General features: G+C 40.2%; 3 protein-coding genes across 4 annotated transcripts in view; 1 reads left to right on the forward strand and 2 right to left on the reverse strand.

Moving 5' to 3' along the window:
• LOC138199363 (V-set and transmembrane domain-containing protein 2-like protein) overlaps positions 1-14,884 on the forward strand; it is an 18,819-nt gene extending 3,935 nt beyond the window's left edge. Inside the window, exons 2-4 of the mRNA XM_069151410.1 lie at positions 11,083-11,252; positions 13,119-13,163; positions 13,690-14,884. Coding sequence (XP_069007511.1) covers positions 11,083-11,252; positions 13,119-13,163; positions 13,690-14,001 — 527 coding nt within the window. The 3' untranslated portion in view covers positions 14,002-14,884. The remainder of the gene's footprint in view (positions 1-11,082; positions 11,253-13,118; positions 13,164-13,689) is intronic.
• Positions 14,885-16,487: 1,603 nt separating this feature from the next.
• tgm2b (transglutaminase 2b) lies at positions 16,488-26,989 on the reverse strand. Its single transcript, XM_069157943.1, has 13 exons — positions 26,863-26,989; positions 23,509-23,688; positions 22,324-22,542; positions 21,566-21,684; positions 20,964-21,092; positions 20,629-20,806; positions 20,335-20,467; positions 19,493-19,596; positions 19,146-19,385; positions 18,192-18,467; positions 17,950-18,110; positions 17,646-17,782; positions 16,488-17,316 (listed from the first exon to the last, which is right to left on the reverse strand). The coding sequence occupies exons 1-13, from the start codon at positions 26,870-26,872 to the stop codon at positions 17,169-17,171; spliced, it is 2,034 nt and encodes a 677-aa protein (XP_069014044.1). The 5' UTR covers positions 26,873-26,989; the 3' UTR covers positions 16,488-17,168.
• A 1,971-nt stretch (positions 26,990-28,960) lies between these two features.
• On the reverse strand, positions 28,961-57,333 carry quo (quattro). 2 transcript variants are annotated; one of them, XM_069157956.1, is made up of 24 exons: positions 57,027-57,333; positions 47,237-47,434; positions 44,211-45,753; positions 42,995-43,186; positions 42,544-42,667; positions 41,562-41,655; positions 41,173-41,259; positions 40,951-41,067; positions 40,376-40,474; positions 40,125-40,273; positions 38,437-38,575; positions 38,115-38,237; positions 37,723-37,920; positions 35,558-36,516; positions 35,154-35,403; positions 34,578-34,667; positions 33,744-33,968; positions 32,383-32,553; positions 31,550-31,727; positions 31,016-31,132; positions 30,656-30,910; positions 29,986-30,266; positions 29,679-29,738; positions 28,961-29,517 (listed from the first exon to the last, which is right to left on the reverse strand). In XM_069157956.1, exons 1-23 carry the CDS (start codon positions 57,027-57,029, stop codon positions 29,700-29,702), a joined length of 5,631 nt encoding a protein of 1,876 aa, XP_069014057.1. In that variant the 5' UTR covers positions 57,030-57,333; the 3' UTR covers positions 28,961-29,517; positions 29,679-29,699. The 2 variants fall into 2 exon arrangements, with proteins under 2 accessions (XP_069014057.1, XP_069014067.1); XM_069157966.1 differs by lacking the exons at positions 28,961-29,517; positions 29,679-29,738; positions 29,986-30,266; positions 30,656-30,910; positions 31,016-31,132 and having other exon boundaries at positions 31,721-32,047.
• Positions 57,334-72,089: the final 14,756 nt, after the last annotated feature.

The following is a 72,089-nucleotide window of genomic DNA, read 5'->3' on the forward strand; positions in this document are numbered from 1 at the left end:
GAGGTCTTGGTTGTATAAGCTCACCTAGACTCTCTTGAATTGAAATACTCTATATTAACATGGCATTTCGTTACATTAATATCATACTTCAGCTTCCAAAGCCGCTCCAACTGAAGTGAAACTGCATCAACTTAAATTCAGTTTCCAGTTTAGTTCTTTGTAACTCTGGACACATTATGCAGAACAGACGGCTCCTGCACTCGACTGTCCCGTCTCAAGGAAAACACAGACGGCATCACGTAAAGGCTCTCAAGGGCAGCATAGTCGAATAGAACATAATGTTGTCCTTCATCACCGGGGAGTCCAGATGGAGTACAGTGTGCCGTCTCCAAAATGCCTCAGAGCCATAGTATGTGTTGTCAACAACACGTGTAACTTCATGTTGCCACAACGAGAGGAAACGCAGAAATAGCCTTGGAGTCTCGCGTCCCAGGGGCTATGAAAAATTCACTCCACAGGCCTCCGGTCCTCGTGGCAACAGGCAGACAGCTGCTTGCTTGATTTACACTGTATGACGCTCCATTCTTATTTCATTATTTTTACCTTCCACCTTGAATTCAGGCTGAAGGTCTCGCGGCAAACAATTATTTCCCAGAGGAGACTACTGTCTGTTTCCTCACTGCTGATTCTCAACCAAATACAGCATTATTGACTTACTGGCATTTTTCAAGACTATTATTTTGTGTTTTTTCACATTTGGGTACAAGCCGTCACTTGTACAGGAACTGTGCTGTGTACAGAAATCTCTCGACACCGTAATTCAATAGTAGTAGTATCATAATATCTGACTCATCTGTGGCTGTGACCTCATCTGACTGCTAAATAATGTCTTCTTTTTAATGCCATTGAATGGAAATGTAGTCCTTGGGTACTTAAAACAAAATGCTGTCATCCCTGAAGGTCTTTCCGATATTCACTAACCCAACAGAACTTTCATTAGTTAGTTTTTGTGGATTAAAGTTTCGTAAGATGAAGATAAATATCTGCAGCAGGTCTCTTTATTGCTGCAGCTTCTTGTTGTTTCATCCTCCATTCCCTTGGGGCTTCCCTGATTATTAAACCCATTCATCAAATTAGCGAATACCTTCTCCCAGAAGGATTCTGTTCACAGGCTATTTACATTCACCTTGGTGGAAGTTGAGATGTTAAGATGGATTTTTATGTCTCTGTATTTCTTTTCAATTAATCATTTCTTCTCTTCAGATGTGACTCCGATGGAGGCATTGAGCTAATGAAGCTGAGTTTACCAGCTGTGTCCAACAGGCAGCACTTTTTCAGGTGAAAAATGTTTGCATTTAACTTAGAGAAGGATTTCTGCAATCCCTCCAGCTACCAAGGCTTCATTTGAAATGCTCCTCTGCAGGAACACACTGAGGCATAAAAGCTGCCCTGGAGACTGGGCTGCTACACGACCTTTGCCAAGTTGTTTCAATACTCAGAGTTAGCCTGCTGTGCATCTATACACAGTTTCGCTCTGTAAATTCTGAGCCTGAATAGACATTTAGAAGAGAGGTCTTTTAAAACTGTTTACTTTAGTTACTCAAAACCAGCACAATATCACTTACTCTGGTAAATCATAACATATTTACTTCTCAGCACTGTTGAATATAATATAATACACTTTTGGTCCATAAGATTCATTATGACCGTTTTATGCCCCCTTGTTCCCATCCCAGCCTCGTGAACACGATGGCTCATGAACACCTTGAGGGAATTTCTTCAAACTTGGCACAAACGCTTACTAGGTTCCAAGGCTGAACTAATTCAGGTCTTGAGTCTGGACAAACATGCATGTAAACTGCAACTTGACTGTTAGGCGAAGGCATACAAACATGAGGCGGTAATTCTAGTGTGTTTAAAATGAGTCAACCACAACACGTAACCAAAGCTAGTTACTTGGCTTCTCACATTTACCACTTGCACTCTAGTTTGGGCGACATCCTACAAACAAATGATACAGTACAATGCATGAAGTTGTTTAAAACATGTTTTACATGTCTCGGTAACACCAGGACTGTATTATTACATATTTATTGTAGAGACATTATTACCCAAATAATATCTTATTGCAACGTTTATCATGTGTGGGATTAGCTACTCACTAAACACAAAGGACTTTCTTTGCACCATTTCCCTCCTGCTTTACTGTCTGGTGCACTTCTTGTCTCCAACCTAGTATACTCCCACAAACGTGCTCTGGCGCTGCATATACTGAACTACTATAGCACTGTAAATGTCTATCACTGTATGACTTAGGATGGACCCAATAAATCCACTAACATTTGCTAAAAACTATTTTAAGTAATAATTTTGTTGTTTTAAGTGGAATCACTTTATATATTTGTGGTCTATTAGTAAGGATTTCCTTACCAATATTGGACTTGAGGGATAGTGTTAAGAGATGGACAAACATATTGTTGGTTTGGGTGTTTTCATGTCATATGTTGACAGTAAAATAAATATAGAATAACATAAGCTTCATCCTTTAAGGGTTTGACAGAGAAGAAACAGAAGGTTTCATGGGTGGTGACAAGCTTATACTGCCAGTCCCTTTCTCTCTAACACACACATGGACAAGGAAAGATACGGGTGTCACACTTGCTTCTCATCCATGCTAATGAGGCCTCTGTAATTTAGTCACCCTCAAACAGCTCAAGCTCCCTTTATAGCAGAGAAAGAGAGGATTGATGGATTGACCTCACACAGGCACTCAGGCTGGATTCATCACTTTCATTTTGACTGGGACCCGCAAAATATTTACCATCACCAGAAAAGACTGGTCCTCTTTTTGGCTTGAGCCATGTGTTTGTTTATATATTTATGTCCTCCACTGCATTGTTTTCTTTCATTATTTCCTCCCCGTTTCATTTTTAATGAGTCTTTGATGGATAGTGAGCAGCCGCCTCTGTTCTCATGGCCTCCCTTCTATCATTGCTCTGTGAGCAATATAGTGAAAAATGCCAAAGAGGACCTTTTTAAAAATGCATGTAATGTATTTACATCTTCAAAGAAGGGTCCTCTGCCTCTGCTTGAAGAAGGTCTGACTACTGTCTTTATGAAAATCTATACTTAGACAAGGCCGAGCCTTTGTTTGCCTGCTATATAGCATTATAAATGACACGGTCCTGTGTGCATAAGATTTCCCTCGAAGTCAATATTCACGTCACAAATACATGTTCATTCTTTTCTTACCCATGAAAATTTACCAGAGGAGTCAGCTCTTGTGTTGATTTAGCATTCTACTGAGGTTATTGTATTGATTTCCAGTGATGCTGCTGTGATTGAAGTCAGGAAACAGTTGGATTGCTACTGAGCCAGCTTTGATAGGGCCTGACGTTGGCACAGCACAAGCTAGCAGACTTTCTTTGTCAACTACAAGTTTCACAGGAAGGTTAATGCACAGTAAACTAAAAGGCAATTTGACAACTGTCAGATGAATATAGATCAGGATGGATGGATGGAGACTTTTGCATTAATAGGGCTGGTGTCAGACCTATAAAACAATTATGTTTTACTTAAAAACATTTTATTCCTTGTATCTCAAAGCCTGGGCGGGTTAGCAAAAAGTTCTTCCATTTTAAAAATGTATGGAGTACATTAGAGACACAAAGTCTGACATAAAGTTTCAGTAAATGGAGAAATTGGAGGAGACATTGCCAGTAATTTACTACACAGAGATAATGTGGGCTGTAATGCAGCATCTGGGATGATATGAGTTTTGAGTGTGCTTCCGTTTGAAACGTCGTTTATATTAGCATTCAGTACGAAATGTCATATCTTTTACTTTATGTAGAAACCTTTAACCACATGATGATGATGTGGCTGATTATTTCAGTTAGAAATCTAATTTGTCATTACGTGGACCTTTGGCTTCAACACACTGCAGCGTAAACAGCAATCTTGGGTGTCCAACTTGAAACTGTAATGATTGTACAGAGCTTTTGAGCTGTCGGGTTGAAGATGTGTATGAAGCTTTCACGATTTAGAATTTATAGCTTCTTTGAAGCAACATCCATATTTAAAGCCTCGTATACTGTTATGGCTGCAACTTTATGTTCTATCAGAATCTGATTTATCGGCTAAATTTCTTCAGTCTTCACTACATATATTGTGGCAGTCTGGACAGACATGGATGTAAACTACAAACTGACATACAACCACGAGGCGGTAATTCCAGTTGTTGCATTAAAATGTGTCATTTGCTTCCAACACCCAAGTTTTGTGGACTTCAATCTTTGCTATTATACATGTTTTCATTGTTCTACACATTGTCACCACAAACATCAAAAAGTTAATGTAAGTCAGTCGGGCAAATAATAATTTAAAAAAAACAACCAAGAGCATTTAAAAATATATATTTTTTCCTGTTTTCTGGCATTCTCGAAACCCTTTGTCACCACGTAGATATTTGCATTTGGAAATACCATATCTACAACCAACCATCTTTACCATTATAAATTAACTGTATGCATCTGTAGCATTTTTGCATCTCAAATGTTTTCTGATCTCTCTCTCTCTCTCTGTCTTCCCCTGCTTGTCACACTTTTACATCAAAGACTGCTAATGAGATTGTTTGCCTTTCACAAAGAAAAAGAAAAAATCAGTAAACTAAATTAATTATATGATGGATTCATAGAGCGTAAAAACAATTATATTTAATCTGTGTGATGAAAAGAAGAAGTAGCAGGCAGAGTTTGCAAGACTGACGATTTTTTTCATCGGCTTTCTTTAGGAGTTACTCACAAATTTATTTTAATTTGTCACTTTTCATCTTTCTGTCCTCCTCCTCCATCTAGTGAAGCAGTTCTTGCTTTGCCCTTTGATCTTTGAATTGCTGTGATTCCCTCGGTAACCGATGTGTGTAACGGTGTGTGTGTTAGAGAGAAAAAGCATGTGTGAAATGTTGCAGAGTGATACGTGTACAGGCTCCTCTGCTTGCTATTTTCCGCCTCCACCTCCTCCATTATTTTCTTATAACGGAACAACTTGTGTATCATGGCTTATGTAAAACACGCACCGGAAACACACACCAGTGCTATTATGGTCAATCAATGACAGAAAAATAATGTGCTACACTTTTTAACATCCATTTCAAACCAACACAGAGCTACACAACGTGATATCCAACGTGCTGAATTCAAGCCACAAGACACCACACAGTGAGACACTCAATCCTCCCAGGAGGCCGAGCACCTGGCAGAGGCGGTGGGCTACGCTTCAGGAGGTGTAGTGGGCTACTCTGAGAGCGCTGGAAAAATCTCTTTATAGCAGACACCAGAGAGCCAACAGACACAGACTGCCCACTCAGCAAGAGAGGCAGAGAGAGGGGGGAAAGTGAGGATGGGAACTGAATTAAAGGAGGAAGGAAAGTGAGAGTTGAGAAGAGATGGAAGGAGCCTGTAATAGGTAGAAAGTTAGAATGAAAGGGCAATAAAAGAGGGCGAGAGAAGAGTAAACACGCAGTGTGTTTTCAACAAGAGGAAGAGATTTGTGGGAGATGTCAGTGAGCTGGCGGGAGAGACAGCAAGACAGAGAAAGAGCTAAGAGAGGATTTAAACAAGAGAAAGAAAGAGGTGGAAAATTGAGAAAAATCTTGCGTTTGCAGAATCAGGGTCTTATTGGCTGGCTGAAGAAATGGGAAAAGTGCAGGAATTACCTTACAGCTATAAGCCTGTCCTGTAGCTTTGGACTCCCGGGTGTATATGAGGACTCCCTGCGCAGTCTCTCTCCTTGATTTGACTTTGGCTTCACACACTGTGGTTTTAAATGGCTGCGGAGGCTAAGATAGCCTCATTAATTCTGATTTATTCTCTACTTTGGTTTTTCATCATATAAAAGGATTGTCATGTATATTTGAAAAGGCATCAAGGGTTGATTTTTAAAAGTCATATGCAAACAAAATATAATGAAATCCGTATTATTATTCTTTTATAGAACGCAGCAGCCAAATATATTTCCTTACAGATTATAAATTTAAGAAAAGCACCTTTTTTACCACTTTAAAAGTGAATGTTTTATATATTTACTTGCCAACTGACTACAACAGAAAGCTAAGCGTTCACTACGTCTCCTTAGTTATGAAACTTGTTTAGGTCTGCTAGGGTGTTTTCACACCAGTGCTTTTTAAACTGGTTGAATTGGATGGAGTTTTGCCTGGTATATTGGCCAGATAATTGCCAAGGCAATGCCAATTAGCTGTTAGGGTTAACCTAACCTGCCAGTGCTTCATGTGAAATTATCTTGTCGTGTTTTCTCAGAAATATGCAAAAGTCCAGAACACAGGACCTTCTTCTTGTGTTTCCTTTTTGCTTGGACCACAGACACATCTAATCAATAAGCAGAGAGGACGTTCTCATGTGGTTTGTTGTGATGGATTTTGGTTTGCTTGTTTTTTTTTCTGTGTGAAAAGACGAGGGGAAAACGAGTTCACAAACTCCTCAAAACCAGAGTATTGGTGTGAAAACAATCAAGAAGTTCTCTTGACATTACAATGATAACCACTCAGAATTTGGTCATTTTTAAAACAGCGGGTTCTTGATATCAAACAGAAATCATGCTGCTCATTTCCAGCTGTTACTCTTCCATATTGCCAGCTGAAATAACAGGAGATGATAGCAGATATTATTAGCTGTGGCTAGCTATTTAATTAAGCCAACATTAGCTTAATGAGCTGGTTGAAAGTCCTGCTGACTTTTTGTAATGACTCCAACTGAGTTGTTTAAAATAGAAAATACTGCAAAATGGGTTCTAAATATGTCCTTAATTAAGGACTTGACAGTATATTGATATTATATAAATATCATGACGTGACCAGATAGCGTCTTAGATTTTGGATATCGTAGTATCATGATATGGCATTAGTCTTTTTTTTTCCGGTTTTAAAGGCTGTATTACAGTTAATTGTTTTCATTCTATGAACTTGCTGTTCTATTGTTTGCCTTCACCCACTTAGTAATGAGTTACTGATGATTACCAAGATCTCATTTGTGTTGATATTTTGAGACAGCACCAATAATCATCCCTACAATATTGTCACAATATAGATATCAAATATCAAATATTGTGATATTTGATTTTGTCTGCCCTCATTCAAACCGCCTCTAAATGGGGAGAAAGCTGAAGATTGTTGACCAAACTGTGTTACATCAGACCTGTGATTGGACAGTTAGCCAACAGTAGTTTATAATGGAATAATTCCATACTTCTTAATTAATCAACTACTCGCGTAGTAAGCTAATCATTTATATTTTCAAAAAATTTTTCAATATTATCCTTTTTTGTGCTCACTAGTTTTGTGTGTCACACAAACATCTTTTTTGTCTGCAGCTGACAGTTAAAAGTGACAGACTGCTGCGCTCTGTCGCGAGCTGTTGATACTGTATCTTGAGGACAAAAAAAACACGAGAACCTGCACTGACTACTAAGAAAACTCTAAGATGATTGAAATGCCACCCTCTGTTGTTTTGCTCATATATTTAATGCACAGGGAAGTTATCTGCCTCTGTGCTTCAGCTCTGGCACCATAAGATATTATTACTAGACATTATTATAAGTTTTGTCAGAACCTCTGTGCTCTTCATCGGGTATCCGAAAGGAAGCGCGTCACTCCTGAATAATGAGATTTATACTCTAAAGTTAATGCTGTTAGAGAGAAGAATTCTTGGCATGAAACCATTAAGAAAATGTATTTTCTCAGAAATATGTTCCAATACACAAAAGTATCAAATCCGCAGTTGATGACAATCTTTCTCCCTTCAGGAGGTTTTTCAGTTTCAATTCTTTGTCCCATTTGAGTGAAAGGAATCTGTGGTTAATTGAGAATTATGTATCTTCTCTGTCATTAAATGTTGAATTAATCGTAGACTATTAATCTTAATAGTCAAGACATAATTGGCTGCTTCAGACACAAGCTGTGTTGATACTCCTAAAACAGCTGCTACTGTGAGCTGGCGTGATTTCTCAAAGGTCATAGGTCGCGTCACATTTCAGTTTCCTGGATCCCTTCACTTTATAATAATCACAAGAACTTTTCCTCAGATGCTATTTCTGGAGCTTTTGAACTTGCGCTGTTAAGATTGGATTGCCTTGTTATCCTGGCAGATTTTCCTGCCATTAAGAAAAACGTGCATCGGCAGATGAAAGAGAATCATTCCACCAGCTGTGATTACAGTTTTCAGCGGCATCGAAGGAATAGTCAGCACTGCAGGAAACCATCCCAGAAGATGCATCCCACTGTGCAAAATCAGGAGAAATCACTGCAGGAGTGTTTACAGTTTTCGTCTCCTTTTGCTGTACACAGAGCTGCACAGAAAACATTTCCAGGAAAACATCTGTTTGTCTGCTGTAATGTCCAGCTTTCTGCCTGTGTCCTTCTGCTTTTCATTCTCATTATCCAGTGTATCCTAAGAAATTATCATGTCTATAAAATTCTCTTTTCCCATTTATTTCTCTGAGGCTTTCAATGTTCACATTAAAGGAGGCTTGTAAAATGTCTCTACTGTTTAGATAATTCAGCCTGATTGAATGTAGTAATTAAGCCGTTAGCTTCGTCTCAGTCTTCATTAGCAGACAGAGCTTGCTGCTGTCCAGTGGATCTTAAATTAAGATTCCTCAAAGCATCTGTTGTGTTGTTACGTACTGTATCTGCAGGCCCTGAGCTACATGTGAAGCCTCATAAACCAGGGAGAACATTTGTTCTCTGCCCTTTTATCTAGCAGCATCTTTAGTAAAGATTCATATTTTAAGGTGAAGATGGAGAGGCAGATTTGAGATTAACTGAATTGTATCCTCATCTCACCTTTTTTTTTTCAGTCTCAGGAGTTATACTCAAGTGGCTTGAGGTTTTGTTTTTTCCTGCCTGCCTGTGATGTTTTCATGACACGCTCAGCAATTTAACAGGCTATGTAATCAGTGAAAATAATCCAAGGCGAAAACTCAAAATGTTGTTTTGGGTCTATAATTTCGCTTGCTTGTTTGTCTCATCTGAAGAATTTAACTTGTATAAGTCTTTGCAATGCTGCTTGTTTCTTTCAATAGATGTCTCAGAAGCCTGTCAGGGATGCGAAGTGAATGCACTCATATGTAGCTCTTTGGTCTGTCAGTGTAATTGCAGTTTGCATCAGAGCATACGACATGACCACTCTGTGGAAGAGCCTGCGAGTGCTTCGTGTTCATGGCCGTAGTTAAAGGAGAAGGCAGTATAAAGGAATTCACCAGGGGCCCTTCAACAAAGTTATCTGTGGCTGTGTGAGACACAATACCACATTATTATCATTTATTTTGCAATATGTTTGGTATTGAGATAAGACATCTAACGCTGTGAGGCACAGATGTCCTATCTAATACATCAGTGCTGTGAGAAAGCCTTTTTTTGTAAAGCTTACAATGCTATTTTTTTGGCCACAGAAGGGTTATGAAGATATTATTTATTTAGTTGACCTCTGTGGTCCAATTGGTTTGCCATGAAATTTGGTTCAGATATGCATGCTTCCCTGAATAAATGCGATAACTGTAGTGACCCAACAAAACTGAGATGTTCAATATTGTCAAACCTGCAGAACCTCAGCATGTTAGCATGTTAGCTCCACGGTGCATCCTCACAGAGCCGCTTGCATCCATGTCGACTCCGGTTGGTGACACTGTGTCAAACAGGTGGCAATTTGTTGTTATTGATTCGTGACCCCATAGTTAGTGCTGCTGGTTTTTTAGATTGAAAAGCGTCTCAAATAGTGTGTCCTCCACAGAAGAGTTTAGTTGTATGGACTGTTCATGGTGTGCAAATGCAGATATTAGCAATGTTTAAATATAATTTTAAAAACAGTAAATATGTTTGACTGCATGGTACATATGATCCATTAAGTAATTAGGAGAAAAGGGTGCTTTACAGCATCAAAAAGGATATTAATAATAAGACAGGTTGGATCATAAAGATCAGCCAAGTTCTCTGAATATAAACATACAAGCTGCAGTGGACTGCTGTCTGCACTTTTATATCATACTCTGTCTGTGCACGTTTCCATATGTCTTTCATCTATTTATTAACAGTTCTTTCTAAAAAAAAAAAAAAAAAAAAAAAAAAAAGGTCCAATATCCTTCGTATCACTGTGTGCGTCTTCAGCTCTTTCAGCTCTCCTCCCTGCCTCTCCTATCAGTCTCCTCACTTTTCCATTTCTGTCTCAGCTCTTTCTTTTCAACACACTCGCCTCAGTTCCCTTCCCCTCTGCCCTTGTCTCCCTTTCCCTCTCTTCCCTCTTCCTTTACCTTTCTTGGCCCCTGAAAGGCTGCGTCTCTACAGTATGTCTCCTCCTGACAAATGAGGCCACAGCCCGGCCGCCAGCAGCAGTGCATCAAGGGCACGACTCCTGAGGGCCCAGTCAGTCCAATGACACTAAAACCCTCTCTCCTGCTCCTCTATTTTCAGCCTTTTCTCTCAGCTTCCTGTTCATCCTGGGATCATCTTCGCACAAGGCACAGTGAATGCCAATTGCAAATATGCTGACTGACTACTGTCTTGGGTTTTTTTTTCTGAAAGAGGAATAGTTTGTTGATGAGATTTAATTGTTACCTGATAGAACAGATGGCTTATTATGTTCTTATCCCACTTCAAGTACGACAGTGGGATCTCCTGGACTTTTGACAGTTTTACTAAAGAATTTGCTTTGACGTGTCACATTTCCTGTCTCATCTCTCTCATCAAACCTGTCTTATAGCTGTAGGCAGCTGTTTCCAGCTGTCAACTACTGATAAACCCATTGAACACTCCTGCCCAAGCCCAAACAGCAGAGAGATAGAGTTAGCAACTAGCTGGTGGATACAGTGGAGCACTTGGCGGCTCACGAGCCAGACTGTTTCCACAGGTGTTGGTGGAGACCTTTTAAAATCTCTAAACTCTTTAAAATCCTTCATAGCAGTTGTCATGTTTGTGTCTCAGTATTTCTCTTTTGCTGAAGTGTGATGTCGTGATGTCACCGGTGGTATTTTGGTCACTGAACTCTCTGAGAAATAGAAATCTCAAGGATTTTCGTTTCTGTCATTTATGGGGAAGTCATTGTTTCTTTTTTCTTTTGTTTCTTTCTGTTACAGCTCTCTTTACAGAGGTCCCACACGACATCACGACGCACAGCGGTGAGGATGTAGAGATGGCCTGCTCCTTCCGAGGGGCCGGCTCTCTCTCCTACTCACTGGAGATCCAGTGGTGGTACATCAAGGACCACAGAGACTGGCAAGAGAAGCCTGGCCATTTCACTAATGATGTAAGCTTCAAGGGGAACGTTAATCTTGTTCTGGTTTAAATGTATACGTGCAGTGTTTTATTGTCCAAGGAAGTGCACACTTCTGAGATCTTTTGTATTCCCGGCTTGGATTTGTGACCATTTTAGATTCTCAGTTCTGCTTTTAGATGATATAACTAATGAATTGATCAAAAACTAATTCCTCAAGAATAGCTTCAAATTTACCTTCAAAACTTTCCAATGTTTAACCAAATGCAGCTCTGCTTGACATCATCATTTTATAATTTCAGAGAACTTTAGTTTACTTATAAAATTTCAAATTAATAACATACTTCATTGAGGAAAACATTGTTTTTTTCCCAGAAAACCTGTAACTCAGTTTGAGTGCCATTACATTGTGACAATAAGCCAAATAAACCCAGTATATTGATGTCCGTTTACTTATTGTAACATTCAGCCAATACTGCCACCATGAGGACAACGTGGATATTACAACATTAATTTCCCAAAAAACTGAATTACCTCCAGGTTCCATACAATAACAATTGGAAAACATGTTTTATTATTTTTATTCCAGCAATGTTAATTTATTTTGAATTGTTAATAGTTGAGTGATTATTTGAAAATGAATTACTCACTGTATATAATCCTGGGTTGCTGACTACCTTTGGTATTCATGTAGGGTCAGGAGTAAGTATGAAACAAATATTGTAATAATATGAGCTTTCACATACATATTAGTTTCACCATCCATTTAATAATCCGTGTTTGGGTGGTGTTAAAGGACGATTGTAGGGGTGTCTGACAAGAAACTGGTTGGGAATCACAGCATCTGTGTGGGCTACTGTATGATGACTAGAGCTGCAGTGGTATACATAACTATTAACTATTTTTTATTTCCATGTTATACTAATATCCTCCTGAGACTACAGTTACATTGCTGTATATTAGACATAAGAAATATCACAAGATCACTGATATTATCTTGATCTTTTCAGTAATTTTTGAGAGTGTACACATTTTTTCAAAACCTTTTGCACTGAGCAGAAAACAAAACATGGTACAAGCCAAATGTTTAACCTAAAAAAAGACTCCCTCGTCTCCCAAGCAACTGCCAAACTTTAACATTTTCTTATGCGAACAGAGAAGTCATTAATATGCATTTCCCAAGTATCATGTAGTTCAGAGTAAAAAAAACAACAACCCTAGAAAACAAAATGGAATACATTTTCTATGTCAGTGAGTTCATAGTGCTTGAAAGCAGCAGGTGTTTTCTCCATTTTGAATATAGACTTTTTCCATTTTTATGATTAATTTTTGTGGACAGAACTGAACCTAAAGCTTACTGTACTGTATATCAGTCAAATGGAAATGCAATATTAGCCATTGAAGAAATCCACTGGCATGGTAATGAGTAATTGCTGATTAGCATTTGCCAGCAGGGGGAACAGGTAGACTCTCTCCCATCATGGGGGAACTCAGGCTCCCCTGTTGTGCCTCGAGACACTATAATTGGCACTGAGAAAGAAATAGATTTTCAAAATCTCTTTGTGCTCCATGCATAATTCATAAATATGCCCAAAAGAATACCTCTGTGCCTCTGCATACCCAATCACACACACTCTCCTGCTCAGAGGATGCTGTGGAGTGTGTGCTTGTACACACACACACATTTAAACATGCATGCACACACTCAACTACAAGAGAAAGCGGTAACTACAACAAATAAGCAGTCCAAAAAGGGACTCCTGTGTTAGAAAAGCTTCTAAAAACATGAGACATGTCTCTCCAGTGAGATGTTGCCAGCATTAGCAATGAGATGTTTCCTGAAAAGAGCTGCCTCAATGAGCTCTCTGCTGCCAACGCTTCATCCATGTTTCTGTGCAGGTTCTACCGCTGGAGGAGACGTCCAGAGAGGCCACCAAAATTAGTGTGAGTTTGATGAAGCTTGCTGATTTTTTTTTCCATTATTTTTATTCTCATGCATATTAAAGAAATAAAATCTTTGGAAGATTTATTTCAAATTCATGGATTCATTCATGGAGTGTTTCATTATCTCTTAACGACAGTGGATTTCAGAAAAAAGTTGAGAATGTAGTTGAGAAGGATATAGTGTTAAGATGTTTACACACTAGAGGCCCGGTGACTATATGAAACGAGCATGCGAAACCCTCACTGGTGAATATTTTGCATCAAAACTATTCAATGCAAATTTGCAACAGTGGTTGAAAAACTGGTTCAAATAGATTCGTGCCAGGTCAGAAAAAATTTAGTCAACATGGCAGAACTATCTGCTTTAAAAACTTCAATACTGTTGTAAACAGCAACAAGTTAAATTGTTGCTTTAGAACACTTAAAAAAATTAATTATAATTAATTCCACCAACAGTTTCTAAAGGCCTTTAAAATACTATTGTACTGGCAATAAATAAGAATGAATTGTCTTTTTTCCTCATTAGGTGGTAAAAGTGGCCGGTAGCAACATCTCCCACAAACTCCGCCTCTCCAGCGTCAAACCGTCAGACGAGGGCACGTACGAGTGTCGCGTCATCGACTACAGCAGTACGGTGGTGCAGCGCCACCACGTTCGGGCCTACCTCCAGGTGGAGCCTGTGAGGCGGGGTCAGGAGTCAGACTATGTCCGGCTGCAGGAGCCAGGACACCGGTCACAGGGGAACCACCCGCATTCCCCCCACCAGACAGAAGGCAGGGAACTGAGGAAGAGATCAGCTGGCAGCACCACTGACTGCGATGAGAGCTGTGTGCTTTAGGGCGGGCGACGCGCCCGTCCGTCTGCATGTTCACGACTTATTCCCGTTAAGAGGGACGGTCACCGGAGCGCTAATCAACACACAGCTGAATCCAGACTGCACTCTTTGTGTCTCATGGTTTGTTATCTTTAATATTGCTGTTTGGACGCCCAAAAGAAGGGACAGTTTTACTGACGCTAAATCTGATTGTGTTCTTTGTGTTGCTTTGTTCTTTGTCTCTGTGCTTTTTCCTATTGCATTACATTTATGTTCATGTTACAGTAAGTCTAATAACAAAGAAGGATTTTTTTTGTTGTTGTTGTTGTTATTTATGGATATCAAAAGTAGTAAAACGAAGCAAAGCTGAGATTCACTGATACACAGGATTTAGCCTTTCCTTTGTAATGTGCCATCTCTATTGTCTTTTACCAAAACATCCACAAAAAGCTGCAGTATTTCATTGTAAATGCCTCCTAAGGAAGAAAGAATTAAGCTTTTTTTTTTCATTTATCTGAAAACTTTTGAAGCACATTGATTTCAATTATGTAATCTTCATTTTAACGGGCTGTATTTAGCTTTTTAAATCACGACTACAACAATGCCTGTCACAATGCAAATGTATGCCTTCCTCACTTCAAGATAATATATAAATTATTGTGTATATTCACTTTTTTCCACTGTGGACTTTTACTGTCACCACTAACATAAAGTCACTCAGTGCTACTTAACCAAACGATACAACCACAACTACTATGTTAATCACTCCAAATGTTTGCCATTACTTTCTCAGTGTCACCTTCTGTCTAAAACTTTTATGGAGCATCTCGTTTTCATTCCTTGATTGTATTTGTTCTTAGTGCTGCTGTTCAGTATTTGTTCTGTTAAATACATTCATTTGAAACAACTTTGGTCTTTTTTTTTTTCAGTCATTCTGCTGCCCTGCTACGGGCTTTATTAGAATAAGGTTTCAATGAAGCTGCATACATTTAAATAAGAAAGCATGAGCCTCAAGATTCAGTGTTGCTCTGACATGTTTGTGACTCACTGTGACTTCAAGCATCTCTCAGGTGTTTACTGACAGGTTTGATAATATCACAATACATAATTTCATCTGTAAAAATATACATTTGTCACATGTACATGTTAAAAGAGGACACAAAGATTTAACAACATAATAGACTTTTAATTGTACCTACATTTGTTAATTTGATCGATGTTAATTTAATGTTTTATTTTTACTGCAAAGGAATTGCTACTCATGATTCTGGTCATGTTCTTTGTGGAGGAAATCTGTGGATTCTTAATTTGAATTGTAGCCTATAATAGAGGCAGAAAATGATATGAGGACAAAGGAATGTTTTTATTTTGTTTTTTTTGCTGCCAAAAGTAGTTTCAAACTGAATTTGAGCTACCTTCTTTTTAATTATGTTTCACGGTAGTTGATCAGAGGGATTAATAGTCACGAGTTCCTCTCTGTCCAATAGTTTTGAGTCTATTTTGTCCCTCCCCATGAGCGCACTTTATAAACGAAGCAGCGTTCATGCATCTGCTTTGTGCTCTGTCGGATGCCTTTAACAATCTTTCATGCAGATTAAATGAAACAGTAGTAGGGAATTTAGTTTTACCTGCTGCCTCTCGGGCAGGTCAGCCAACCACAGATGCCGATGACCTGTCCTCCATGTCCAGCGTCCACAGGAGCCTCTTCAGCCGGGGGAAATCTCTTTATTCGCTCCTGGCCCATCTCCAAAACTTTCAAAGATCTTCAAACATCTTTTTGACACTTTTTATTTCAAGGGACAATGAGCCAAGACTGTGAAAGAATCACACCATAACCTAGTTATTCGTGGCTTTTGGTGTTTAAAGACATGCGTATATATCAAGATATATCAATAGACATTCAGATTGCGAAATGTATCCAGGGTGCACAGATGAGCTTGAAACAGACGATTTTCTTTCATTCTGATGCTGATGTTGATGGCAGTGATCTTTGTTGGTCCTGAGCGCGGCTGCAGTAAACTGCTGTGGTTCTGTCCCTGGTTAGGCTTCAGAGTGAATTTCCTTTGAGGTACGTTGGGGGAATAATAATATTGTGGTGACAAAAGTGGTTGGCGCAGTTGTGTCGGAGGCACTCGGAGGTGTACTGCTTTCTCAGATTGTTTTATATGAATGTGAAATTGTTTGTGACCTTCATTTCACAAGCACAGCATTTTTATGTCAGGGCACAGCAAATTTTATCTGTCACCATAGCTGTTGATGAAAGGTCATACATTTTTTTACCCATTACCAAGAAAAAGAACATGTGAAAGGTTACAGGGGTTACTTTTCAGAAAATTATGAATATTATGTAATATAGTTTATGTCCCTCCTCTAAGAGTTTAATCAGTAGTGAAGGATTTATGAGGGAGAGGGGTTTATTATGCTCTGTTGCAATGGCAGTACAGGTTTTTTGATGTGATGTGTGTCCCAGGAGCAAGGAGAGAAAAAGAAGATAGTGAGGTGGAGAGCTGTTTAAAATGAATGTATCTTTATTATATTTATATATGGTGGCGTGTAGTGAAACACAAAGAGTAGCATGTTTTACAGAGGGTGGAGAAGCTTTCGTATTATACTGCAGAGGAATGTTTACAGGCTTACATTTATCACTGCTGTCTAACATGATCTCCTGAGCAGATAAAATATTCATGATCAGTCGATAACAAGCGAAACAACCTCACAACGACCACATGCTACTTTACCTTTGTTGAAAGTGCAAACGTACAGAATGTCACATTAAGTGCTAAAAAAAAATATAATGTAGACTTTGCATTCCTGCTGTTATTCACGACAACACAAAGATGATCTCCAACAAGTTGCAACACCATCACAAAATAATGAGGCGTATAACGACACTTTTAATCGTATGAAATACTACATAGTACTTGATATACTAATCATGACTTCAGACTTTGAGAAGAAACAGTAAATATTCCGTTTTAAAGTTTTGCATGCACATATTTGATTGATGCACATTGCCTTAATGAACACAAAGCATTCACAAGTCACATTAAAGTATTGACGGCTCTGAGCAGAAAAGCATTTTGAGTGTTAAGCTCTGTGCCAAAGAGGGAGCGTGTGCTTCTCTTTAAGAAGCTGGACAGTTTACAGTTCAGAAAAAATGCTATCTATTAGACTGTAAAAGCGGAAAGGTTTTATTTTCCAATGATGACGTTCCTGTAGCCCTTGACGTGACACAACTTGTTACTGTCAAAGTCGACCACCAGCTTCCTCATTCCAGAGTGGTTGGGAGTGAAGTAGATTTTCACCTTGGCATCTTCCCCAGGTCCCACTGAGTCCAGCCTGTAGTAGAAATACTTGAATATTACTTTTACGACAGAAACAGAAACAGTCCTCTGATTGCATAAATATTTAGTCCATGAGTTCCAATTAGAAGTCATAATACTTTTGACTGTTTATGGAGAAGATGCCGATGAAACGGCAGCATTTGAACTGCTGAGTAGGAGAGTTTGACCAAACATCCGAGTGGTGATTAAAATGGATCATGTCTCATCATGCGTTTATGTAAAGTAATTGATAGGCCAATCTTTACTCAGTGGATAAGATCATATCATAAAAATGTAATCATTGAGTGATTGTTTACTAGATTGACAACAAGGCACTCATACAACCTCTCCGAGATGACGCGCCCAGCGGTCAGGTTGGCCCCCTCGATGGTGAAACAGCAGTTCTCCAGCGTCTCCGGCAGAGGATTTTTCAGGGTGATCTCTGCGGCCAGCTTCCGATTCTCCTTTGGTTCACCCAGGATCTGCAGAGCACAGCCTGGTGTTAGTTAATCTCACACTAAGTACACCACAGTTTTGGCTTGGCCCAAGCGCTTTTAATAAACACAATCACAGATGTTGGTATTTCAATATACCTGAGCTAACATGCTCTGCAATGGGCCACAGTTACAGCGTGTATTGTAGTACTCACTCTGATTTTGATTTCAGGATCGTCCAGGACAATGTTTCTCACTGCCCGAGTTGCCTCTCTGGTGCTGTAGTCCATCAGCAGAGCAGCCAGACGAATTAAGTTGCCCTCAGTGAGAAGGCCACCGTACTTACAGTAGCTAAGCCTGAGTGGGATTCGCCTCTCTGCAGGAACACACACGATATATTTTTTAAACTCAGTGAAAAGACAAATGTAGAAAGATTCCCATGTAACTGCCACATTACCTGCTCCTGGCGAGAGCTCCACATTGAGCAGATCTTTAAAGCCACAGTTTCCTCCCAGAAACCCATTGTAAGTCACAGTACTGGACCCGAACACCAGGCGACACTTCTTGTCGCTTTGCGTGTTGTTGGTGACCACAGCAAAGACGTCGAAGTCGCAGCCCTTTTTCATGTCTGATGTCACCTTGATCGTGAGGTGCAGGCCTTGATTCTGCTGCTGATGGAGCAGCTTGTTTTGGTGGTTGGCCTTCTTGAAAGTTCCACGCTCTTCATCAGATCCTGAGGATATGGAAGCAAATGGGTTAAAAGTTAATTGTGGTTAGTTGTGAGCCAGGACCAGATGTCACTAGACTCATGCAGACAGCCAGGAGTGTGTTGTCTGGGTGAATGTGGTGAGCGACACTAGGTTGTCTGGGTAGGAGTGAGGTCCAGACTGGGGGGTGTTTTTGACCACAATGCCTGTCAATGTTATCTATGATGCTTTGCAATGCCAACCGGCAGTCTACGCCAGCTGCAGCCTCGTAAGGAGTTCTGTAATTGTAGACTAAGGCAACATGGCCCTGGTGGAGGTGGCGTTTTGCACCTTGGGAGACCTGCCTGGAAGAGTGATGAAGGGCAAACTGCAGGGTAAGCAAAAAGTCAAAATTTTGTGTTGAAAAGTTAAATGCAATTTGAAAAAAATTCCAAGTCAGGTATGGCCCTTGACTTTATCCGCTGGTACTCAAAAAGTACCAGAAACTATCAGAAAGTCAGAAAGTTTGTATATAGTTAATTACATCTTTTATAGTGTGTTTAAATACCATAAAATATTTAAGCTAGACATCAACTCCACTTGATGATTTAATCAGCACCCTTCTCATAAGTTATTTGATATGAGATTGTTTGCATCATTTTGCTCTTAACAGAAGTTAATTAGTCTGGTTTGTCTTCATATATGCGTCTAGTAGTGCTCGCTACCTTCAGGGTACTTGTAGAGATGAGTGATGTCCTCTCTGGCGTCGCTGCCCACCCTCTTGGTGCTGATCTTCTGCCCCACTGCTGTGGTGGTAGTGACATTCGATGTGCTGCCATCTTTTTTCTTCATGTATGTGATGACATCGGCATTAACCTCAGCAAACACAAAGGGGGCGTCATACTTTAACGTGAGCTCCCCCTCCTTGATGGCCCTGACAGGGATGGGGCCACAGCAGTACACTCCTGAGGGAAGAGGAAAATGCAGGATCAAATATTAATAGATTAGTGAGCATCTTTCTTAATTACAAATAAAACAGTTTTACAGGTTTGTTAATTTGAGCTTTTGTTACCTTCACTTTTCTCCTGAGGTGTAGGGTCACTGGCCTGCCAGCCATTAAAGTCTGGCTTTAAGTCGGGCCTGGTCATCCAGCTCTCTACCCAGCAGTGAAAGTTCCTGCCGATAAAATACACACCATCAGGCCCACCGCTACAGTAAATAAAGACACACCATATCTACACTTGTTCTGATGTTGTTACTGTACCAAAACTGCCATAAACTGGTAAAGTCACAACTGAAGTTCTGCCCATTAAATCTCTGCTGTTCTAAACCCATGGGAAGTGCTTTTACACACATATGGTATTTCCTATTGAATTCCTGAGCAACGTTTGTGTTTACTGTCCTTTAATTTCAGAATACATTGTCTTTTTGAAATACTACACAGTAGTTTCCTATTTTTACTGAAATATATCATCTTCTAATTAATTTCCTCTGCCTGCAGTATAACATATACCAAGGAACCAAAACATTATGACCGCATTACAATTAATATGCTGTTGGTCTTTTGCGTGCCACCAAAACAGCGCCCGCAAACAAAGACGTAGACTGTACCGGAACTTTAAAATTGCTCTGTGGTATCTGGCATCTAAATCGCCTTCTATGTTTCAACTTGGAGTAGCGTTATATAAGACTTGGTAATCCTTACTAAGACCCAGCTGTCTAGCCATTGTCAAAGTCACTCAGGCCTGTACACCTGCACCTATCTCCTGAATCCAACACACTGACTACGAGAACTGTTTGTTCAATCAATGTCCAATAAATAAAGGCGTATGCTCTGGTTGCATGATAATAATTTGCATTATCTGTGAGTGGTCATAATGTTTAGGTTTAAATACAACTTTAATGAGCTCTCACCAAATCATGTCTCTGGACCGAATGAGGTCTCCATTTTCGTTGATGTAGCGTTCAATCACCATGTTGCTGTTTGTGTCGTGGGCAGACAGGAAATTGGTGATGACACGGCACGGGATGCCCAGAGCTCTGAAAACTAACAGGGAATAAAAACAACTTATTGAGTATTAGGATAGTCAAAGGAGAAGCAGAATCATAGCTTTGTTTAAATGTGTGGTGTTACATCGTGTCTGCTTGATGACAAATAAGTGTGTTTTGTAGAGATAAGCTACGGAGCTCAGTTCTGTTCTATCTTACCCGAGCAGGCCACTGCTGCAAAAACCCAGCACTGTCCGTAGCGAACAGGCTGGCAGGCCTGTGTGTCCCAGTTGCGCAGAATCTCCACACTGCCCCTCCAGACCATGGGGCTCACACCTCCTTCATAACCATCTGTCCATTTTCCCAGCAACACCCCTTTGTCATCATTACAATTCACCTGCCAGGCAAAGAAATAAAGTGTGAAAAACGTTTTTCTCATGAAATATAAGCATAAATTTCAACTCAACTTATTTGTAAAACACGCATAAAAACATCTTTGCAAATAAATAATTAAGAGACAGAAAAGAACAAATTAGAACTGAAATATGGCATACCATGGCACTCAGCACTCGGGATACGTAGATGGGATTTCTTCTCCCTGAGTGGTCTTTGCCAGGATTTCTCAGGCATTTAGGATTCATATCCAGAATCCTCAGACAGACATCCAGGATCCCACTTTCAAACTGTACCAAAAAAAACAAAGACAATTTCCTGCTGATTATTTGTTTATCAGTGATGAAAGTATACACGTGGAAAAATAATCAGAATATAATTTTGAGAACCTTTCAACAAAAACCGCCATGAATACACAGCAAATGGGATGTTTAAAACTGACATGCAGTGAAGCTTCAACAGCTGCACCAGTAATGCTCTCGTAATGCCATGTGCAGAGTGTAATCAGATATAAAAGAATAAGCCTACACTGTCCACTGTCAGATATACAGTAAATATCTCTGTTAATTTCAGTGACAGATGCTCAGAGATGATTGTGTTTTTTTGCAGTTTCGTAACACATCATGAATCCCTTGACAAGTGGAACATTTCTTGTTATCAGGATAAGCATAATTTAAACTCCCTCACTGCTCTGGCACGACTTTGGCTCATCTGATTGGCTTTGTGTATGATGAAGTAAGGCTAACAGTGTTGGTGTTGGTACCTGGCCAAAATTCCAGGGAGTTGTTTGGGGATATTTGTGGTCGCCTTGAAAAATGATTCCATCCTGAGACAAAACGTACTCCTCCAGACTCTGCTTATTGTCCATATAAACTGCATCCCCTGTTGGCAGGAAACATCACAAACGACACAATTAATGTTCTAATACCTAACGCATGTCCTAACTGGAACAGGACTGTTGATGTCGCACCTGTGTTAATTTAATGGAAACTAAAAACATACTTTCTCAGGTTGTAATCATTGACTTTATTCATAGCATTTAAATTAGAAAATTTCCACTTAACCTTCAAATTTCTTTGCTCTTCTGCAGGGACTATAAGAAGATACATTCACAAATAGTCTGACAAATAACCCTCAGTAAAACAATTTGCTATTTTATTTCACTTTGTTTTTTGTTTAGAGTTAAATAAACCACATATGGCATTTTAATTAATGAGCTTTGGAGGTGGTAGTACGTGGATTTAGTGACCTTCGTACAAAGCAAGGCTCACTTTTTCCTGTCTTTATGCTAGGCAAAAATAACTAGCAACTTGGATCACATGTCCCAAAATGTTGAACTATTGCTTAAAAATCACACAATAATTCCTGGACTAAACCACGAGTGCCCTCTATATGAACTCTTCACCACTGCTCCTGAATAGTTCCCATCCTGAGCCCACTTTGTTATGAAACATGATCATGAAAGCAGTATCTGCACAGGATCCACTTCACGACAGCTTGACGTATGGTGTGTTTACCCACCTGAACACCAGGGGTTAAAAAGCAGAATGAAGTCGATCCTCCCGGACTGGCCCAGGGTCAGGGTGTAGCGACCTATGGGTGCGTCAGGGGCGGAGCAGATTGACAGGGCCACCATGTCCCCGGGAGGACTGGTGACAGCGGCGCTCCAGTGGGAAGTGTCCACGTTGGCAGACAGACCAAAGGAGGCCCTGGTGCCATACTGCTCAGAGGGTTGAGGACCTGCATGTAACAGTAAATACAGCTCAGAGTCTGAAACAGGAAGCCAAGAGATCTTCGTGAAACATTTGTGTCTGGGGAGTGAAAACTCAGAGTTTTCCCAGCCCGAGCTAAAATTATTTCAAACATCTCTGGCATCTCTTCTCATGCATGGATTGCATAGCTGTGTAATAGCTCCTTGTTTAAAACCATTTGTCATTGAGGTCTGGTAAATCTTTCGCTGAATACAGCCACCTAAGGCACCAGCAAGCTTTTTGATCACTTCCTTTACATTGGGTGGGATGAAGGCTCCTCCTGGAAAACATTAAAATATGCTTGACCTTAAATGGTTATCTATGATAAGCAACATTTCCTGTTTAAAGCGTTGCATACAATGGGGTGCAACAGTTGTCATATCATAGTCCTTCACAAGAAGTTTATCAAAACAGTAAAAAAAGGAAAAGCAACAGATATTTTTTTATCAGTGTTTGTATTCAGAAGTTAAGGAAGTCTGGGGCTCCCAACCAAAACAGCAAAGTTCATCGAACTATCCTTGAACTATGACGGAGGACTTGAAGTTGACAATGGAAACAGGAACACGCCATCTCACAGCTACTGTAAGTATGCTCACAGTCAAAACCAATAGCAGTATCACTGAACAAGGGGGAAAGTACTTTCCTTTCCTTTCCATCAACGTTACTGCTCCTTTTCCCTTCTCATCTCTGAAAAGGTAACGAGGAAAATAATGTGAGCAGAACCACACAGTAGTAGGTGGGTCCAGTGTGCCCCTGACTTCCTGACTGAGAGGACATAGCTACAATGCTTTTCCTTCACCACTCTGACACACACTTTTCTAGTTATATGAATTTTGTTTAGATGTATTGTTCAGTGCAAATGACCATTATACCAGCAGAAATGTGTCTGGAGGAAAAATACTTAAAATGTATATAGTATAGTGCAAGAATTAGTGGTGGCAAAAAGGAGCAGCACCTGTTTCTGCAACGCAGTCGAGAGAGCTGACTCCCGGCTGGTAGCTTCCAGAGCGAAGGTACAGGCTGATTGTGAACGGCTGGCCTCTCCTCACAATGAGCCGATCCACGCCGTTGAGATCGGTACGATGGTCAGTGTTGTTAAACTGGCATTCCAGGTTCCAGCGATCAACGTCCAGAGCTTAAAAGGAAAAAAAAGAAAGAAAGTCAGTTGTCATTTAAAATATACAGCACAGGTTAATTTTAACCACCATTTTAATGGAAGTTACTGTTATTCTCTAAAAAAAAAAAAATGTTTTACTGTTCGGAAGGTTTGTGCTATTATTATGTTACAGTATTTTTAAAATACTACACACTGCAGCAATAAAAAAAAAAGTGTTTTATTATAATCAGTGAAATTTGTAAAGCACATGGATCTGTATTTAGCTCATCAGTCCCATTCTTGTTTATTATAATAACAGAAAAGGAGGAAAATATAATCGTACGTTTATGGAGCACTTAAAATGCCACAACAAAGTGCAAGTGGTGAAACCTGTGTACATTGAGGGATTTAATAAAACATTTACAAGGTCAAACAATTACAAATAACATTTTTATGGTGAATTAACCAGAAAACTGTGGTTTACATACATCTGGTTTTCCTTTATGTTGCAGCTATGAATGTGGCCTATATATCCTACTTTCTTTGCTGCTTCTATTTTATAATGTCTTCACTTTCCTGACTGATTCAATATTAGGGAAAGGTTGAATTTGTTAGGTTCACTATTAAGATAAAGTGGTTGAAAAACAGTGAACTGCAGGACGCTCAGACATTTTCTGAATAGTAAGATAAGTTTGTTTGACAGGTCTTTCTGTACTGATTTAACCGAGGGTAAACACAGACAGACAGTCCCTCCCTGCACACTCCCACTCTCCACAGCCCGTTGTGACTAAGAGAATCCCACCCTCTGATTTCCTGTTTTCAGGAGAAGTTAGGGTCCTCATATAAAATCCCCCTACAGTCTTTCTGCAGCTGTCCAACTACTGGGCGGGCTGCTCCGTGACATGTCAGGAGGTCAGCCTCACTCTATATATTATGCTTTGGTGTTGAGCAAAGTCCTGCAAACAAGCTTGAGGTGTTGTTGTCGAGGCTTGGCCAAGATTAAGCAGGAAAGACTTCTTGTTGTTTTATATGAAGTCCATGGGGAGTCATTCCTCTGTATTTGTCCTGGCTCTGATGTTTTACTGATTTTGACCTTGTTCCAGGTCTTAACTGAAGACTTGTTGGCGTAGTGTGCACCTATTCTGGAACAGCTGGAGATTGTTGACAGACGGTCATGAGGGCTTTGCTGTTTAGTCTGTGCATCACTCCCAAGTTATTTAACTCACATTTGTTCTATCAAAAAATATGAGCTTCGCACTGGAGCACAGGCATTATTTAACAGTTTCTTGAGGGACCATCTGGGGAAAAAAAGTTTTACTGTAAAGGCAAGAGAATCCAATAAAACAGATCCCCGGCTTACAGAATGTGAAAACCATTACTGGGATTAAAAACATGAGAATTTGTGACGCAAAACCTTCAGAAACAACAGGCAAATGACATCATCCTTTCGATAGTGATCTGGGGGCCTTGTTGCAGCTACATAATTGATATGAATGAAAATGTATTTTGATTTCCTTCCTAACTGCAGTCTAACAGAGGGTGTCGTTTAAATTTAAGCAGTGATGCAGTGCCAGATGGTATGCATGTGCAGTGCAAAGCAAAATTGAAAACATGTCGCTTGCAGTTTATTCTGTAGGGTTACGTAACCTGTAGCCGCACTCCAGTATAAAATGGTCAGGCAGAGATTTCTGAGCCTTCTGCCTGCCTTCCTCACTAACCTTTACATACTATACATGCCCGCGCTACATGAGCTACATCACACAGGGACTGTCTCAGCAGCAGCAGCACTGAGGCCACTAAGAGCCTTGCAAGAAAATTTACAAAATCTTGCGGGTGACAACTGGGTAGTAGCTGGTAGAGTAAACACTATTTTAATCCTGGAAAAATAAATATGCAAACACTGAAGTAAAAGAACTTTTCAGTCTTCGAGACAACACCCATGCTGACTTCAGATCTCCATCACAAAGCACTTTCAGTTTCAAATGAACATTTTGTGTTTGTCTAACAGTTGGAAAACAGGTGTCACTTATTTACCAGAGCGACATTTATTCTACGTGGTGGTGGTGTCAGGATGTCTAACAAGGTTTTGTTCATATTTGTATTGAGACTGACTTTTAAAATCCAGTAATGTTGAATAAATAAATACATTTGTTACTATTCAGACTAGGTTTTTCCAGTTTTTTTAAAGCTTACTGTTGAATACACGTACTGTTCTTCAAAAAAGTGTCCAGCAACCCTCCCCAGATATTTTTTGTATGCTACACCTTTACACTGCACACAGGGGAGCAGGATTTTCAGATTTAAGTCGTGATTCAGAGCAAACCTGGACATTTGGCATGTTGTTTGGGGAGTTTTTAATGTCTTTTCACAGTTATAAAGCAAACTATTTGTAGTGTGTGTGCTATCAAGTGGAAGCGCCAGTTGTTCTCAGCTGCTATTATAATTGTTGAAGTCCCAGAGCAACAATTATTTATAACACAAACATTTTCTTAGGGCTTCAGATCTCTGAACTTTCACTGCAGCACTGCACTGCTGAATGATGATGAAACCTGAAGGTGATGACTAAACACACCATGACTGCATCTTCAGAAAAAGTTTGACCTTCCTGCATATGAACTTGTCAGTCAGTGATTAAGAGAAACTGTACAAACCATCAAAATATACAGTGTTACATTTAAAGTAACAATAACATAAACATCCACATTGGAAATAATGGGATGAAAACAATAAACATGGTGAACCGATTTGAATAAATCCATTAAGATTATGTCACTATGAAATCTGCAATGATTAGTTGAATAATCGATTAGTTGATCAACAGAAAACGTATTGCTACTATTTTAATATTCAATTAATTGTTTCAGTCCATTTTTTAATTCCTAAATTTTGGTTTTAGAGATTATAGACTGCACCATGGGCTGAGAAACAATGAACTGCAATTATTTTTCTTTTCTTTTTTTTTCTTTTCTATATTTTAAAGACTAAACAGCTAATCGATTATTAAATAAATACTCGTCAAATAAGTCAATCATGCAAACAGTCGTTAGTTGCCGAAGCCAGTTTTTAACCATTTAATTAGATTATTACCGGTCGAGCCAAATAAATAGTAAATAGTAGCAAATAGTTTCCACTTGTTACTTCAAAGACCACTTCAAGACAGGTCGGATAAAAATATATATATATAAAAAAAAATAGAAGTAGGAGGCAGCTTACCTTTAACCATGACTGACTCCTGCTGTGTTCTTTTTCTAAACTTTAACTTGAGTAATTCTCGAGTTCAGAGGGGAAAGTCGTGTGTCACTGCTGCTACCTCGGTCTTATTTGTAGTCCTCCCCTGCTCGTCAGCCTGATGGTGGGTGTGACGCGACCCTCCCCTACACAGAAAAAAACGGCAAGCCTTGGCTCGAGCGCTCACACGCACACACTGTAGCTCTATCTGTACATCCTCCAGTGATTCACGCGCCGTACGTCATGACACGGTGCTATTCTGTGGAAAAGAATTACAAACTCACTCAAAATGTGTTGACCTTATGTGTAAATGTTTGTCAAAAGAAGCCTATTGCAGTGATCTCTGTACCGGGAAATCGTCTTTTAATAACTAAGCTAAAACGTGTGTGCAGTGGCCAAGTAGCCCTATAGTTTCAGTGCAAAACAAAAGCAGGTTATTTTATGCAGTTTACAATTGGGTTATGAAATTTCAGGTGACATCCTGTGAAAAGACGTAAAACAATGCCTCTAGCAAGCATTAAGTGTGTTTTCAATACATGTAACTCATTTCCCTGCGCCAAAGAGCTTCATTGTTATCCGGACCGTAATGTAGGCTATATGCACTATGAACCCATTCTAGTTCATTTCTAGTCAATTCAACCTACACAATCCTGCTGTACTCTGCTGGTATCAGTCCGCTGCTGAAAATAGTCCTCAGCAAAGACTATTTACTCCCATTTTAGTAACATGTGCTGTAAACTACAGTTCCCAGCTATCTAGGAGGGGTTACTGAAACTTTTTAAAAATGAAGCTATATATCTGTCAATTTAGGTTTTTTTTATTTAGGTCCTCTGCAGGAACCAATGGGCTTGTTGTTGAATACCACACTCAGGGTGAACACACTGAGAAACCAGTGCATTTGTTGCTTTTGGTGTTTTTAAAATAGCTTTGGGTAATGAAAAAGTAATAGAATAAGCCTAATCTTTTAGGAAGGGCTAAATCAGCTGTCAATCAAACGTGCACTTAACTATGTCACAATAATATCCTGTAATCTGTACGCACAGCTCACAATGAACCGCTGCATCATGGAAAAATTGCATTAGTTCATAATTAGCTACAAAATGTTCAAAAGGATAAATTGTGCAAACTGTGTTTGAGGTCGCTGCTAAAGATCCGTGGTTTCATCTTTGGTGTTTCATGCAAAAAGCCTGCCCTGTGCCTCTCCGGGCATGAATCTTGGCTCCAGAGTTGGGCATTATGTCAGGAATGTGATTTCAGTGATTAATAAAAGTGAAGCCAAAACAAGAGCTCAGTGCAAATCCACACAGTGTGGTTGAATGAGATGATTTGCCAAAGCAGACGAGGCTACTTCAGAAAACTGCGAGATCTGACCTTATACTTTTAGACTAAATAATAAAAGTGGGTGTAAAAAAAAGTGGGTGGGGGTTAAAAAAGAAAACAACAGAGAAAACATAGAAACAGATGAGGATTTACTGTCAAATCAAATCAAACAATGTGTAGGACAGCTGCGCTCTCTGTTAACTGCTGTTTTTGCTGAGACAGTTATGTCCTCAATTAATGGCTCTACATGCCAGCTGTGTGAAACGAATTGCTGAATCACAAGTATATTAGGGACAATCAGTTCCAGAGAAAGTGTGTTTTTTTATTGTACATTACATGACAGCCATGGCCTTCAACATAATGGAAGTACCTGGTAAAATTTAATTAGGATTTTCTTTAAAAGTTATTCGTGTTAATGTGAAAATCTCCCAAAACAAATCTCAAAATTGTGATTTTGTGGCTACAAGGTTTCACTTCCTGTTATGCACTTTTTATATGATTAGTATTTTGACCGAGATCCTCTACCTGCTAGGAGTTCAACCTTCAATTAAATACTTAAGGAAAGCATGTGATCATTTTCTGATGGCTCGTTTACTTTCATTCAATCATTGAAACACATCTGTATAGCTTTATCTTTGATATATATATATATATATACACCAAATTCTGACTTTTGATATGTCATTCTGGTTGTAAGTACAGTTGGTTCAGTTTATTGCAAAAATAATGTTGAGGTGTAAATAAAAACACAAAAGCGCACATAAATCATCACTACAACTATTTTGTATTTCCTGTCACAAGTGTCATATAGATCAATATTCATACCAGTAACATAGTTTATACAAAACTTTTAAACTTAATAGAAAAGAAATGGAGTGAACGTGTTTTATTTTCAGAGCAAATAAGCAAAACATAAATGTTTGGACATAAAAGTTGAAATTATGCTTTGATAATTATGGCACCATAGTGATTTAGCCTCATTTTCAAAAAACAGTACATTTTAGTATTGTGTTATGAATAACAAATAAGCACAGACACACAGACTATAGCAACTCTATGATCCTTTACTTGAGCGATAAAACTAGACTGATGTACAGTGCACCTATGTAAAGCCATTACATTTGTCATCATTTAGTTCCGAACACAGAACAATTACAGAACATTTTCTGACCTTTGTTTTCGTGAGGATATTAAAAAGAAGCTTTATTTACAGAGTGGTAATAGATTACAGTAACAGCTGGAATAAAGGGATTTCTATTTAAATAGTTTCATCCTCAGCGTTGACACAAACAGACTGTTCTTCATAGGTTTCTTCCAGATCTGTGGAAAAAAATATGAAACATTTAAGTTAACCTTCCATTTTAACAAAAAAAACAGTTTATTATTCATATTTACAAATGAGCAGCTGAACAACTGCTCAAATCTGTCTTTATTATACGAGTTTAAGAAAGATGGGTGGTATGTAATTGTACTTTATTTACCTTGTAATATTAACACAAAGTTCACACCTCTGTAGACTTTCCAATGCTTGTGCTCTGAACCTGAGAGATTCATAAAAAAATTAATTATTTACTAGTAATTTTAACAGAAGATTTATTACTGACATGATACAATACATATTTCAAACAAAAAAAATAAGTTACTTTCAGTATAAGCAGGGCAGAGATAGTTTATGGAGTGACTGATAAATTAAGCTGTTGGTAATTTCCTATAAAGTTGCTTCATGTACTTTACATTCCCAATGTTTTCAACCATATGAATAATTACTCAAAAAGCTTTTTACTGCACCTTTCCACAGGGCTGATCCCTGGCCTGGTTCGGTGGTTTGAACTTTGGCTTGGGTGCAACGGGTGGTTGGGTTTTCTCTGACGAGCCTGCCAGAACGTTTGGTTTGTGGGAGACTGCGGCGGAGGCCTCGGCTGGATGAGCAACCGCTGCCTCCTTAACGGAGACTATGGAGGCACAGACCGAAGAGTTGTCCTCCACCTCTCCTCCAACAGCAGAGTGGTAGCTGTGACTGCAACTGCTGAAACCGCTGACACTTTCTCCTGACGACTCAGAGCTGTCCACTGGAACATGGAGAAAACATTTAGATGGATGTATGGAGGACGATAAGTGTATCAACCAACCAACCCGTGTCATTTAGTGGAGAGAAGAGTTTCCGAACTGCATAGCTGTGAACAATCAGCTTCGTTATTGAAATGTCATTGACATCCTTTAAAAGAATTCTCCTAAACGTTTGACCTTTGACCCCTGACCTTGTAGTATAAGTGCCATCAGGATTGAAACATGAGACCCAGTCACCAGCAAAGCTGTTCAGGGTTCATTCTTAACACTCACAGCAATACAAAGTGTGCAGGTTTCCATGTTCTCTCCAACTGAATCATCTGGTTCATTTAAAACCTCTCCTGAACATTAAAGTGCTCACATTTACTGCGCAGTTGTACTTTTCACTCACGCAGTAAGCTCTGACTTCCATTTTCATGGTCCAGGTCGTCTTCCTCCAGAACTCCAGGGGGGGACACGTATCCTCCAAGGCCCCCTGCAATCACCCTACGCTTTGGCCCACACAAGTACCCCACAGGGGACAGGGAACCCCTTCCAGAGGAAGAGGAGGAAGACGAACTGCTGCCTGAACCAAGAGACTTTGGACGCCCCTGTTGAAGCTTGTGCTTTGACCCACGTGATCCCACAGATGACAGCCCCTTGTTTTCTGCAGGAATCAGGTGAGGATATGTTTTGTTAGAGGAAGTATAATGAGCTGACAAGCCAAGAAGAGATTGAAAATGATCACACTATATCTGAATAAAATATTTACCTCTTCCCATCAGAACATAGCTGATGGCCCTGTCGTTAATAGCTGCCTCACTGGGCTGGATGTCCATGAAAGGCTTGTTTCCAATACCCAAGAACACTCTCTCCTGCATACGGACCTCTAAAAACACATGTGAAATCAAAAAATATTTGTTACTCATGAGTTGAATACATATTGACAATTTAAATTTGACTGTTAGTGACTTTGAAATGTCAAAAAAGATGTTTTATTGTAAAACAAATTATCTTTATTCTACAAGTAGATCTGCACTTTTGGTTTTCTGTCTTTTTTCATATTAACCACAACAAAATTCAGTCAAATATCTGCTCACATAGAAGTGCAGATGAATGAAGTATAGACATATCAGTATCCAGCAAAGACCCCTTATTAAATGAAGCTGACATGTAAACAACAACCTTTATTTACATGTAAATTCTTTGAAATATGAAAAAATCTTGTGCTGTTTCTTCAGAATATAAACTGTAACCAGTCTGTTTGCAAACGGTGTGTGTTTGTGTCTGTGAATTGGCACTTCACCTCTGTTGTGTATGGCCTGCTCCCACAGGATCCGCTCCAGGTCCTTGATCCAGGCCGCCTTCACCTCCCGGCTAACTGATTGCAGTGTGTATGTGTCTTGGCTCTTCCTCTTTCTGAACCAGATCTCAAAACACAAGCCACTGTCACCGGTGTTTTGGGTCATGCCTATGTCAGACGTCTAAATACGGACAAAGATAATGTGATCACATGAGACGGTAGTTTGAAATACAGGCCTTCCTAAACTGTGGTTTACTTGAGGCTTCACACGAGTCTTGTTAAAAGGCTGAACAATTTCACACCAACTGGCCCAAGACCAAAAAAAATTGTTGTTATGATTTCATATTTTAGAAATATAATTTGTGGGTTGTTAGCCCCACAGGGTGACCTGACACCATGTCCGACTTAGCGTAAAGCTAGTTTTATCTTGCTGCAGTCTGATCCGGTGATCAGTGGAGTTTGGAAATGGCCATAAGGTTCGACAACGTGACGACGCTCAACCTGAGGGATCAGACAAACCTTTCAGTGTAAAAGAGGAGTTTACAATAAAATGCAACTATTTATTTAAAATATAATTAATGTATTACAATTGAAATCGTTTTAGGTTCAACTCCAGTTCCAACTTTCACTTCCACTCCTCCCCTGCTGCATGGAAGTTATTTTGAAGTTCAAGCTTGTGTAAGTTTGTATGAAGCAATCTTTTAGTCACTTGTAAAGAGGAACTGACATCTGATTGATATGTGTGTGTGTGTGTGTGTGTGTGTGTGTGTGTGTGTGTGTGTGTGTGTGTGTGTGTGTGTGTGTGTGTGTGTGTGTGTGTGTGTGTGTGTGTGTACCTTGAAGGACTGCTTGTAGATATATGTGTCATTTCCTACGTCCGTCTTTCTGGTCTTGCTAAAGAGAACGAGTTCTTGAAAGAGGAAAATGTGTCGGAAACATTTCTTCTTCCTGAAAGTTACCAAGAACTCATCCTGGCGTATCAGCTGCCCCTGCTCCTTCAGATTAACCTGTCGTACACAAAAGGACCATTCAACGATGTTAATAATGAGCGGTGGTCATTTACAATGCTGTAGTCAACAATAAGTAAAATAAAGTATTGACTTTAAGCTGTAGTACTCCCAATCTGCCTTTGCTCCTAAAAATAATTTGCTTCTTAGTCTCGTTAAGGAAGATATCAAACAACAAAGAAACAACTGCTATCAGCTTTGGAAAAATCTGAACTTCCTTATTATTTTGACAGTGTAACAGAGATCATCAGGTTCACATATTTACCACCAGAACTCCCATTCTTTTATCTCCATTCCTGCTATGTTGGAAGGAATGGAATGTGTGGCGTGCCAGATTCCCCCCACAGTGTCTCCCCTTTAATTCCATGGAACAGATGCTGGAATATTATTTATTTTCATCTAAACCAATCCCATATTAGCACATTGATATTACTCACTACCTGGTGTTCAGTATTAAAAGATGTCACAGTCCTGCCTGTATCTGCTGTCGAGATTCCAAACATATTGCTCAATGCCAGATGAGAGTGAGAAGTCATCATAATTCTTGTTACAGAGCGTGTGTTAATACAGTATGAATGCACTGTAACATATATACACATATACTGTGTTTGTGATATTTCCTGTACACCATACATTAGAACCCTCCTCTGTTCATTTTGATTGATATATTTACAGAGTCACACAAAGGCCCATCATCGGCTACAATCTGGATAGTCTGGAAAAGGTGGTGGAGAGGAGGACGCTGAACAAACTATTATCCATATTGGATAATCCTGACCACCCTCTCCACCACCTGCTGCAGGGACAGCGGAGCACTTTCTCCAAAACACTCCTCCAGCTCCGCTGTCACAAGGACAGATACAGGAGATCATTCCTGCCGACCGCAATTAGACTGTACAATAACTCACCTCTGGCAAAATACATCACATAACAAAAATACTGTTGACTGTGTTTCTTGGTTGTTTGTATATAATATATATAGATATATATACTGTACTGTATATACTGTGCATTTTATATTTGATATTTAATATTTATATTGTATATTTTTACTGCTATTTTATTGCTTTTCTATTGTTCTATTATTATCTTATTGTTCTGTATGCTGCTGTAGCGAAAAAATGTCCCCTCGGGGATTAATAAAGTAACTACCTAACCTAACCTAAAAGAACTGGTGAGGTCATCCTTACATCGCAGTGGTGGATGGCGTCCATGGCCAGCAGGTTGTTGCCGTGGCGCAGCTGGAAGTGAATGACCTCCAAGGCCGTCTTGACCTCCGAGATCTCTCTCATTTGACCCGGGTCACACTCCCTCATCATGTCCTGCAGCAGCAAGCTGTACTTACTGATACGCTGCACAGGCTTCAACAGGTACGACCACAAATCCATCTTATCTCCCAGCCTCAGCTGCTTTTGCTGGTATGAGAAAAGAGGAGACAGAGCAGTGAGGTCAGGAGGATGTTCATGTGTCCATCAGGGCTGGAATGGAGAATGAAACACTGGTTTGTGCTGCATGTTTTAGGTGGAAGGGGGTGAGATTAAGAGAAAGTGATGTGACTAAAGTGTTATTTTTGAATTTTGTTAATATCTGCTGGTCTTTCAGTCAATCAGTCAGTCATCCAAGATAACTATTCGATGAATTGCCATAAATGTTATGGGATGATTTGTAATAACACTGGTGATCCCCAAACTTTTCATACACAGCCATCATGGATTTGAAATTTTCGGTCTGGCCAAAATAAAACCTAAAAAACGAATGACATTTCCATTTTCCCCTGTGTTTAATGCTAACAAGCAAATTAAGATGGCAAACATTAGATCCGCAGAGTATTAACATTCTGTCATTAACATTTAGCTGAAAGCACCGCCATATCTGAAGCCTCACAGAGATGCTAGCATGGCTGCAGAATCTATGTAATGTTATGATACACTTTATCTCCTCTTTTTATAAGAACATTCACAAATGGCTGCTGAAAAGAGAAATGAGAGAATACAGAGCAAAGGGAGACTGACTGGGATTCTCACCTTGAAAAAAGCCTGTCCATGATTGATGAGCAGACTATCAGACTGTGGTTTGTTCTTGCTGTAGAGGGCGTACAAAGCAAAACTCTCCCGCTACAACAAAGGGAACACATGGTCATCATGATTGTTAACTTAATGTGTCGCAATGTAAAATGTAGACCTTTGCAGGGAGGAGGTCACAGCTGAATCAGCAACAGACTAATTTCCTGGGAATTTGTTCATTGATGAGTACTTGCATGTTATGTGTTGAAATTAAAAAAATTCTTTGGAAGCTAAAGAAACAACATCAGTCTACTGACAGGACACATCTGGAAATGCTGAATTATCATGTTTTTGGTTTAAAAAAGGAAGCCATAGGCCACTACATGACACTACACAGACTAACGTCTGCCAGAATCTGGTTGTGTCATGGAAACATTTATGACTTAAGATTAAAGAAACAGTGTTTTGTATTTATATGTTCTGAACGTTGTTAAAAACACAATTAGCATTTAAAACATTTTCCTCAAGAAAGTGTACCACACCGAGGTGCAACCTATTCGTTTTGAGTACTTGCACAAAAGCACGTGCGGCACCTACATGACGTAGAAAGCAGCGTCCCACCCTGAAGGGTTCGTTCACGCAGCTCTCCAACTCATTCAGGAAATGATGGCGGTGGAAGTCGTGGAGTTTTTCTAAGTTACCGAAAATGCTCCCCCTCTGGCCCCGGAGGTCCTGAGGGACGTCGGCCCTCTCCAACTCGGGGAAGTAGTGCTCGCGAACATAACCTAGAGCCTTCACGTACTCACTCTCTGTGGACAGAAGCTCCTCCATGATCCTCCGTACTTTCCTGTTCCACATGTAGGAAATGAAAAATGTTGCTTAAGCGCTTAAGTGGTAAAAAAAAACATGCATTTGTTGTTATATGTGAATGACATTTTCAATGTGTTGGACATCATTTAACTTCACTTTAGATTACAGCTGAGGAGGGAGGTGTTACTTACAAAACATTGCTGTCATTGTTTTCTTTTGCTGTGAGTAATGTCTCTGGAGGCCTTACATCTTTGGGGCTCTGGGCAGAGACTGCACATCCTTCACCCTCCACTTCATTACTGTTTCTTTTTGAGTGGCAGCTCAGGTTTCCCGGCCGCGAGCTCTCGTTATGGGAAATGGGCAGATTTTGGACAGGCTGCGGGTTTTGTTCCAGTGACTGCGTCCTACTCTGATAGTGTTTGTGACTTCCATTCAAAGGTGAAAAGCCAGAGATGCTCATCACATGTGAGCCCTCGCTCAGTGACCGGCCCAAAGGTTGGTGCAATGGAAAATCCTCACCCCTTTTGGATGAGCTGACACTCAGATCTGCTTCGCTGTGGTGCTCTCTTGGCCTCCATTTGCTTTCTGGGTGGAAGTCACCGTTTTGTGGGAACTTATGAGTTCTCTTCCCATTTTTAATGGGTGTTTCAGGTAACTGCAGCACTTTTGATTCTTCACTTTTGCTCCCTTTGAACTCAGTTTTCAGTTGGTGGGGTTGGCTTGCAACAGTGGTGCCTTCTCCTGCACTTTCTGTGATATTGACAAACTCTTCATTAGAAGTTGACTGCGGGGTCAGGGAGCTTTCAGCCTCCCCCACCTCCTTTCTCTCCAGTTGTCCATGTTCCCCTTGAGGGTTTGCAGCTGTGGTCTGCTGGATCTGGTTCTTATCTGCGCCTTTTTTCTTCTCCTGCATCTCCTTAAGACGCTGCCTGACTTCCTGGCACTGGACCCAGGCTGAATTCCACACCGTCATCACCCCCGAGGCCCCGGATCTCACAGCACAGGCTTTCAGAGCCTGGAAGTGCGGGGTGGAGAATTTGCCACCTAATCTCTCCTCATACATTTGAAGTGTGCTTTGGGTCTGAGCTGAGTAACACCCTTGCTCAACCTGCTCCAAAAAATGACCACATTCTTTGGCCAGGGCAGACACCTACACAGAGTGAGACAGAAAAATGTGCTTATCATTTTAAACTTAGAGATTAATACAAACTCATTCAGAAATATTTTTACAAAGAGCCAGTAAAGACAGAAAACAGAAGAGACTTAAAGAGAAAATTCACCACTTTTTGTGTGGATGTCCAATCACATGTTGAGGGTAAATGTAGTTAAATAAAGCAATAAAACCTCAATAATATCTGTTCTGTTCTTCCGGCACCAGCACCATCATAACAATGACATATTTGGTGGCTTGAAGAGCGACTTGGTCTTGGTCGGCCTGGTGCACTAAATGCTGCTCAGAAACTCAACAAGATCTTTTTCATTTTGCTTGAATTACAATGCGCTATGTTTCCAACAGCGAAAATAGCATCCCAAAACATGACTGCTGAGGATGTTGTGAACAAGGATACATTTTACACACTGTTGACTAACTCAGATAAGTCAGAGTATGCAGCTGAAGAAATGCAGCGGCGAGAGTACTGAAGCTGCGCCTTTATTAGCCGTGGTAGAGGATCGAGCGAATCGTGTGTGTGTGTGTGTGTGTGTGTGTGTGTGTGTGTGTGTGTGTGTGTGTGTGTGTGTGTGTGTGTTACTATTAATGAAAGTGTTTTCCCCACTTGGACAAAGGTGTGCTGGAGACCTTTTTCAGGATACCAATGATAAACTGGAAAGCGCTGAGAGGGCAGATGACCGCTGAGTATTTTCGTCACTGAAAGCTTTTAGGCCAACAGAGTGGGTTAGGGTGGTGATTCACAGCAACGTTGGACAAGTGGTTTTCTCAACTTGTCGTGTTGTTTGTGTTTTCAATAGATGCTAACGTTATAATATGTGATCTGTAGTAGGAGCTCCCAGATGAATAACAACCTTATTTCTTGTCTTTTGTTCTCTGCATTATGTCATGTTTATCGATTTTTTGTTGAATAGGTGCTACAAGAGAGAGACTTGGCAAAGGCGAACTGAAGAATTTATGGGTCAGAAGCTGGTGTTCAATGCATTCTGATAAAAGTAGCCGCTGCCAGTGCGACTCAGCGAGCAGAAAAACTCTGAAAAACTTTTAATACAGCACAGACTGAGGAATGTATTGCTTCAGTTGACTGCATTTACCATCAACACAGCAAATGGCAAAAATGTCCCTTTAAATTAGACTGATTAGGCAGATGAGTAAAATAAAAAGATGGAGCCATAACAAAAAACAAACCTGTTCACAGAAGCTGTACACATGCACCAATGCATCCAGTTCTTTATGCCTCCGTTCTGCCCGCAACATAAAATCTTCTACATTGGATTTGAAAGTGCTGACGAGAGTTCGAAAAACATCTGTTGCAGGACTGGAGTCACTGGTGCCAACAATCTCCTCCGCCTCCATCACCAAGGTCAGGGCGTGCTGTTGTTTCTCCTGTGATTAACGATAAAGTGTCTAGTGGAACACATTTCCATCCCTCTCCTCTCTGCCATTCCCTATTATCACTGCACTAATTGAAACATTTTAAACATTTGGGAAATAAGAACATTGGTATGTAAGGAGTAGCAGAAACCCAAATGAGGGTAGGTTCTCATTTCCAAAAAATGTTTGTTATATACGGGTAATACCTTGGCCTGAGTGAGAAACAGATGAAAGTGCTGCAAGGCCTTTTCAGTGCACGCCACGTTATCATCTGTTGGGTAAGAGTCTTTCAGTCTCTGTTCACCTTCTGCACTGAACCACATCCCAGCCTGCAAGACGTAATGGGGTAATTATGCAGTGTTGCTTTATAGCTTGGCAAGCTGTGAGCATAGTATTACAGATCTTACTTTTTAGAAACAGTCCTCTATGGGCCACAAAAGTCCACAAAGCCACATTAATGAATTTCAGACATTTCGACACTTATTGTGGATTTTAATATTGGGAACAGACTGAAAGAACTGGAAGTACCGTGCTGATTTTGGCTTCCATCTCTCTGTGCCTGAAAAGGAAGTCCAGACGCTGCAGTGATTCATTTGATTTCATCACCAGCGTGTGGAGCTTCTCCTCCACTTGATTGTACAGACTTGTCACCGACTCTAAAGCATCTCTGCAAAGGAAGGAGAGACATTAGGAAACACTTAGATCACTGACATCCACGTTGATACTCAACCTGAAGTACATTATGAGTAGGCATTTGTAATGTTGTGTATTATGGTGTTAAATCCTTTAATTAGAATTTGAAAATTACAGCCATCATGACATTATTGTTTTGTTTTTTTCTAACACATATAGAGCATCTGGCTTCAATACCTATATGTATATATACTGTACATGAATATGTTGTTTAAGCACTAAATTTATGAAGTGTGGAATGCAACTTACACATGTCCTTCAACTGCTTGTTTCCTTTACAAAATCTGATAACATACTGTTGTAACTTCAAAAGAATATTGAAGTATGAATATGGGGTATGGATATTGTGTATATTATTGTGGAAATGATAAAACTAACAAATATTTCACTTGATTACTAATATTATTGTTTGCATTGTGTCAATTGGCAGTAGATTTTTTTTGTTAAAACATAATGTTATTAATAATAATATCTATTTGTTACCTGAGTGAAATAAGTGTTTGAATTCTTCTTAAAGTAGCAATGCCACAGTGTAACATTACAAGTAGAAATCCTGCATTCACAAGATACCATGTCAAAGTACATTACAGTATTATAAAAAAAAAAATAAGTACACATCGTGCAGGGTGCTATAAATGATAAGTGGTAAATGATCTGTACTTGTATAGCGCTTTATCACCTTTCGGTCTCAAAGCGCTTTAACATGGTTTTCCCATTCACCCATTCACACACTAATGAGACAGATTACCATACAAGGTGCTGCCATCAGGAGCACTTTCACACACCGATGGTACACCATCAGGAGCAACTTAGGGTTCAGTGTCTTGCTCAAGGATACTTAGGCATGTGGACAGGAGGAGCTGGGGATCGAAACACCAACCTTCCGATTAGTGTGCAACCCACTCTACCATCTGAGCCGCAGCCTCCCTGTAGCATCTGCCACTGTTATATTTTTACATATTAATAAGTTGTTACTACTGATGTATTCAATTATAAATGCCATTTCAGTGTTGCAGCTCATCAGTAATATATATTACATATTAGAACGTGATCATATACTGTAATTTGTATGTAAAATCTTAATGTCAAAAGTGTTTTCACATAGATTATATAATTACAGCACAGGTCTTTTCAGGAGTGTGTGGGTGTGTTCAAACTGGGCCTGATTTACAACTCCTTCACCTGTCTTCATACTACCCTGTCTTATGTAGTGGACTGTAAGAATGATGGCAAGTGCAAGTTCAAAATTGTACTTACATTTACACATTGCAAACCATAACATAATTCCCCCACCACCACCACCAAAAGTCAGATAATCCTCTTTCTGATCCTTTCTCTCTCTCAAACACACACAAACACTGTCACTAATTTTGTAGCACAACTTACTGGGCACACTGCCTGATGTCACACATCCTAACTGACTTTAGCTGCCGAGGGGGAATCAGGTGTGGAGAGGCAGTCAGTGTCGGTGCTACACCATGTATGTGTAATGCATGTTTAACATCATAATTCATATCTGGTACCTGTAGTCTTCAGACTGTGGAAATCTGAAATCCTCTCTCTTCATCTTGGCCACTAAAGCTCCTCCTTCTCTTTGCAGAGTTACCAGTCGAGCATCTTCGAGCACCTGTTTCATCGAAACCTTCTGTTCCTCAATGCATTGCTGCACTTCCTGTAGTCGCCACAAGGTGAGTAGAGTCAACATGTGAAGCCTGTTGCAAAAATGGGTGCACACTAATTACATAACATCACAATATAAGCATAGACATGTTACCTGAGCTGTGTCCATTTGTTTCCTGCTATCCACTTTCTTGATGGCCTTTTGCAACAGACTGTCTGCCCCACGCAGGTCAGTCATGAAAGGAACCAGTCTCTGAAATAAATTAAATTCATGAAAATAGCATGATGCTTTCCATATAATTATTATTTCCAATATGATTTTATGCTATATACAGTACACGAGCCTCTTGGTCAACGTAGCGTAACCTTTATAAATGAGTTGAAACCCTTAGTGGACCTTTCCCAGTGAGAGTCTGTTCTAATCAGTGTTGCATGACCAGTCTGAAATATCTGCTCCCGCTTAACTGTCAGTAATTAACACTGCAAGATATAATCTAATTCATCATTCAGATAAGACTTTAAAATTTCCCCCCGTGACCACACCCTCCCTCCACTTGAAGACCAAAGCTAAACAAACATCATGCTTGATCTGTGTGGGTGTGAGGAAAACGAGGAACTGTGCTTAAACAGCTTTCTCTGCTGAGTCTTTCGGGGAAACTCCACAGTTGATCACAGTGATTGTGGGATGTACCACCACGGTTGTGTAGGGTCAGAGTGAATAATCAGTACCTGATGGAAATGCAGCCAGTCGGTGTGACTGTACGTGAAGGTCCCTCCAAGGTCAGAGGTCAGCTGGGAAGCTTCAACGGTCTTGTTTAGGGCTTTCATAGAAGTCACCATGTCCATCTAAAAGACAAAGACGAAAACTTGGTAAGGAAGGAGAAGCAGCACTAGTGTTTTACCCACTGAAAAAAAAAGACTAAAACAGGGACATTAAAGTTGATTTCTGACCTGAAGACCAGGCTGCTTTTCAGGTCGTGGACAAGTGTCTTTTTCCATCAGCATGACGATACTGTGGACGGCATGGAGGGCTTGCTCCTGCAGCAGGCAGTCAATAAATTAAAGACAAAATATCAAGGAAGGCTGTAATGTTGGATTTATTCTGTCAATCTAGATATATGATGTATTCTCCCTAAATTATGAGGAAACCTTAACTGACAAAGACATACAATGGATTTTGTACAGTGCACCAAACCATTGTGTAACCTGATATAAATGTGGGCTTCACCTCCTTTGCTTTTCTTTTAGCTAATCAGACACTTTACTAATCCTGGCATCTCTTGGTAATCTGTGAATCATAGAACTGTGTAGACATGTGCATGCAGGTTTGTGGTTTTAACCTGGGCCATCAGCAGAGCTTTGTAGAGGTGGAGCGGAGGAGGCTTCTTCCTGGCATTGATGACCAAAGTCATTCCCAGCTCTCGAACATCTTTCCTACCAAAGCATTGAATCATGTTAGGGCACATTAGAGCTGGCTCGCTTCAGCACGGTGTTATTTCCACAATAATGCCCAGAATCAAGAGTTTTCAGAATTGAACTATTCTACCTCTCAAAGCTGTATGTCTCCTTTTTATCTCTATCTGACACACACACTCTTCTTCACACATTCTATTCTACATCGTTGATGCCTTCCTACACCCCTCCTAATGGCCTCCTCTTCAGTTACCATTGTGTGAGCCTCCATCAGGCATGGCTGCTAATTCTGGCAAGGTGCTGCATACCAGACAGCTAGCCGCCTGCCTGGCTACACAGTGTTGTGATGTGACTCTTTACTCCGGACGGCAGAAGGTCAGGCTATCTGATAGAGTGGATATTTGAATTTCAAAGTCTCCATTAAACTCTATGTAAACAAATAGCCCTGGTAAACTGCTCATGAGTAGACCTTTGAGGTTAGGGTTTGACAATCCTTTTGCAGAGGGTTAGTATAGGTCAGTGTTATTGTCAGTTTATCTCCAGGCACTGCATGGAGAGGAAAATGTGCTGTTTTATAAGTTGTAAAGCAGAAAGTGTCAGCCCATAGGGGAACACTTAGCATGGCTATAAAACCATGCATCATATTATTTAAAGCTTTCTTTTCAAACCACTACATTCATCGGGTCACTGGAAGCATTTCAATTGATATTCTGCTGCCCTCTTGTGGTTAGATCTCATATTACAGACCGGTGAACATGTGAGCTGTGAGATAAGGCAACGACTGTTTTCCTCTGCTGGAACACATCAACAAAGAATCAAGCTTTCCTCCAACCTTTTTAAACTAATAAGATGCTCTTTAATACAGATGGTTGTTTTTTTCTTTCGCTACGTCGTCATTGTTTGCTGTACCTCGGTATGGAGTGTAAGTAGAGCAGTAGTTCACAAACAGTCTGTGCTGAAACAAGGGGGCACATCCACTCCTTCCTGTCACTATTGACCTCCACCACCGCCCTGCCGGTCCTGTCCCTGCTGCCTGGGAGTGGGCGTGAAAGGAGAGGAGTTAGTGATGTATATTTGTTTGATTTCAGACTGTAACTGACACTGATAAAAGAAACTTCAACACTGTTAGCTACTGGTCTCCAAACCACTTTTAAACCTATTTACATCTTGCCATGACATGAGTGTTCCTGTCCTTAAGGTCACATGACTCTATCAAAGTAAATATTTTCTTGTAAAATGTTTCATCATTATAATGTTATTTTATCTATGCAGTGTGCGATTTTAAGGTAAAGCTGAAAGAATTGAAGAATATGTAGATAATAATCTCTTCATAATCAACAGACTCTTGAGTGTAAATTACCTGGTAAACAAACAATGCCCAGTTCAAGAAGACCACTGATCCTTCTGAAACTGGATTCTTCAGTTTGTCGCTGAGTGTCAGAACCTGCTGAAGGAAGGTGAATTTGGGGAGAAGATGATTTTTCAGCCTTTAAATTGTGGAGTTTAGATCCCGGTGCATCTGTGGCCGACGGAGTTTCACTTCTGCTTGAATCTGATAAAACACAAATCACAAAAAGTGAAGAAAAACGTGATAAATCAAAATAAAATTTTAAGCAGGAAAAACGTAGAAGGTAATAAAGTGGTTTTGTGTCTGATAACTTCAGGATGATTTTATTTTGTGACTTTATTCTAAGAAGATTTCTTATAAACCAACCACTCTACATTCTGTTCAGTGACCTTTGCCCTTTTACACCAACAGCAATTATTGATTTCTCCAGCCATAACTTTAAACAGCTCTCTGTCACCACAGACCTACCCTGCACAGCTGCTCAGCTGTGTACAGACACCCTCTAAACATTGGACACGGTCTTTGTAACAAAACGCAGCGGCGGCATGGCCACTAAGCCTTGCTTTGATTTCAGACATCCTAATTGGCCTCCCCTCAGAGCCAACAAGGCCTCATCTGTACTCTCTCTCTTTGCCACTTTAATAGTCCGTGACAAGCATGTCTCCCGTCACGATCTCAGCTTGCCCCTGTGACGGCGTGCGAGTGCGTGCCAGCGGGTGCAGCGGACAGAGAAGCCTCCCTCTTGTATGTCATGCTGTCTCTCTACATTAGAGGAATGCTCTGCTTTTTCTTTTTTACCCAGTGGGTTCAGGCCCTCTCTTTCACTGGGGTGCAATTTGCTATTTCTGTTCACTCCCTTGATAATAGGAATGAGATGAATGTGGCCACACTGCCGGAGAACTCAGACAGCAGTGGGAGAATCCCTGGAGGAAGATCGTACTGATGTCTGATCCTTGACCTTTGAACTATTGTTCTAAAGAGCCTTTATGAACTGCAACCCTGAGTTGAGCACATTCCCTCAAACACAAGAGGTCACGGTCGAGTTTCACTCAATCTGTTTGTTAGGTTCAAAGACATTTTGAGCATTGAGCAACAGATCATTATACATGGCTATTATTGTGCGCATGATAATAAAAAAGTAGCAGAGTTTGTGTGTGGGCGAAGGTTTAAAGGAAATCAGAGGAGCAACAGAGTAGATTGAATGTTTAAACTTGCTGACGCTGCTTACCTTTATTAGGGCATTTCTGTTTCTCCAGCTTCAGAGTCTCCTGATCCAATAGTGCCCCTCTCTTGGACTGGATAACGCTGGTGATTGTCTCAGGGCAAATATCACTGTGGCTCCTGTTGTTGAGTTTATAGAGAAGAGGACTCCCTGCAGGAGTCTCTGACACAGTGGACAGAGATCTCACTTTAACTTTGAGTTTCCCTGATGGTTTCACAACCTCTTCCTTCAGGTGCTGTTTCACGTCCCCATCCCGGGTTTCCATGGAGACATCTGATACCGGCTGCACACAAGCAGTATGGCCTAATTGGAGGGAAATTAGTTTTGTCTGAACTCTCTGACTGTGGCTCAAACCGGGTGTTGATTTCAAAATCACAGGTGATTCCTTCATGAGGTTTTCGGATTCAGAGCTAGTAGGAGGGTGAGGCACAAAGTTTCCTGGTTCACAGCAGTGGTTGAATTGGCAGGGCTCATTACCCGTAAGAGGTTCTTTATAGTGGTTACAAAAGTTTCCTAGTTGGTCTTTTGGAGCTTCAAATGTACTCTTCGACCTGAGCTCCCCTTCCTCACACAGGCCTACCTCTTCCAAGGTAGCCAGAAGGTCTACGCTCCCCCTCTCGAAAGCAACGGGGTTCCTCAGTGCTGCCAGGTAGGAGTCTCTGTACCGACATTTCAAGTCATGATCAGTGAGCTCCTGCCCCAGCTTCCTCTGGCTGCACAGTGTGCAAGGTTCCTCTTTATACTGCAGGGTGCGTCCACAGGGAACACTGTTCCCAAGTGGTACAGGTGGGGGTGGTCTGACGGGTTTGAAAAAAACTGAGTTGGTTGGATTCGGATGGCTGTCTCTCTGTTTATCCACAAACTCCTTCCCTTTGGCGATTTCCACCAGGTCTACATAATCACCCTCAATCTCTTGATAGTTATGACTGTCCCAGGTGTTAGGAGACACCCAGCCCACAGGTTTGAGTAATGGCTTGGCGCATGATTTAGGGCCTCGTCTGTCATGTTCCATTTTGACCAGTTTGGAAGAACAGGCGGCAAGTCTCAGAGATGCGGACATCCTGTCTTTTGCTGGAAGAATCATGGCTTCCACTGGGAGGGTGGAGGAGTTAAAATGGAAGGGAACTGAAGTCTGCTTTGGCTCAGGAGGGGCCTCCCGACCGGTATGCATGATCTTTGGCTTGTCCAAAAACTCTGGGATGGCGATTTTAGCCCAAGGCAACTTGATTACTCCTTGGTCTGTGCAAAGCAAACAACGTGACAGAGGAGTTCCATGGCGTCCTTCATTGATGTCCTGCAGCCAGTCTTCAGTGAACATGCAGGGGTAAGAAGTTTCAGGGATGGGGGTCTCCTCCACTTCTCGACATCCCTCTTCCAGAAGACTTTTGAGGACAATGCGTGCCGCCTGGTCCCCGAACGGTTCCACTTGTAGATAGAAGTCTCCCGGACGCAACAGCAAGGGGTTCACAGGCGCTAACTGGATGACGGTTTTGTCATGAAGACACAGAGGCCAGCCCTCACAGCGGAAAACCACATCAGAGTATCCAGCCTAGGGAAAACACAAACATTGTTGCAGTGAATCTTTTTAAAAATGTATTCTGTACTTAATGCAGTGCCTTTACTGTATCAGTAAATGTAACAACTGTATGTTTCTGTCTTTTCTGTTTATAATTTCAGATATTACAGTAAATGTGTTTGTCAGAATATACTGTAAAATAGAATTACTAGTAATATAATTTGAAACGTATATGATTTCAAAGATATTCAATAATAGCTGAATTATCTCACTTGCCTGTTTGTGTCTGTATATACTGTAAAAATACAATAAATTAGCTAAACTGTATTTTATAAATTCATCATGATTTTTTCAAATATAATCCATGCAGCATTGATTCTCAAGGTGTGCGCTGCGGCCCCTCGGTGGGCCAAGAAGGTAGTGCAGGTGACAATATATAACAATAAATAAATAAATAAAAAGTTTCTAACGTTCAAGATTATAATTAAGTATATTTATGGTTAAATATATATATTTAATAAAAGCAATCAGAACTAATAAAACAAAGCCAATTACGTTTTACACTTAATTTATCTTATCTGAACTATTTTTGACCCGGAACTCTTCTCTGTTCATGTCATTAAAGTGGAGTCGTAACTGACGGCACACCTTATTATTACTGATGAGGAACGAGTCACGGCAAATGAACAGCTGTTAATGGAGAATAAACTTCTACAACAGAAGCATAAGAAGATCATAATGAAACAGCAAAAATAATAAAGAAGGACCCCTTCACAGGCACGTGAGTTTCCTGTGTCGATGCAGGACCAGAGGACAGTCAAATCAACCACGCAAACTGCCTGCAATCTAGAAACTAAACTAAAGTGGAGGTTGAGCTGTCGCTGATGTCCTTTCACTCAGGTGAGTTGCAGGTGACACAATGTAACTAACGTGATTCATATCTGGTGTATTAAGATAAACATTTGTGGTCTCACGAGACAGTAAATATTGTGTTAAAGTCAATGTATGGACTTATGAGAGTGACACTTTGTTTTGTTTCTTAAATATATATCACAAAGAGCCCAGGATGATATATGTGGCCTGTTTTATTCTTTATGTTGATCTTGGGTGGGATATTGTGACATTTGTTATGTAAATATTTTCGTATCTGGTGTCAAACAGCCGGGATACAGACTAAACAGTTCACTATTTGCTCTTAATTTCATAATTTTATTGCTAAACAAATTGTTACATGCATGAACGGACTATGAACCTGCACTGCATTGTTGACCGTCACATACAATTGTTCTGTTTCTGAAGTGAAACATATATATGGACAAACTTCATCTCAGTCTCGTGTGTTGAGTAAAGTTTGTGTTGGCTGCAGATGATTTTTGGATTTCAAATTGGGCCGCAGCCTTCTGAAATTTAAGGTAGCTGCATTATTTTTGTCCAAATCACACTTATACAAGTAATTATTAATGTGACTCTCATCACTATTAGCAGCCTTCACATTCTTCAATAAATTCCTACTCACACATGCTGCCTGTTGGACACTCTCCAGCAGGTGTTTGGAGGGAATGAGGAAGTCCAGAAGGCACTGCAGAGCATCGCCATGGTAACGCTCGTCGATGGTGCGAAACAGCTGGCTGAGGACAATAGATGCTGTGGCCTCAAAAGGTGGGAAGAGGGCCGACAGGGCGCTCTGGATGGACAAGTCCAGAGATTCTGGGTTCTGGAGGAGAAGAAGAGATGCAGGTCAGTGAGATGAGGATTGTTCGGTTTTACACATACTGTCAGACTCAGGTTTAGGTTTCTGTCCAAGATCCGTCTCAAGAATACCAGCAACAACAAAAACAAAAAAAATAGCTGTTTGCATGTTGATGATAAAGTCTGAAAGAAAAACAATGTTTCTGCAGAATTGACTTTATGATGCGTATAAAATCTCCCTAAATATTTCTGTCATCTTTGGCGACCCCAAGTCCCAGATGCAGCGACAGTGCCCTCACAAAGCAGTGTCGGGTTTGTTGTTTTGATGGAACATTTTCACGTGCGCAGGCAGCATTGAATGATTTAATCCCGTCAAAAGCCTGAAAATAACTCAGTAGGCCATATTTCATGAATTGATTGTCAGAACTTGTCCTTTTCATCTTGTAAATTGCTGCTCGGAGGTTGTTGTTTCCTGTTGCAGTGATAATGTTGAAAACGATGACACACACATCGCAGAAGGTTAAGAGAGTCAATGACAGGTTTATCCCCCAGTCTACATCTACCCAATAACTAGAATTCTTTTACTTTTTATAACAAAAAAAAAAATTCTAAAATACGCCACAAATAAAAAGGACTGTGATCTGCACATTATTTTCAAATGATAATTGTATTGCCATTTTAAGACAGATGAACGATAAAATATTGAATTGAGGATAAATGAATCTTCCATTAAAGACTGTCTTGTCTGCTAAAGTAAAATCCTGATATTGCAGTTTGATAGTTTTGAATGGCCCATTTCATCCCATGACTTGTAACACATCTGCAGCTGTCATTCCCAGCAATATTTATTCCCATTTTTTTCTAGAAGTGCTGTATTTAGATGCATATGCAAAAGAGAACCAACGTGATGGTGAAACACGTTTGAAAGAAGGACTTACTGACCTCAAATGGTTCTATTCATTTTATGTTTATATCATCTCTAAGACCTATACTTTAGTTAAGTTGTCGCTTTAATTAAAGTTTCAGGTACTACAGAAGGTGCTTGTTCTTGCTTTTTTTTGGTATTTTTCATGGGCTGTGCTATTTCGAGCTCCATGTGTGTGAAAATTGTTGTGCTGTGTCTTTATAACAGTAAGTTATTTGAAAAGTCCACAAGGTCAAGACACGTTGAGAACAAATACTCTGCAACTGCAAAATGACAGGACAGATATTTTTCCTCGACCTTCTACCCTTTAAAAAAGGAAAAATAGTTTTCTTTGTGACTGCACTGTTCAGTTGTTACTGAGCCTATCTGTATCATCAAAGGCAGAATCAGCAGATAAAAAACAGGCTTTTCAAAATCTTTTCAACTTTATAATGGAGATGATCAAGTCTGTCCTGCATGAGGCCGTGCAACTCATTTCATGTCTGGCCAGGATTCATTTGAGATACTATATTTGCAGTAGACCAGGGTCAGCATCTGCTCTAATTTAAAGTGACAAAGAAGCGTATGCTTTCATCACAAATGGCATTAAAGATGCAACTGTGTGGGACACCGTTTTCTGTCAGTACTTGTGTTTACTGCATGCACCAGTCTGCTTCTTCTAAATGCCTTCATAGATAATCTACCAGCACCAGCTGTGCCATGAGTGAAGTCCAGTGAAACACATGGAAACGATTCAGATGAAAGAGGGCGTCTTTAAAGAAGTTTTTGTGAACCAACCCCAACTGTATCCACGGTTTGATGGTGGTGATGACTGGAGACGTGAGGGCTGTCAACATAGGTTAACAAAACAGCTAAGGATTTTAGCACAAGATTTCGCACTGGAAATACTTTACATTTAAGTTGATTTTGTAACATGGCAGCTAAAATAAAAGGAATGTAGGACTTTGTTGTAAGTTGGCTGCAAAATGTCAGAAATCAAAACATTTGGTGCAGTAAAAGTGGTTAGCGAACTGTGAATGCTAACATTAACGTCCCTGAGAGATTTACTGAAGTAATAAGTGAATTATAAACAACAGCTGTTTTGTATGACATTTGTTTCTAGTGTTTTATGTCTGAGGTGCTCCCGAGCATCTGCCAAACGGTCCCAGTGTTAACCAGTGTGAGGTCTTTGAAGCTGCTGTGCTTGTGTTTACCCAGGGCCGCTCCGCTCTCGGCCAGGCCATCAAGCTAAATGAGGAAGAGGCTAAAAACAGAGTCCTTTGTGTGGCTGGGAGATTAACACAGCAGGCTAGTGAGAACTGATTGCATGAATAGCACGTCTGCTGTGGTTAGCGGCTAAGACCTGTCCAGATCCAATAGAAGTGTCAAGTCCTTATTTCAAACTGTCAACCTAATATACACATTATGCCTTTTCTTTTCATTAAGTTTAGGAACTATTTTCAGAGACAGATGCACCAAGAATATTCAGCATGCCCATGATGCACTCAGACACCGGATGTAAAATCTATTGGTTGAGCTCATTTGCTAAAGGCTTCAATGTAACAAACATTCTTTTACACGTGAAAGTCCTGCACTACAACTTTAATTTCATTTTTTCTTCCTGATACTCAAACACACGTTTTGCTGCACACAAATTAGTGTGCTGCACATTTAGAAACAAGGTGATTTTGTCCATCGTGTCTGAAACGTCTGTGAAATGAGCTTAATGTTCATCAGCAGCACATCGAGTGGGATGTTGGCTGTAGATCATTGTCAATATTTGATCGCTTACAGGATTCTGAGTCTGTATGTATTCCTTGTAGTCGTCGTATGTCCTCAGTGGAAAAGAATGCTTCCTTTTCTTGATTGTGCACATCTGTCACAATAGATCATGAAATGGAGACCAGAATACCTTTGAGGCAGGCTTTTGAATTTTAATGCATCACAGCTGTTTTAGACTGGTTGCCGCCATTCAACTGTGGGTTCTACTGTATCTCTCAAAGCTAACAGTAAACCTGAGGTCATAGCTAATAAAACGCAGCTCTGTGAAGATGCCGTACAGAGCTGGGAAATTCAGTTTCCCAGTGTTCCCATTTTTTTTACTGCAAGGCATGTGCATTTTTATTGAATTAAATACAAATTTCAACATATCAGTGTATCCATTCTGCTGCACTGTAACTTTAAATAAATTCTTTGCTGCAATTTACCCCAACTAAGTATTTGAAACTGTTGCCATGGTACTTGCACTTTTGTTCAGTTAGATATAAACCTCTTTATGTTGTGAACGCTGACCAAAAGGTCAATGTCTCTCCAGGACTGGAAGTCATCTCTGTAGGTGGTTTGGATTGTGATATTAATATGAATGAGACCCTCTTGAGATTTAGTAAACAGCTGAACCCAGTTCAACCCAGCAAAAAAGAAATGGTGACTTCAGATGTTGGTTCTGATGTATCTCATTACATCAGACAACATGAGGAAGTTGTTCTTTTGTCCAATGACCTTAACTAAACTTGTTAAAACAAGTGCTTCAAATTACTGAAGTGCAACTCGGTAAGCAAGCTATTTTGGATTTGAAAAGTACAGATCCAGAGTTTTATGGGCACTTTGTTCAGTCCCATTCGAGTGCCAACCGACCGTGACATCACCCATTGGTTTGTGGATTGCTGTTTTTGAAGCCTTAAGTCTGCCATCTTGGGGTTTTTTGGGCGCCCAAAGTGACCATATTCGGTTAAACTGGGAAGAAGCAAGGAGTGGATCTGAATCAGATGCTGTATTTTGACTCTCAACTTGTCCACTATAATTAACTGTGTAGTGTGTAAGTAACCAATCTGAATGAATCTTCCTCACTATATAGTCCCAACACAGCAGTAGATCTGACTGAGAACCTGAGGACACTATGCCCACACACCTATACTGCACAGCAGGCATATCAATCAAACCAGACATGCCCTCAAACATACTTCTCTTTGTGGACTTATATCTACTTAATTATGGAATTATTTTCAGAGGGACCACCACAGAACTGATCAGAAGGAGTGAACATGGCGAATGACACCATAATAGAAACATATACTGACTTGGGAGTTTATTAAAGCCAGAGGTTTTTGTAGCCAGCCCCTAGTGCTCTTTATTGCACTTTAGGGCACTTCTGCATTGGTTTTACTTTTCAGAGCCAGAGACTCCTTCCATTTATATATCCAGTCTACGGTCCCATATAGTCACGGAGACACAATCACTTCCCTACATCATTATAATAACACGATTTTTTTACTGAATAGTATATCGGTGTTCAGCAACTAACTCATACGGACAGGAAGAGTTATTGCTTCTTTTCTGAGGTATTTTACCCCCACAGCCAGCCGGTGAGGTGCATTCAGTCAAGCTGAAATCCTGATGCTTTATCTTGGTCTGCAGAGACTGTTGCTTTTGATCGACATCCAGCTGACCACATTCCACCACGGCCTCCTCTTCACATTCAAGACAAGGGGATTCCCTCTCTTCCCTCTATTGCCTGTGATTTAACTCTAGAAAGAACTCAGTCTCCAACAAAGATCATTGTTTGACCTGAACTAACATACCAGCAAGGACAAGAGGCATTTATCTCTCTGTGTTATCTCCTCCGTGGGAGTTGCCTTGTTTGGTATTAAGCAGATAATGACAGGTTTTGTCATATTGCCTCGGGCTGTGTCCAAAGAAAGTCCTACTCTAGATTTAAGCCCCAGTATAAACAAAGTGTCAAGGTGTGTGCAGCATAATGTGTTTCTGTGTCATCGGCCGCAGCGGGCTGCAAGATTAGCGAAGGCAAGCTGAGCGCAATGCAATTGTAGAGGAGATTATCCTTAACTAAATGTACACAGCTCTTGATGTGACTGTGGTCATCACATTTTCTTGAAATCCTCTAAAGAAACAGACTTTTCATTCCTCCTCCGGGCTAAAACCGAAACATTAGCAGAAGTAACAGTTGAGTTGAGACCTGCCAGCAACGCTGATGATGGCCTGAACTCTGCGTGTACGGGCTCGCAGACATATCCATCGGATGACACAGCACCAACTCGCACAACAAAAGACAATCACAGCATGGACACAGGGAGCTGATGGGATATGACAGCTTATCAGAAATATGATCATGGGAAGTATAGAGTGCAATATGCACATCGTTCTTTCTCTTTATTTGTGGTTGAAAATCGCCACATTAAATGTTTTTGCAGTGTCTGCTTTTCTTTCTCTGGTTTCACACACAACACAAAATTGGGATGAAATTGTGTCTTGGAGCGATCTTAAACAAAATGACAGAATTAGTCATAGACTTAGTCACATCATGATGAGAAACATATGACCAGTGTCTGTGAGTGTCAGTCACTCCCTCCCCTTCTCCACTGTTTCCTCCTTAAACATTCGATATCTCCTGTTTGGTGTCGGGACAGTGCTCTCTTTGTGTGTGATCCACTCCTGTTAAAAAGCCAGCGCAGAGGCTCGTTCAGATAAGCCATCTTAAATCCTGTCAGCCAATAAAGGACTAAGCTACTACATCATTTCTTAGAGTCAGGAGTAAGCATGGTGTTCCCTTCATTCATTCATGTTCAGAAAAACTCTGTTTGTAAAGTGAAGAGAGCACATAAATAGTGTCAGATTTCTGGTGAGGCCTTTTTTCTTTCTGTTGTATGAGATCCAAGAATTTAAAACTGGCAAGTTTCTACAGTATGTGGGTAAACTCAGATTTAATTTGATAAATGACTCATTCGTCTGAATATGTAAAGAAGTCTGCTGCTGTAGACAGTCATGCTGACAACATCTACCTTTTACTGTCTCATTGGACAATGAACCGAGTGTGTCTGAATCTAACACTGATCTCTGCTGTCATCTCTTTTGAAATCACAGACTTCGAGTCACGGCTGCCCTTCATGGCAACAGTCATGTTTAATTATTTAATGCTGTGAAACATTGTCCGCGTCCTTATCTGATCTGAGGATACTGCTGATTGGACGCTTCGAAATCTGAGTAAAACAATATTCTCCATTCCTGTCATGCCATCACAGGATCAGAGAGGTTAAAGACATTGTCCAATGCCTGATAGGATGATGCAGCAGTGTTTGTGCAGTTATGCCACAAAAACACCCAAATAAAGGAGGAAATGTCCAAATGCGCATAAAAACCCAAGCTGGCTTGAGACATTTTAAAAGTTCACACGGGGACTTTTTGGCTGGAACGTCTCTCCAGCTGATTCTTTCATGAACCGCTCCCATTTAACATGACAAAACAAAAACTGCTGGATCTGAGCTTGTTTTTTTCAAAGTTTGAATTCTGGCAACATATCAGGAATATAATCCAAAATGTTTTGTTTTTGGAAACTGCAATACAATTTAATAACTCCCATAGTGGAAATAATAATGTTTAAATGACCTAGAAATTTAAAAAGATGAATAATACAAGTAAAGGAAGCTTTATGGAATTCATAAAGTCATAACACAACGGAATTGATAGTTGTGTTTGCAGCTTGTGTGTGTGTTTACAGGGAGGGTGCTAATGTCTGACATCTGCTGCTCTTCACTCTTGAGCAACACAAAGTTTTCTGTGATTCCACAGAAACGCACAACAAACAGAGCAAGACATTTTATAAAGGTGTAAAACGGAGAATAACAGTATATCTCTGCTGGTTAGTTTTGAGCATTAACAAAGATTAAAAACAGGAAACTGGAAAGGCACCGAGTCTGGGAAGGACACGGCAGTGTTGCAGTGACTCCCAAGATTTTCTAGAGACAATGTATACTGAAATCTGACTTGCAGACGGTGTATGTACACACATTTCCCTCCTCAGACTTGGCTGTGGCTCTGTTTTGAAAATAGACTGCAATGTCTGTGTTGAGTTTGACCCACTTTTGAGATACAGAGATAATAAACACACCATTTCACCGCTCCATGACAACTTTCAGAGTCTTGACTTGCTGACTGAAGCAAAACAGCACTAATTAGGATCGTACAGCTCCAGAAGGCAGATGTTTATAGTTTCACATAATTTCTTCATAAATCAAATCTTGATTATTTAGATTTTTCTTCTGTTGGCTGACTGATTAGATTGCATACCATATGTGTGCAAAAACTGTCAACACCGAGTCGCTGGTTCGATACCCAGCCAGCCGGACCTTTACTGCATGTCTTTCCCCTGCTCTACTCTCCCCACATTTCCTGTCTGTCTACACTGCGTTATCTGAATAAAGGCAAAAAAGGCCAAAAACAATGTTTTGGAATTCCCTGTCTGCCTTAGTAGAGATTTGGCAAAATCACAGCAAGGGGAGCAGTGGGCAGTTGTATTTGTATTTCAGATAAGATGACTTGTTAGAGCTACTGATGAGTGTTGCATGGCTGTTAGAATAATAGAGACAGCTGTAACCCTGTAGAGCCAGGCCAGTATGTGTACTATAAGCCAGGGCTGTGTATTGGCAAGAATCTGTGGATACTATACACGCAAGCGGCAACCAACAGTGGCATCACACAATCGTTTGTGAACTGCTTATGAAGCCTCGAGTTTGGATTTTGGCAGATTAAATCTTGTTATTTTGGAGCCAGAAAGACGGACTGGGGACAATTGAGCGGTGGATCTGACTCCATCTAAATGGGAACCTGAGGACACTACGTCCCGCTCACTGACAGCACAAACCTGACTTCACCACATGCCTGTCAATCAAACAATCCAAAAATGCCACTTATTGAGGCCTAATATCTAATTAATGGTGGGATTATTTTCAAATGGACTGCCAGAAAACTTATAAGAAGGACTTTAGCAGATAATACTTAATAATTTCTTGACTTTGTATTTCATGAGAAGTTAAATAGGAGTCTATGGAGCCAGAGCCTTTTTGGAGCCTTCCAGAGCATTAGGTGTTTTGTTTTTTTGGTTTTTTTTGCCAAATGGCTCTGAAAGACAAACTGTACACTACCTGCACCAGCACCAAACAGCACACAGCTTTATGAAGCCGTACTTATTCCTCTGGAATTGGTGGACAGCAAAACAATGTAGTGGTTTTGGGTATTGCTGTTAATTAAGAAAGGCATAATCTAAATGAGATGTTTGGCGTTGTAACAGCTGGATCTGCCAGTCTTTACTAATCATTATTAAACCTTGCTAATGACAACAAGCATTGTTACCATTTCAGATTAAATCTGCTAAAGTAATTTTAAACATGTTTTTGCAAGATGAGAGGAAATCCAAGACCCACCAGAAAGTCATGCATACTTTGAGGATTTGTTTAAACTTTGAATAAACTTTGAATACTGAAACAGACATTAGGAAAATACCTCTGCTCCACTAGATCACCATGTTTACTGTACACTGAAAGAAAACACACATGCTGCTTTAAGGCCTTTGGAAGAAACCTTGCTAGTGAATGAATGACTCTTGGTTATCCTTGTCACACGGTAACTAAGTACAATGCACACAGCAAGTCAGGGGTCTGGGTTTTGTATTGTTGAATGTTTACCCAAGATAGAAACTCCTGGTCATGCACAGTGCTGTAATGTAGTAATACAGAGTCTGCAGGCTCATGACTGTACGTCCGGGTGGTCACTAAGGAAAACATCACTCATGCATTAAGTAAAACAAACAACTAGGGCTGCAAAAGCTGGTCAAACAAGTGCTGCAGTGGCTGTGGCTGTGGCTGGGGGGGTACAGTGGTGGCCATGATGAGCAGCCAAGTCTGGACTTCTTTAAACATCCTTCCTTCCTGCGCTCTGTAAAGCTGTTATTTATTTGGCCTGCTTGGACAGATAGGGGTCTGACTGATTTCCATATAAAGCAGAAAGGTACTTTTAGTAAATAGAAAGCTGAAAACAGTGGAGATGCTCCTGTTTACTTCAAACGTGCTTCTAGCCAGCCTTTAGCAAAAGATAAATGCATCCTGATGACCAAATTTTGCAGCTGTAGCAACAAGTAAATAAAAGTTCAAAGAAGCCACATCATCCAACAAAGCCATCGTCCATCCAACATGTTCCCATCTTGCGGCTCACCCATCGGCATTAATTTGATTCTGTTGTGACTGGGATTACAAGAGTCCTCTCCAGTCGTAAAAAAGCCCTGCATTTTGAACTTTTTTACAGAGCCGAACACTGAACTAGAGAATTCCATTATGTGCGCATGCAAAGCAGTCGGATAATTTATACACCAAAACACTCTCCACTCAGTGAAGTATGCGTGCCATCCGCATCAGTTAAGTCCAAATCAAAGGACTTAAAGATGCAAAACAAAAGACTGCATGCCTCCCTCTGTCACTCCCTCTTTGTTAGTGGCCACACACTTAAAACGCTGGAGATGCTGTTGGCTGTTGGAGTGAAACAGTCCCACTGACTGTGCTCAGGATGACAAAAAAGCTCTGCAGAGTGCTGTTACATTAGCTTTGTGCTGCCTTTGTATGTCAGAAAGGTAAGGTTTCATAAAAAGAGAACAAAGAATATGTATCAGTGCTATTCCGAGTGTTGTGCAACTGAATGTTGCAAAAAGCGAATGAAATATATTTTTCTTTTGTTGTTCTTTTTGTGTGTTGAGAACATATGTTTTTTTTAAAGTTTCATGTACACATGATTAGTAAAGCCACAGAGAGACACAAAGTCACTTGTCCATACCAGAAACACACGGTCTGAGTTAGTGGGTCAGTGGAGCACTTTAACTCCTAAGCCGCAAAGAAACTGGGCCCAGAGGAGGAAAACTTAGATGTAACTTTACCATGTTTGCAAGAGTTTCTCCTTTTATGAGGCAGAAAGTTTTTTCATTTTTGGTCCTGATAATCCTCCGCAGGCAGCCTCCCTCGGCTCTGAGCTGAGAGACTTGCCATGTTCAGTGCATCAACAACAGAAGTTGGCTGAAGTACATCCACATGACAGTGAGTTGTCTCGATTGAAAAGCGAGTAAAGTCAATTCCATTCTTCACAGACTTTCCGGGAGTCTGAGTCTGTGGCGCCGAAGGACGCAGATTGTCAAGCTGCCTGTTGATCCCTAAGCGCTTCTTTCACTTCTGTTTTGCCTGTGCAGCTTCTCCAGTGTTTGGAGGGTGAGAGAGAGAGAATGTCTGAAAGGGGGAGGAGAAAAAGCGTTCCCTTTCAGAGGAAATCCCCCTCGAGGCTTTTCAAGAGTTTCTTTGCTCTCTCTCTGGAACACACGGGCTTTATCACACACCCACAGACACAATACGCCACAAATGGAAACACAAAGCGCTCAAAGACACACTCGGTGCAGTTTGGTGCGGTATCCGTTGCTGTATATAATGTAAGAATTTAAACATTCCCACATCCTACTCTGTCATGTGTGTAAACACACACATGCATGAGGACACACAGATGCAAGTCTTTGGCCCAGAATCAGAGAGCTGCAGACATTCAACCCCTCGTTTGTGGCCCCTTTCCTTCTATTTTAATCACCCGGAGCTTTTAGAAGGCTAAGAAGTCTTTCTGCTCTCTCCTGTCCCTCATTGACTTCCACTGTCAGCTCCAGGCTTTCTCATTTCCTCTCTTCAGCGATTGTCTTCCAGCAGACTGCCCAGTGTTCAAACCTGTATCAAAGGGAAAGAGGGCAGAGGGGCTTCCCTGCAGAGGTACCAGCCAAGCAGCAGAGAAGACCGCTGCTATACATCTGAGGAATGTAGGGCTACACCCTCTGGACCACATTTTAATATTTGGGATTGGAAGATGTACAGAGCATAAAACCCAGGACCTGCTGCCGCAAGAAGCGAGATTCATTGCTGAGAGATTCCTAAATAAAGAAGATTGACGGTCCAGCGTTTATTTCTGTCGGCTGAAGGCCAGAAAAGGCGCGTCAGTGTGGCGGTTCAGACAAGCAGCTCACAAATGGCCTCAACCTCTGTCTGTTTGTTCAATCAAATTCCAGAAATTACATGGAAGTCCATGAATATCTTCTTAGTGAGGAGACATGGCAGAATATAATGCTTGAAATCAAATGTTCAGGTGAAGTTGCGGCTGGAAATATGAAACGAAAGCCTCAGTGTCTGTGGTTTCCCACTCTGCAGAAACTGCAGTCTCTTGAACATTCCTCACATGTTTTTCTCTCACGGAGAGAAAGCCATACTAATTTGTCTTTCACCCCTAAAGCACAAAAATATGTAGGTGACGTTCTGTAAATGTGGGACACGGTTTCCTTCTGTTCATTTCTCTTTGCTCCACTTTCTCGTGATTTTTTTTCACAGACCACAACTTGCGTCTTTTCATGTGGGCATTTGTTTTAAGAAGGGATTAAGAGTTTAGTCAAAGAAATAGCAGGTACTTTAAGCCTCTGCCATTGTCGTTCCTGTTTATTGTGAACTTTCTACTAATTTCTGTCATGTCTATCTGAATTTTGGATTTTATTTCACCTGTATGCAAAAACGGAAAAGTCAAGCAAGAGAGTATAGTTGAAGGATGGTAGATGAATTTTCTATCTTAATTCAACTAGGATCAGTGTACTTTATGTTGATTTTTGGAACACTAGATGGACCGATACTGGATTTTTGAGGCCATTATGATTTTGACTTTGACATGTGACTCACTAAATTTTTTTGGAAAATGGGAAATGAGCAGTAAACACAACACTGGCATATTACACTCTGTAAAAAGTGAGTATTGCAGACATGTTAACAAAATTAATTTCATGTGACTACTTCCGTATCAGGTTGAAATATTAATGGAAAACAAACTTGCCAAGAGTCGTGCCTGGAGATATTTTGTATTTGAGTTGGATGGTCAGGGACAACTAATAGACAGACAAAATCGAGCATGCAAACAGTGTCTCAGCGAATTTCTAACTAAAAGAGGAAACACCATAAACTTATCTAAGCACCTCAAAGAAAGGCCTGCGACAAGACAAGAAATGTACTAACAATCTTAGGTCAGTGCGTTTCACTTCCTAACTTCATATCAACAAAAATGTTATCACAAGCTTCATATCCTGAAATTTTACCGTTGTTGTTTTGACACAGCAGACATCATCTGTTGTTGCATTCATAAAGGCTAATTTGATCTTGTTTAGGTTGAAGCAGCGATAGCGTCTAATGTTGGGTGCTGCTGGGTGTTGCTTATTCCCTCTCCCAGGAGATATGGTGCAACATTAGTATTCATTTGTTCACCATCTAGCTGCTACTTTCCAGCTGTTAATTGTTTGGTGCTGGGTGCGTAGTACTTGGTTTTAACAAACCTTCTTTGCTTTCTGCCTGCTACTAATTTTAGAAATGCGAATGAGCCTTACTGAGTGTGAACCTAACCCACGTAGCCCCACTATGGCCCAAATCTGTCAGGCCAGAAGAAATAACGGTGCCCAAGTACAATTTAATGACACTCAAGGATCGTCCCAAGTCGTAGGAAATCAAACTGAACTAGGTTTGGATATTACCCAAATTAAGATCAACACACATGCTCCATAGTTGGTTTAAATGCAGGTAAATGTGCCAATTCTAAGCACAAACTTTCCCAAATCCAAAGACACAAAACAATGCCAAATCTGGCAACCACCACTGGTCCGGAGCTGGCCTACTTTTAGTGAGCCAGCACACAGCCAAGTGTGCCTACACTGAATCTCAACCGGACGATTCAGCTGGCTACCTTGGAAACAGTTACAGGCTGTAAAGCCAACAATGAGCTAAAAGGTAAAAAGCTCTGTACTGTTGAGAAAAACATTGTGATCGGTTGATGATTCCCTGTAAGACTGACACTGAGCAACACCTTTCACATTTTATGCAGTCATTCTGTCCATTGTTAATAATATAATATACTGACCATAGCAATGTATAAAAAAGAAAGTGCTTACATGACCTCAGACATGTCAGTTATTTCTTACTTAAAAATATTAGGTACTATAACACCTCTATGATGAGTCAGAATTGGACAGTTTTGACTCATTGTCAAGGTCCAAACCAGTTCAGACTCTCTTCCCACCAGAAACGTGACAGTGAAGCTAACAGAATAAAAGCAGGCAACAACGGGTTGACACTCAGTTTTGACCCCCTCTGTGTCCTTCATGAAAACCAGATGGGCTGTCCATTTAAAGTAGTGGGGAAGGGGGTGGGAGGTGCTCTGTGTTTCGTGAGTCTTTGAGATTTGATAGGATATACAAAAGACATGAAGGTACACACACTGTGAACCAGACAAAACTAGACGGAGAAATGTACACGGAGATACGCGGCGCATTAGAGTTCCGGACATAATTCCACAGCCGGGAAGTCTGGGAGCACACGCCCACTCCGGCTCATTAAGCAACCGAGTAAACATGCACATGCACTGCGCTTTCTTAAGTACAGACAGAAACACACGCACCCACACACACTCACATACATAAACACAGCAGGATGAGACCCTCGGTGCTCCATCTTCGCTCCCCCCCTCCATGTCTAATTCCTTCCTAGTGAGTCGGAGACCCTAAAGGCAAGCGAGTAGGACCCCCTTCGAGATTTACTTCAAACCAGACATTGGCTACATAACCTCCCATGAACACTTAGACACAGCAGCATACAGTCCTGACAGTCTATAAAGCACAAATCCCACTGAGTGTACACACTATTACTTTCATTAAAGAATGGGAAAGCACCAACCTTCTCTTAAACTACCCCCAGCATCACTTCTTGGATCAATTACCCGACTCTATTTGTTCTCTACACCTATATTCATTATTTTTATGTGTCACAGGTTGTTTTTATTTAACACAAGGGAAAACACTCCTTCAGCATTAATAATCCATGGAGCGTGTTCTGCTCTTGCAACAGAACAAATACTTCCAGCATGTCTCAGTGGCATTAATACGAAGTGTTCTGTCTGAGTGACAAATGTCTGAATGGCCCTCCATTGTAATCACTCCTGTCTTGATGGGATGAGGTGAAAGGAGGAAGGAGAAGACAAAGGGGTGATCTGTCTCCCGCTTGTTTTACTTTTCCCAGGAAGAGCGGCGTTATCAGCGTCTGGAGATCTGCTGCTTGTGACTGTGACATAATTTCCTGCTCGGCCTCAGCCTGTCAAGAGTAAGAGGCCTATAGACTTGTGATTGAGACATTTCTTGTTCTTTCAACAAACAGAAAGGAACACAAGTCCTGGCTTCTTTTCCATCAATATCTGTCCACACCACGGATGTGTTTTTGTGTGAGGAATTTCTGGGTCTTCTAAGAGTGGATTTAGGGCATGTTTTGAGTGATGTTTCATTCTCAATGGCTCTGAAGGCAAAATAAGCGTCTTGTGAAGAAAAGACGTACATTCAAGGACATTCCAGGTGTCAGTGGGACTCTGCACATGTGTGTGCTTGTCTTTCATTGTTCAGTCGGATGCCGTTAAGTGCTGGAGTTTGACACTAAATATTCCCAAACGTTCATTTCTGGTGTAATTGTAAATCCATCAATCTATCGAGTCTTGCATATCACGCTCCATTTTTATGGCTAATAAAAGACCGGGCAGAGACTACTCCAACACTTTAAATTGCTTTCCATCTGTCCCACTTTAATAGATTTGTTCCCACTGAGATTTTATAAAGAGACATCACATTTTAATACTGTGACAAGGTCTCGCTGGGATACAAAGTAGAGATGAGCATTTCAAGCAAATAGACGCTTCGATATTTGCTGAGAATTTTTGACTATTATTCGAAGACTTTCACCCCTCCACCCACCTCTCCGCTGCCGCACGCACACAGAAAGAAAGACAGACTTATTCTCCATGTAAACTTTGGTTCAACAAATACCATCAAACTTTGAAAACCCTTGCCGTTGACAAAGCTGATGGGAGGCATGTCTTTAGCTTCATCATTTGGATGAGGGCCTTTGTTTGCTCTGCACGTGAAACATCAAACTTACTCATAACAAATCGAGTCATTGATTATTGATCTGTGTATCGACCGTCTGGTTGGGGCTTCACTCTCAAAGGAATAGTGATCTGTTAGCTTTATCTGACAAATCTAACTGTTATCCAAAGACAAGTGGACTTGCTTGAATATCTTGAAGACATGTCATCTCTTCACCTTCAAGAATTTGAAGCAAGCCCAGTTGCCGTTGGATATTGGTAGATGGATCATTACCTGGATGAATGGGAATCTTCAGTTATTTACCTGACTACGTTGGCATTGCACATAATTAAAAACTTTTTTTTTTTTTTTTTTTTAAGTTAGATTTTTAAAATAGATTTTTTTTTTTTTTTTTTTTTTTTTACCACTGTAGTAGTCTATGCATGTTTCTGATGTGTAGACTGTAGCGGTCAGAAACATGCATAGACTACTACAGTGGTAAAAAAAAAAAAAACAACAACTTCTAAAAAAAAATCTATTCTCACAGAGCTACACGCATTTTACCTGCCAAATAGCAACATATTTTTCTAATCCTCTTGGTGATTAATGGTGGTTTGTAAACAGCTTTTAGGTGCATTTCTTCCACTTACAGGTGGTAGTAATACATTACTACTACATGTGCAGAATTTGCAGAATCATTAACTTCTTTTAAATCACTTCTTAAAACCCTTTTTTTTTTTTATAGAATTGCTTTTAAGTGATATTGTCCTTTTATGCAGTTATTTTGTTCCCCTGTTTTTATTTGTTTATTTTATTTGTTTGTTTTCTATTCCATTTGCTCGTTTTGGTTATTTGTTTGGTTTTGTTGTATTCATTACCTTTATGGTATGGTCTTTTTTGCCTCCTGTTTTATTAAATGTTTACCGGTATTGACGTTATGTATGTCTATGCTTTGCTTCTCTGTAGAGCACTTTGTAAACTCTGTTTTTAAAGGTGCTATATAAATAAAGTTATTATTATTATTATTATTATGATATGCCGGTAAAAAATGGCAATACAACTATTTGATATTTTTATTTTTTAAAGACTATTTGAAAATTATGACCCATGCCTAATACAAATACGTCATTTTTATAACTAACTGTCTCTCTGTAAAGATGCATTCCTGCTTACAGAAACATAAGCATTGATATTACTCAGACTAAAAAAAAAATCTATTTCAAAATAGCTTGTGATTCATTATGGATAAGTAATGCTTTTGACATTTTTAAAATACTGCTTAAAATACAGCAAACTGACCTGACAACAGGCATCATTTCATATGCATACAGTACAGTAAGATTTATTTTAATCCTCTGTTGATGTCGATAGTCCAGCTGCTCAGATATCCGCTTGGTCATACTCTTCACATGCCAGATAATACTGTCCTCATGTTATTATATCACAAATCCTGTTTATATCAAATCTCCAATAAGAACTTCAATCCCTTTTGGAAAACAATGTGCTTTGCCAAAGAATGCAACTCTGATAGACTTGGGCTTTCTCCTTTATTGTAGCTATGTGAGGGCTTAGTAGATCAAATGCTGAGAATAATGCACCATGCATGCTCTGCTGGAGAGGAGTGATGCATGAAAGACTTCTCAAACTGGAAACATCTTGAAAATGATGTTTGTTCCATTTTCCTTCCGTAGCCTTTAACCGGACGTTCAAGTGGGTAATTGTATGTGAAGTGTTTGTGGTTTAGTGATTCCATTTTACCATACAGTTATTGACGGCTACACAATGGGCTTTAAAGTAATTGTTTCTCCAGGGGTGGTTTTGTGAATTAAGATCAAAACGTTTCCATCTCTATATGAAAGCTTTTAGTTCACAAAAAGAGTGATTTTGATGCGCTGTTGATGATTATCATATGTGAAACTCTCATGGTAAAACCGCTAAGCAGTTCCACATGTTTTGGTTGGTCCCTTTCTGTCCTGGTGTGTCGCTCTGAGAGCCACAGTGCTCAGAGGATTTAACCTCAGCTGGCCACTGCTGGGTGCGAGTCCAGTGTAGGAAGCAGGTGTTAAATTCACAACAGCACCGAGAGAATACTCGGAGAGAAAAAAAAATGTCTGCAAGCTGAGGCAAAAGAATGCGGAAAGCTTGAGAGTTTGGCTCAGATAGTTTTTTTTTTCCCTTCTTCTCTTTTAAGAAAAAAGAATATGAACAGCGGTGCTAGCGACCCCATTAGGATCGAATGGTCATTCCACATTAGAAAACAAAACTGCTGGATAAAAAAATAAGTGGTGCCAACGTCATTATTATTAGATCCACAATTACACAATGTAGGCCAAAAGGAAAAACAGGAAAACCTCCATTTATTCATACTGACTCATACCATTTAAAGGACTAGTGCAGAGGAGGATTTCTTGGCAGAAATGGACTGTTGCGTCTTGGTGACCCCACCATAAGCGCTTCATATCTACATAGGGAGGAGGTCTTTTCCAACAGCGTACCATATTACACCCCCATAATTCTACAGCAGCCCAGAGAGAACAAACCAAAATCTGGCATTGGAGAGGCTTTCACATTTTGTATGAGTTTCAAATTTGTTGTACACATTTAAAAGTGGAGGGTGAGGCGAGAGGGTTTTCGGTTTGGCGAGTACATGCCACTAAATCCTCCACATGGCTGCTTTAAATAGCCTGAATTCGCTGCTTTTTCCACATTATGTGTTTGCAGGAAAAGTGAACAAAATGCCATGTTTCTCAACGTCTCTGACTTGAATTATCAAAAAGAGGTGCATGTTTTTTTTTTATGGCTTAGCTACTCATAATTGCAGTCTAAACGATATGAAGAAAAGTCAAGACTATGCTGTATTTAATGTCTTATTTATCTATTTTTTTGAGCTGATACACTCTAACATGCTAATATCCATTTATTCATCATATCAACAGCTATTAAATATCATACTATGAGCAGAGACTACGTGGAAACGTCTGCTGGGAAATTTCAAACTTCATACTTTACTGGGTTGGATTAATTGGACCTTTTCTGATTTACCCAGACTGTTTTTTGTCTGACTTTTATGGATCGTTGCAGGACTATGAAGCTTTATTGTTGAGTTGTTTTAATAATGTAATCATTTGTTGTTCGGTGGTGGTCTGGTAAAAGTGTTTATTGTGATGATTTTATCTTAAAACTTTTTTTTTTATCAATCAAATCACTGTAACACTGAAGAGCTTTACGGGTTTATTGTGGCCATGTGGTAACTGCATAAAAACTGCAAGTTAACATGCAAAGTAGAGCTTTTACTTGAATACTTTTGGCTCCTTTATCTGTTACTATTTTTTTTTTTTTTTAAGTTAACATGTTGGTCTAAGATGTTAAGGTTCAGGCTAAAAACTGCTTTTACTTTCTAATATTTGACTTTATATGTTCACGGTTGGGTGGAAATTATGACCTTTGGTATCTCCAAAGGAACTGAGATTCATCCTCCATCTACCAGTCTGTTCCAAAGTCAAACAACCAATTTCCAATCAACGTATTTTGGGCTGGACCAGTGTGCTGTCTTATAGCATTATAAAATTGTAATGCCCGGAAATTATTAAACAATGGAAGAACAGAAAATTAGTGGTCAAAAACTTCATCTGAAGTAACACATTCAGTATAGCTGTACTGTGTAAATGCTGAACTTTTCAGTTGTCGTCCTTGTAAGCTTCCAAGTCTTTCATATTACTACACAGTAAAGCTTTTTGGGAAGCCATTGGACTGAAGTAGTCATTAGGATGTCCTGTGAAGACTCCACCAAGACAGTATTTAATGGTTAATTCTCAACTCGACTTGCTTGTGTAAGCAAAGCTGTTGACACAATGGTGTTTTGGGAGAGGGGCCTGCTGCTGGGCCATGGGAAACACACAGACCCAAACATGCAGCTGAGTCAGAATGTTGCACACACACACAGTGTTATTTCAGGTGAGGCTGAGGACAACAGGTGTGTGTGTGTGTGTGTGTGTGTGTGTGTGTGTGTGTGTGTGTGTAAGTGTGTGTGTGTGCGTGTGCGTGTGCGTGCGCGTGCGTGTGGGTGTGTGTGTGTGTGTGAGAGAGAGAGAAAAAAGTAGCTTGAAGGAGATATATTTGTCCTTCTTCGTTCCTTTTAACACACAACTAGTTAACACACTTCATTTGAAAAGCCATTTTCTCAGTTGATGTGGAATGCACAGTGACAGCTCAACAAGAGATTTATGGTGGGATTCACAGACTTTAACATGTGAGTAAACAGGAGTGTTAATTTTGTTGGGAAAGACAGAGACAATAAGACAATATGTGAGCTTTATTAAAATACCACCAAGTCACCACAAGTCTGCGTAAATCTGATCCGTCCCCTCCCCTCTTTCTTCTACCGGTCTTTCCCAGTATCTGTCGCATCAACAGTCTCCACATTGTCTCCTGGGATCATTTCTCTCTGACCGCCTCCAACTACTTTACCTTCTCTGATCTCTCAGCACTCTTCTGTCAGCTATTTCCTTCTCTTTTTTTTCTCTCTTAACTTCTTTGTTGAATTCCTGCCTCTCTGCTCTCTTTTTTTCTCGCCCTCTGCTGAGTTCTTATCCCGATTGAACTGGCTGTTTTAGCTCTTTTGTCTCTGCTCTTCTCACCCCATCCTCCTTCCTCTTGCAGTTTTTTTTTTTTTTTACAGTAAGTATTCCAGAAGCAGCTGTTGGGAGATGGCTGCATCTGAGTGGAGCTAATCTGTCTGATTTATCATTTGGAAATTGAAACTTGAACTGGACAAAGTTGATAATCCTCTACTGACGTGCTGAGCCTGAAGAACTTTTTATCACTGCATCATTACCTCGCCTGTTTTTCAGTTTCTGCTCTTCTTGTTCTCCCACTTCACTTACTACGGCTTCATCCCTTGTCTCAAACCATTTATTTTCTGGTGTCAGCCAATTACATTCTTGACATTTTTGCTTTCTTTTGTCTTCTTTGATTTCATTTCAACTTTACTGAAGTGTGTCTGCTTACGTAAAACTGTGTTTACACCAGTTGTCTTCAGTGTGAAGACAGTTGCTTCACTGCCTGCTTCGGGTTGTGGCTGTGGGTGCAGCAGATGTTTTGGCAAACCAAAAAGCCACACCACACAGCTGACGGGCTGAAGCTACAGCCCAAGGCACAACAGGAGCGAGATTTACTGTTCATGTCCTGGAAATCGGTGAGCAAAAGCCAAGGGACTGTACGGAAATTACAGGCGGGGGAGGCGGTCAGAAAAGGGGGAGTAATTATTATTATTTTTTCCTGTGGTTGGCTCGATATGTACCTTTTCCTTAGGAGCACATTACCACTCCCATTAATATATTAGGGTTAATTTTGGGAGGTACACTGTTCCATTATGTTAACATTTTGTAGTTTGGGCGTTGCTGTTTCTTTTCTCGGTAAAAGGAGACCTTATTCATTTACAAAGTCAAATCCTGTACAATAACTTGTGTGCGGTTGCGAAACTAAGACTGAAACAAAAATAAGATATACTGTGCATACTGTACAATACACCAGTGTCCCTGAGTCCGTGCCTTGTATGGGTTTTCTTCAGTATGTGAGCCTGCAGTTTAAATATTTCACCACTAGGGGTCATGATTCATCAACTGTCACAAATGTGTTGTGATTGTAATTTGAGAACCACAGATGAAAAGTGTCTCGCCTCTCAAAGGGACCTTAAAAAAAAAAAGAAAGCTGTGTATGTTCCCAGTGCTCTGTTTAGCATCCACATATCATCTCTTGACTTCAAAGCATGTAAAATGAGAAAGATTTAGTTGTGTTCTTCAAGCGCAGGAGCAGTCTCTCCTAAAAAGGACACGATGATCCACTGAAATGAGGCTGATCCAAACTAATGAGAAGTATTTCCCCCTCGCTGCCAGGTGAAAGTGTATATTTCCACTGACAGGATAAATTGATCCAGATGGCTCGAGGACTCCACTCTAACAGCATGATGACCCTCTGCTCACCTCCCGCCTTGAAACGTATTATTACTAGCTGACCAGAAAACATCTGTGTGTGATGCACATTGCAAGCACAGTTCAAGGTCTGCACATCTGTCTCTTCAGAAAGATTGTCCTGGTGTGATAGGACACTTTTAAATATGGGTTTAACTTCCCTGGTGGGAGTGGACAAGAGTCAAACTCAGTGGAGTTAACTATCTTATAAGGACAGGCTAGTTGTGGAGATCCGTTCGGTGTCAGAGCTCTACAGAGTTTCAGCCCAACAAAGAGGATCAAACAGGTGAAGCTTTGCAGACAAAACAGAACATACACATCCAACATGGGGTGTGTCTAAAGCATTGCACACACAAAAGTGTGCGCCTTTGTGTATACAATTCTGCAGCTGTGTAAGCAATCGACCTGACGTTCACATTAGTAGTAATGAGCCAGGCCTTGAAGCTCAACTAAGTGTGCACACACACACACCAACACATGAAGTTTGTGTGCTTAACAGGGTCACAAGATAAATGTTGCAAATACAAAGTAGCTTGAAGACTGCAGTCAAGATGCAGAATAGTTCATGGAATCTCATAAAAAGCTCTATTCACAAAACGCCAGTTGAAAATGGAACAAATTATTTTCTCACCTAATTTATCCAAACATTGTGTCACTGCCAAACATTTTAATTAGACTTCATATACTAAGACTCTACAGTATTTTAAACGTTTAAACATATTTTTAAGAAACAAGGAACACACAACTTATTTCAACCAACTGTGTGCAGGCGTGTGGGTTCATGGCTCTCAGTGGGCTTACACCTGTTTGTCTCTGCCTGTGTTTGCTCAGGATTGTCAGGCTTTTCATTCAAGGAAATGTTAAAAGCTTTTTTTTCTTTTTCTTTTTTTTTCAGGGCAGGGGATCTGGTGCATCTGCTGCAAATGAAAAAAAGACAACTAAGGATAGAAAAGATTGGGTTAATTTAGTCACTGCCTCAAAAATACGGCACACTGCAGTTGTTCACATTTATCCAAGGAACAGGAAAAAAAAATTAAAAATCTAGATTTTATACTTCCTGGCTTTTGATATATCAGTTAAATATTTTACCTATGTGCAGAGACATAAACAATTTTTAAGGAAACTACATGTATTTATGTACCTCTGTTAAGATACAAAACATAGATGTTGTGTTGCTCACATTGGAAAAGCTTAATTAGAAGTACAAAAGTAATACAACAAAGATCCTGGCATCTTTACAAACAACAGAGGCAGCTGACTCTGGGACAGACAGCAGGAAGCTAAGAGGTCACGACCTTTAGTCTCCACAACTCAACATATCCCACAAGAAAACAACAGATACATTAACGCATATACGTCAATGTCTGTGCAGGAACAGGTGGGATATCTTCATGGAAGGCAGATGACACTACAGTGTCTTTTGTAAAGGTTGACAGGCCTGCAGAGAGGAAATGTGACCTCCGAAATCATGTGAATGGATTTTACCACCTTAGAAAATACATTGACCTACTTTGTTCAACTGGTCTTTGTCTAAAAAAAATCCAACAGAAACAGCTCTGTGTCCATTCTCTCTGCTGGGCCTCCAAAATAATAGCCCGTATCACCTTTCTACCTCATTATTATTTCTGACATAATATTTTGAAGCTTTCAGTAACACATTCACCTGTCTTATTTTCTGGGAGGATGCAAAACTTTCAAAGATCCAGAGACACCAAAAAAAACAAAAGAAGAATCCGCTCGCTGTAACTCCTTGCAGAAAACTGGGAAGTTGTGAAACCTACACACAGACAGCTGAACCCCGACAGGCTTCAAGGCAAAGTCTTAGTGAGAGCATTTCTCGCACAGAACATGCCTTAACTGGAGCTAATTATAAAATGTGACATTAAGTGTGGATCACTGGAGGCTTTTATCCTGGGATGTTGCTGTTTTAGTCCAAGACAAAACTCCAAATTTGTCATTTTTATTTAATATGTACATGAAGCAAATTTATTTAGGACACAACACCTTTTTATTGGCACTTTATAGACTGTCAATCATTTATATTTAATAATTTTTTTAAGTAAATCCTGAGCTAAATGTTATGTAAATCACCTTGTCAAAAATGTTAAAGTGTCGTAGCAACAGTTTTGATAAATCTCTACAGTCTGTATGTCAATCACCTTTCATTCCCTTGAAGCTATTTTATATCAATGCTAATTTATTGCTTTGAATAGCCATTATAAAACACTTATACTCTTGGAAACTTCCACTTTAGTTTCCTTGAAGCAAAATTACAAACTTATTGTGACCCTTCCAACACATCACCTCTGAGATGTGTATCAAATATTAACACACCTCTTTGGATTCAAAGGACAGGAAAGCATGAGCTTCATCAGTGCAGACAGGCCCTGAGGCGGAGTGTTTTGTACACTCACACGTTGTTGCTTTACACCCCAAGGCCAAAAGAAACGCATCGTTGATCTACAATTCAAAATCCAAATTACTACAAATTTTCAATTATTTTCCTAATTTTAACATCATTACAGCTGGATTATAATATTTGAGCCCCGCAATGGAAAAAACAAAGACAATTAATGGAAATAAAACAGAAAAAGGTGTTTGAACATACCTAGTACTGTCGCTTGCCCAGCTACCAAAAGATAATCATCCTTGCTCCGTGCTGTTTGAAATCTTTTGAAGTTTGAAACATTGGACAGCAAGCTGTAACAACAGCTACAGCCAATGCAACAGGTGTATCCTTGGAGGAAGGGTGGAGGAAAAGAAAAAAGAGGGAGGGCTTAAACCAGAAAGCGGGGGGATGGAGAGAGGTGGATTAAACCTTGCGAGTGGTCATGCTACAACAAGCCCAGTTTTCCTGCCGCTTTTGTTCGCTCTCTTTTGTTCTCTGTATCTCTTTTTGCAAAGTGTTTAGCTTTGAATGGAAACATCATGGTTTCCATTTGGTTTTTATCGGAGAAAAACACCATCTTAATGTACGTTTTCAGTCAACGTGGTCATACAGACTGTACAATACAAAGACTCACTCGGTGTGAATTCCAAACACAAACTTTAATCTCCGTAACACCGGAAACAAAGTGATTGTGCCCTCGTTGTGGACTCCGGAGAGAACACACTGGCCTTCATTAGAGATCAGCTGGTGGGAGAGGATGCTGGAGGTAACCTCTTTTGAATATATATAGCTGTGTACTATCTCATGCACGGCCCGACCCGGTTCTCGCTGTGCCCAGTGTGCCTGCCTTCCACCCGTCACAGAAAATGGAGCTCTGAATTTAGGTCAAGCAGCCCCAGGAGTTACGGGGCTGTCTTGTTCAGACTTCAGCATCATTGCATAGATTTCAGTGTGTGTGTGTCTGCTACATTTATCATAATCACGAGCTTCTTTTTTACCATTACAATCATGTGCTCTGATGCTACATTACTGAAGTTAAAACCATGAAGAAAGCATTGCATGTCGATGTAATAGAGGAGAGGTGGGTTGGAGGAGTGAATGGAGAACATGCAAGTATAACATGCACCTCATGTGGACACAGGAAATTTAATATACAGATTGTATTTCTAACCACTGATTGTGATAGACACTCCACATGCATCTCACAGGCCTCGATGTGAATCACAAGACTAATTTCCGTCCAATGCACAACCAAAAGTCGTTGCCCATCCATAGAAGGAAGAATTGGTTCAACTCTACAAATGGCATTGTTGCTTTCATATCATTGTTGCAACGATACTGTTTTTCTTCTGATCTGCTAGCCTCGCAAAAGCATAAGGATGTTTCATAAGGTCAATTCATCCATGAAATACAGCTCTGATAAGTTCTTCATTCTGTTATCCGATCTAACTTTTCTTAATTTTTCATGGTAAAATATGTAAAAAAAATAGATGAGAAATTATGGAATGATAAAGAAAAATAAATTCTGTGATTAATGGCAGTCAGATTACAAATCAAAAGTTAGATTTTTTTTCAGTCAGAATTATGAGATACAAAAGTCCAAACTGATTTCAGACCTCTAAATCACTATCGAACTCAAGTTTACGAGTAATTGAAATAAAGAAATGTAAAATGTTAGGTAAGGTT

This window comes from Embiotoca jacksoni, unplaced genomic scaffold, assembly GCF_022577435.1.
Source record: "Embiotoca jacksoni isolate LCO1_2020_lvr unplaced genomic scaffold, fEmbJac1.0.p SCAF_1, whole genome shotgun sequence".
In the NCBI taxonomy this organism is placed as follows: Eukaryota; Metazoa; Chordata; class Actinopteri; family Embiotocidae; genus Embiotoca; species Embiotoca jacksoni.

What these genes read in the sequence shown, in the direction of transcription:
- tgm2b (XM_069157943.1), bottom strand. An exon ending in TGCAGCAGTGGCCTGCTCGG is followed by an intron (nt 20,468 to 20,628) that starts GTAAGATAGAAC and finishes ATTCCCTGTTAG; the next exon opens with TTTTCAGAGCTCTGGGCATC. An exon ending in GGAGCTCTCGCCAGGAGCAG is followed by an intron (nt 18,111 to 18,191) that starts GTAATGTGGCAG and finishes GTGTTCCTGCAG; the next exon opens with AGAGGCGAATCCCACTCAGG.
- quo (XM_069157956.1), bottom strand. An exon ending in CCACAGTCTGAAGACTACAG is followed by an intron (nt 38,576 to 40,124) that starts GTACCAGATATG and finishes CTTCCTTTGCAG; the next exon opens with AGATGCTTTAGAGTCGGTGA. An exon ending in AACAATGACAGCAATGTTTT is followed by an intron (nt 35,404 to 35,557) that starts GTAAGTAACACC and finishes CATGTGGAACAG; the next exon opens with GAAAGTACGGAGGATCATGG.